Raw genomic sequence first — 72,089 nt, forward strand, 5'->3', positions numbered from 1 at the left:
CTTCCTCTTCACGCTTATCCAGATGTGGTGAAAGGTATATGGGCAAAGGATTATGCTGAGATAAACTTAACATCATCCTGGATAAGGTGAGAAACAAGAGAACACCAATCTGGTGGTTTAATTTTTTTAATATTTCATATATCCTATTGAGTGAATTAGATCGTCTGATGTGGAGATACACAAGTGATACAAATACTTGAAATAGGTTGCTAAAACATAGGTTCTCTATTAGGGTAATAGTGACCCAACATTCTCTCTCTCTCTCTCTCCGTGTATATATATATATATATATATATCTTCAATCCCTCATTAACGGTCATCTCCCTTCTCATCTTCCTTGTGCCATCACCGGCGGTCACCGAAATCACAAGTAAGTTTTTTTCGCTCTATATTTTTTTTTCTCTCTCCTTTCCTCTCTATTTCCTCCTTCCCTTCCACCTTTCTTTTCCCCCTTCTTCTTTACACCCCTTTATGTGGCTAGCTAAAATTGTTTTAAAAATTTGCCCCTATTTTCTTCCCCTCCCTCGCTCTTTCTCCATTTTCTCATTCCATATTCTTTCATTTTTCTGTCCATCCCCAGTTCGCCCCGCTTTCTTCAAGATTGCGACGTCCCAGATCTGGGCTAAGGAGCATCACCTCCGCTCTCTAGATATCCTCTTTTTCCCTCTTAGAGCGGGCCCGACGGTCGTATGCAGACACCAACTCGACAGCGATGACCAGCGGCGGCAGAGGCATGTGGCGGAGTGTGGAAGGACAGAAATTGACACAGGCGGGTGTAATAACAATGTTTTGACATCCAAATCGGTAATCCAGGTTCTGATCACCCAGAGTGGGTACCTCCAGATATCCTGTCTCCCCTTTGTTTTCCTTTCTAGTAAGTTGCATAATTGCATTAGTTAGTTTTAGTACAATGCCTATTTACTTTTCTGCAATATTGTTTGGCTCATTAGCTTTAGTAGAATTCTTATTTTCCCGCTTGAAGTTTTATTTTGGTTCTTAAGCTTTCTAATTTGTAGCTTATATTTTTTTGTTTATGCTATTTGATATTTTAGTGTTAGCTGTGAGCATGTAATTTTTGCCTTATGTGAATTACTCCCATAAAATACAAGAAAAATAAATTTTTCTATTAATTACAATATTGTAGGATTTTGTGAGAATTTGCGCTAATTGTTTGCATTTCTGTGCATGTTTATTTCTATTTAAATCATGAAAAGTACAAAAAAAAAGCATCATGCATCACATTTAGGTTATTCTACAGTTCCAGGATTAATTAATCAGTTATTTGTTTTGTTAAAATTGAAAAGCACAAAATTGGTTCATTTTTACAATTATTGTCTTTAATTTTAGATTGTTGATGTTTCTCTTTTAATTTAGGATCAGATAATGTTTATAAATTTTGCACTTTGATAATTAGTTTAATTTCACAACTCGGACTAATTTGGGGTAATTTATATTTTTTATTAATTTAGGAAGAAGAAAAAGAAAAAGGAAAAAAATTGAAAAGGAAAAGGAATTAATTATAAAACAAAGAGAAGGAAAGTTTGAATTTGTTTTAAAACCCAAAATTGGGCCAATTTGGTGGAAACCCAAACTATTCTGTGGCCCAATGCAACCAGGTCCAAACCCCATACCCGGTCCAAAGCCTTCAGTCCATGAGACCCTGAAACGACGTAGTATAGGAGGAATACTACGTCATTTTGAGTTCGTTAGTGTTAAATTATTCCTGGTCCTTCATTTTATATGATCTAATGGCCCTAAAGACTTCCCCCATTTTAATTAAAATTGTCCAAACGCTTCATATTAACCTAGGATCTCTGCTCTTCATCTCCCTCACACCCTGTATCTCACCACTGTTCGCCGCCCACCAGAAATCGCCAGCGACAACGGTTGACCTCAAAACCCCTTAAAATCTTAACCATGTAACCTCTGGTGCACCTCCATTCCAAATCCACCCTTGTTTTCTCTCCCAAACCACCCATTCTCTCCAGATCAGAGATCGAAGTTAGCACTGAAAATCCTTTCACCCTTTTTCTTCTGATTTTCGCCTACTCTAGTTTCTTTTTGGTGTTAAAACGTGTGAATCAACCAGTTTCGATGTGAAAAAGCCAATTGGTTGAGGGATCGATCTGTGTATGGTGTCCAAGTTTGGTCAACAGTCTCTGATAGGCCCTTATCTCAATTTCCTCTTCGTTCTTGACTCGTGATGGGGATTGTGACAAAGAGCACAAGCCATGGAAGAAATTCCGGCTAGTGCTCAATGTTACAGTTCACACCATGTGGTTGAGATTCTTCACGCCGGATGCCATCATCTGTGAGCCATCAATCTAGCCGGTACTTTTCTTCTTCTTCATCTCAGTCGGGTTTAGAAATCGCAGGTTTTTCAGTCGTTTAATTAGGTAATAATAATAGGTTAAGAAGCAATAAATTCTCTGTTAGCATTTGTTAATTTTCCTTTTTCCTTTTTACTTCTTTTTTTATTATTATTCTTATTCTGCTTCGTTAAGAAGATCTCATGTTACTAGAATTCAGAAATGAGTTATTTTGGTTTTCTTATTTTTCTTGTGAATTTATTGGTTTAGACTTGAACTTGGGTTTGCTAGTAGCCCAAAAAACTGGTTGAAGTTCATTTGGTGCAGAAGCCCAAAGACATTTGGACGGTTTGATCCAATGTCTATGTTAAAGTAATTACCAGCCTTATAAAGGGTAGTTTAGAAAATTTAATAAGGGGAATCTTACTTAAACCGCTTAGAAAATTTCCAAGAAGGTGGGATTGGGGGTAGATTAACAAACAGATTTTAACTACAGGGTCCAAAATAAAAAAATAAAAATTGGGGAAAGGGTAAATGGTGAAGTATAGAATCAGATTTTGTTGCCCTAGGAGCTGGTTATATAAGGTTCATTTTCTTTCATTTATAAGCAGAGATTAGAGACCTGAAAAGGGAGCAAACGGTTGAAACCATACACATTGATATAAGTCCCAAAATTAGAAAGAAAAAAAGATACAAAAAAATCATCAAGTACAGTTCTATTGTAGCCGGTTTGTTGATATTTCTTGGGTTTTAAAAGCTAGGGTAATTTGTTGTTTACTTCTGGGTTCCAAAACATGAAAAGCTGATTGATGAACTGATGTTGGTTGTTGTTTTAAGATCTGCTGAGATTGTTAGTTCTTTGCTGAATTATTGTGACTATTTTGGTTGTTTCAGGTATGTTTCAAACTTTGAAAGTGCAAAATGAAGTTGGAGATGCAATGTGTTTAAATGAAATTAGGCTTCCCTTCCAGATTTTCTCTTCTTTTGTTTAGCATTACATGTATTAATTAGTTTGATAGTCAAAGTTTCTAGTTGTAATTAATGTCAACATCAACACCCTATTCCCTAGTAAGATTCAGAATTCGAGTGTTAAAAATCTAAATCTGTACAGTATTCTATTTTGGAACTGTGTTAAACTATGGTTGGTAAGGCTGCCATATGAGTCTAGGCAGCTGAATATTTTTGACATGTTTGGCATGAAATCAATGAATATTCATGCTTAAAGGAATGGAATTAGACAGAGTTGAGTACATATTAGTAAATGTATTTTTTTTATGTTTTTTTGAAATCATGTTAGTGTTTGGTTAGAAGTAATGAATTTTGTTATATTTTAAACAACGAGACAAATTGTGTATGAGCTGTTATAATATCAGGTGTCGCATCTTCGTTATAAAATGTGATTTGGCATCAAAAGCTTTGCATCTGTTTAAAACTTGCAAGAATTGTCAGTATTTGTTTTAATCTCAAGATTTCTCATGAAAAAATGTAATTTGCTTCAAGTAATTGCAATGAATCACGCAACTCGGTCTTTGCCGTTGGCCCAGTTATGCCAAATACCCCTTGCTAATTATATGTTCATTCTGGGCTTCTTGTTGAGCCCAACTGTCCCTTATGTTTTGTTAAGGAAGTTTTCAAACGGCATTGGGCCTACTGCCAGCCCAGGGCCCCTTTCAAGTAATCAATCACCTGATTTCATTCAGTGTGAATTCATTAACTAATAGGCTTAGTTGAAAATCAACTTAGAATAAATTTGAGCTCCCTTGGACTTCTTTAATTAAATAGGACTTTTAAATCAAAGTGAGGTGTGCCATATTAAGTAGGACCTATAATGTATGACCCTCAAAAACTAGATCAAAGCATCACTTGAGAAAAATAGATTTGAGGCGTGCCATAAGCAAATTAAATCATCAATGGCCCTCACAAATGTTAATTTAGATATTATAACGAACTTCGTAGTTTGCTTTAAGCGCGTTAATTTTATAATTATCACAGTTATTGTCACACCTCCTTCTTCCGCCCCCGCGGGGGGTACAGGGAGTTTTTCCAATTAAAGGACAATCGAAACGGGATTTATTTGTTTATTTCAGAGTCGCCACTTGGGAGATTTAGGATGTACCAAGTCACCAATTTTAATCCCGAATCGAGGAAAAGAATGACTCCATATTACAGTCTGCGTACCAGAAATCCGGATAAGGAATTCTGTTAACCCGGAAGAAGGTGTTAGGCATTTCCGAGTTCCGTGGTTCTAGCATGGTCGCTCAACTGTTATATTCGGCTTGATTATCTAATTTTATACAAATATGAACTTATGTGCAAATTCTATCTTTTTACCGCTTTCATAATTGTTATTATTATTTTTACAAGAACGTAAACATTGTTTAAAATATGTCTTTGGATTACGTCACATGAAATGCACCCGCAATCCGGAACGCATTTTTATTCAATGTTTTGGGATTTGGATTTGGGTCGCATGAAATGCACACCCGAGTTTAAGAAGGTAAGCTTATTAAAATGCGCGCCTAAAGCAATTAGCGTATTATTATTTTTGGGTAAGGGCGTGGAATTTTGCTAAACGGCTCATCCCAAAGTCTAATTAATTTTAATTAAACATTTTATGAGGGCCCCGCAATCTATACATTTTATTAAGCGAGGCTCGTCTCATTTTATTTTTAAAAAGACAGTCCTAAAATGCCTACATTTTTCTATTGAAATTTGTCTCTACAAAATAAAAAAGAAAATATCTTAATTTATTTACATGCTTGAGTTGTTATAGATGAATTTTGAATATGATTCATAAAATCTGAAAATGATGCAAACAGGATAGTCCGTTGCCACTGCAGGCCCAGGCCCAACGTGTATGACATAAAACTAGACCTGGGCCGTCTTATTTACATGTTATTACCTAGTTACATTATACTAGGCATGCTCTCAGTTTGTAAAATTAAAAAAAAACTTAGCAATCTAATTTTAATCCTAGACTATTTACATGCTGAAATTAACCAATATTATTTAACTAAACAATATTTCTACCAAGTTCCTGCTAGATGGCCTATTCGTTTGATTTTTACTTGACGGAGTTACTACATCATTTATTTATTTTTAGGCAATATATAGATAGTTCAATCGTTAAGCTATCGTCGGATGTTCCACTATATGTATTAAATAGCTACACGATTCTGATTTTTTGCAAACTAAATAAATTATACATACAAATAAAATTCAGAATATAATTAAAGTAAATTTAGAATTTCAACTCTTCATTTTTCGTATTCATGCTTCCTGTTTCAGTTTACAATAATCAGCGTGTCAGTTGTGTACCTGGTATTGGAAACAAAAGAAGATGAAGATGAGAATCAGCAGCAGTAATAACAATACAGCACAGCAACAACAGTCCAGCAACAGTAACAACCCAGGAACAGAGTTTGCAAACCAGTGGAGCAGTAATCCCAAAAACAAAAGCTTCAAGCTTTGATGAAACAACAATAATTAATGCTGATTTCAAACAATGAAAGAAAACAGAAGATTTTTTTTTAGTTTTTTTTTATTTGAAAGTTTTAATATTTTTCGGAATTTTCTCTCTCTTAAATATTCAGCTCTTTTTTTTCTCTCTCTTATTCTCTATCTGTCCGTTTTTTTCTTTTTGTCTTGTTCTCTCTCTTATTTTTTCTCTCTCACTGTATTGGTTCCCCTATTTTGATTCAAGACCTCTATCTTATATCCCCAACCCTTTAATCAATTAAAATCAATCACTTTCTCCTACCAAACTCATTATCTTCCCACTCATCTCCATTACATTAAATAAGTATATCAACCCCACCTCATTATATTTTGTCCCCCATGCCTAACATAAATAATTATCATATTCCCCTCCACTACATTTTGTCTTGTCCCCCATTAAATTAAACAATTATATCAAAACTCACCCCATTACATTTTGTTCCCCACGCTTAATTACTTTAATATTATCTTAATTTTAATGGAAAGAACATTCAAAATAAATAATTATTCAGAAATTAAATTCCAAAAATGCCCCTCTGACCTTACTGGAATTACCAAACTACCCCTGAACGTACTGCAAATTACCAAACTACCCCCATTAGTTATAACAAATCAATTAATCAAACTCAACCAAAATATAGCCAATATGACCAATTTCTACATAAATTCAAACAACAAATCACATGAACATGATTTCTTCAATATTTCAACAACAAATCACATGAACATGATTTCTTCAACATTTCAACAACAAATCACATGAACACAAATCGAACAACAAAGAACAACTAAAATTTGATTGAACAATATTTTTAGCAACAAACAAACCTATTTTCAGATTCAACAACAACAACAATAAACAAGGATATTTAGATTTCTAAATTCAATCATATTGAACTTAAAATTAACTCTAACAACATTACAACCAACAATTCCTATATTAAACTTAAACAAGATTATGAGACAAATTCAAGAAATAATCATAAATGATAAACAAGAAATCAAACTGTACAAATTTCGGATTCAAGAACAATTTTACAAAGTATGGACATGAATTAAATTTATTTTGAACAAAAACAACATGACGAATTCAAATGATTAAACCAACATACTTCCCTATTATAACTAAATTCTTTTAGGCAAATAACAAAACAAAACCTAAGAAGAAACAATTATGAATTTAAACTTGAACTTAACAATATTAACAATTTCTGGAAAATACATAAAATACATGAAACAAATTGAAGAAACAATTAAATAAACTTCAATTTGTATCTAACTAACATTAAACTAACAACATTTGCCTCAACAAAAATAAGAACAATGAAACAAACATGAAACAAACTGAAAAATTCACAAAAATAATGAACGAAACAAACATTTAACGATTTCGGATCCGAAAAATATCAAACAAAAATTACGGACAATAAATGAGATTCAAAAACCAACTAACCGGAAATGAAACGACGAACTCGATTGCAAACAAATCTGTTCGGGCCTCGACTCAACGAAATACCTTCGAACTTTGACGAAACGAAGAGGAAAGGAGCAACAGCAGAAGCTGAAACGTGAAGCAGCCCGCGGCTGGCCATGGCAGCAGCAGTGTACAAGAAAGTTGAAGCAGTAGCAGCGGCAACCATGGCGGAGGAAGCAGCATCGCGGCATAGTAGAGCTGGTCGACGCAGCTGTGCATGCTCATCCATGGCGGAGAAACAGCAGCTCGGAGGAGAAGAAACAGTAGCACGATGAAGAGGAAAGGACGCAGCAGCAGTAAAGCAAGCGACGCAATATGACGAGGAAGATGAAGCAGAAACTATGAACGTGCGGGGCTGCTGGAGGTCGACGAACCATTCGTCGTCGATGACTGGATGTAGCAGCTGGTCGTTTGGACTTAAGGTTGAAGGCAACCATGGACGTCGAGCTCAATCTCGAGCTTGACGTCGAACGACGAAGATGAAGCCGCGATGGTGGTTGTTTGGTCGGAGATGGAGGTAGCGAGCAGTCCATGGCTGCGTGATGAAGAGGATGGTAGCCATTGATGCTAGGGAGGGGAGCTTGAGGAAGAAGAAGGAAAATGAGGGGGGCGGATGGTTTAGATTTTTAGGGTTTTCTCTTTTTTTTTGTTTTGTTTTGTTTTGTAAAATGTAATATTAAAGGATGTTGGGTTATGGACTGGGTCGCCCCAGTTCGAAATGGACTGGGTCGTTTTGGAAGATTGGGTATTTTTTGGACTTGTGGCTTGAATTTGAAGAAGAGGCCCAATTCCGACTTTCTTTATTTTTTGCTCTCTTTTCTTATTTTATTTTTCTAAAACTAAATTATAAAAATACTTAAACTATTATTAAGAACTAAATTAAGTTATAAAAGTGCAAATTAACTCCCAATAACATTTAACGCACAATTAAGTAATAATTAAGCATAAAATTGTATATTTGGACATTAAATGCTAAAAATGCAAACGATGCCTATTTTTGTAATTTTTTAATTTTTGTAAGACAACCTTAATTACTAAAAATTGTAAAATTAAATCCTAAATGCAAAATGCGACATATTTTTGTATTTTTTTATTAATTTAGCAAATAAACATGCACAGACAAACACAAATAATTATCTAAAAATATCACAATTGCACACCAAGAAAAATCATTTTATTTTTGAATTTTTTGGGAGTAATTCTCATATAGGGCAAAAATCACGTACTTACAGCTGCCCCTCTTTTCCCGAAGACACGAAGGGTTTTCGTGCAAAGATAAAGCGAGCGATTTTTTGCCCATCCGAGTACTCCGTGTGAAGCATTTTTTTGAAAAAGATTTGACCGAACCTTTGCTTCAAAGGTTTCCTACATATCCTGGGCTAAACAGGAATCAGGTCAATGTAGTTCGGGAAGTTTTGGTAGCTGGGACTACCGTGAGACTGCAATGTTACTGTTGTTGCATGCTATTACTACTGCTTACCGATCTCCTTGTTACACCGTGCTTAAAAGAAAACAAGAAGCTAGGCTAGACTGCAATTTTTTCTTGTTGCCTTGCTTTCATGTCTGCTTGCATTTTTTCCGGTGCTTTTCTTCTTTTTGACACATGCACTTGAGTTTGTGCTGGGACCTCTTGTTGCAACCTTCTGCTTCCCGGTGCTGGGGAATTTTATTGTTTCCTGCTAGGGATTCCTATTGTAACCCTCTGTTTTATTGTCCTCTGACTTGATCTTGAAATGTATGTCTCTGTTGTATGGGCGGGCTCCCAACTTCAACGCTTGAAATGAAAAGACTGAAATGTATGCCTCTGTTCTATGGGCGGGCTCCCAACTTCAACAACTGAAATGTAAAAACTGAAATGTATGCCTCTGTTCTATGGGCGGGCTCCCAACTTCAACACTTGAAATGAAAAGACTGAATGTATGCCTCTGTTCTATGGGCGGGCTCCCAACTTCAACGCTTGAAATGAAAAAACTGAAATGTATGCCTCTGTTCTATGGGCGGACTCCCAACTTCAACAACTGAAATGTAAAGACTGAAATGTATGCCTTTGTTCTATGGGCGGGCTCCCAACTTCAACACTTGAAATGAAAAGACTGAATGTATGCCTTTGTTCTATGGGCGGGCTCCCAACTTCAACGCTTGAAATGAAAAGACTGAAATGTATGCCTCTGTTCTATGGGCGGGCTCCCAACTTCAACACTTTTCAAAAAATGCCATTCCTTTCTTTGGATGGCGAGATTTCAACAACCCTTTTTTAAAAACGCCTTTCCTTTCTTCAGGCGGGCTCCTGACTTCAACCAATAAATCGTCATTCTGTTCTTCAAGGGGCTCCTAACTTCAACCAATAAATCGACATTCTATTTTTCAGGGGGGCTCCTGATTTCAACCAATAAATCGTCATTCTGTTCTTCAGGGGGCTCCTGACTTCAACCAATAAATCGCCATTCTGTTCTTCAGGGGGGCTCCTGACTTCAACCAATAAATCGTCATTCTATTCTTCAGGGGGGCTCCTGACTTCAACCAATAAATCGCCATTCTGTTCTTCAGGGGGGCTCCTGACTTCAACAACTTTTCAAAAAATGTCATTCCTTTCTTTGGATGGCGAAATTTCAACAACTTTTAAAAATAAAACGCCTTTCCTTTCTTCAGGCAGGCTCCTGATTGCTGATACTTCAACTGTTCTTCCTTGTTCTCCAGGTGGACGCCTGATTACTAATACTTCCATTGCTCTTCCTTGTTCTCCAGGTGGACGCCTGATTGCTGATATTTCCCCTATTCTTCCTTGTTCTCCAGGTGGACGCCTGATTGCTAATACTTCAATTGTTCTTCCTTATTCTCCAGGTGGACGCCTGACTACTAATACTTCCATTGCTCTTCCTTGTTCTCCAGGTGGACGCCTGATTGCTGATATTTCCCCTATTCTTCCTTGTTCTCCAGGTGGACGCCTGATTGCTAATACTTCAATTGTTCTTCCTTGTTCTCCAGGTGGACGCCTGACTACTAATACTTCCATTGCTCTTCCTTGTTCTCCAGGTGGACGCCTGATTGCTGATATTTCCCCTATTCTTCCTTGTTCTCCAGCTGGACGCCTGATTGTTAATACTTCAGTTGTTCTTCCTTGTTCTCCAGGTGGACGCCTGATTACTAATACTTCCATTGCTCTTCCTTGTTCTCCAGGTGGACGCCTGATTGCTGATATTTCCCCTATTCTTCCTTGTTCTCCAGGTGGACGCCTGATTGCTAACACTTCAATTGTTCTTCCTTGTTCTCCAGGTGGACGCCTGACTACTAATACTTCCATTGCTCTTCTTGTTCTCCAGGTGGATGCCTGATTGCTGAGGATAATACCACTAGGGGAGTCTCCTTTCTTCCCCTCCTTCAATTTTTTTTTTTAATTTTCTCTCAACACTGCTGGGAATAAAAGTGTTATCTTCTTGGGATAACGTTGTTGAGGATAACGCTGCTTTGGGAATTTTATCCCTTCAAATCGATGCTTCATTCTTCTAGAAGCTGTTGGGGATGACAATGGCTTTTGCTTTTTCTAAACACCAGTTTCATCTCTTTGGTTCTGTCTGCTGGGGAACAACTTCCTCCATTGGAAACTTATTATGTTGGGGGCAACCCTGGTTCAAAGACCACTTCCCTGGTGCTATCATTATTCTTCCCCAAATGGGTACCTGATTTCCAGAAAATTTTCTAACTAAAAAGAAAATTTTCTGCCCCAGTTTGACAATCTTTCTTGTGGCATGCATTTCCGTTATAAATGTCATTTCCTTTACCTGTTTCAAATCAAACAAAATTTGTTAGTTTAAAACGCGGTGGTTGGTTGTGATACTCCTACTAGGATGGCTTTTCCCTTTCTCCTTCCCCGCTCTGCGTTCCAAAACTTGTTGGGGATGATATTATTTGCTGGGGATAATTCTTTTCTGCTGGGGATATCCCTCTTCTTTCGTGGCATGACTCGGAAACTTGAATTTTCCCGACCTTTTAGTCTCGCATGAATTTCCCAAATCATGCTTATTGCTCTCCTTGTTTGTCCATGGGCCCTGGCCTTGAGGTTTTAATAACCTTTGATTTTGGCAAGGATATCCCTCTTGACACTCGTCAATCCTTTTGTTGGGGATATCTTTCTTGTCACTGGCCTCGCGCTTGTTCCTTCCTGACTATACCACTTAGATGTACTAGTCAGATCTTATCTTGGAAAGCTGATGGCCTATTTTGAAGTCATTTCCCACTGGTTCTGACCAAACAGACTCTACTGGGGAAATTTCTATGAAAGGAAAAGATAAAAGGGAACAGAATAAAAGACAACGGAAAAAGATGACTCTTTAACAAAAGAAACTATAAATAAAAACCTATCAAACGCAAATACCGACTCTAATGGTCATGACATGCACATGTGGCCTATCCTCTGCCGTCAATCGTCTTTCAAGACCTTCAATTGGCAATTCCCCATCTGATTCCCAATCTTATTCGACTTGTAGTGCCCAAAAGGTTTTCACCATCGAGTCTCTCTCATTTTGGTTTTTCTCTCAGCTTTCATCGCCTTATGGTGTCCGCGAAGATTTTCACCGATAAGACTCTCTCATTTGTATCACTTTCTAGCTAGGGATTTGGAGTGTTGCCGGTATGACTCTCTCTGCTAGAGATTAGAGTCCTTTCTATTATGGAACAAAGTGTTATGTTCACCGATAAGACTCTCATTTGTCTAACTTAGCATCCTTTAAAGACTGATCAGAAGGTCTTTCTTTGGACCGTAATGTGGGTTTTGGATAGGCTAGAAAGAAAGGGTATTAAAGGCTCAAAAACAAAATAAATTTGGGGTTTAAAATTACAACCTTCGGAACCATATTTGTTTACCACAAGCGCAACCCTTGCCCCCAGTTCATTGCTTAGGGATTATTTATTTTTAATTTTTAATTTCATTTTACACCATGACCGAGCCGTGAGGTGCCTACGTATCCTCTCTGAGGAATCAGGTCGAACGTAGTTCCCAATTCCTCTGTTTTCTTCTGACTTTCTTTTGTTTTTTTTTGTTTTTTTTTAAATCATTTTCTCTTTTTTTTTCGTTTTTTGTTGATTTTTTTTCTTTACCTTCCAGGCTCGTATTTCCTAGTCGTTGCTATTGATTCCGAACGAGGGGTATGAAAGAAAATAAATAAGGCTCAAAAAGGGGTAACGAAGGATAAAATGTTTTGGTAGCAGAACAAAATGTCTTCGTCATTCCAGTCTTCAAAACATGCCAAGTGCAAACAACACAATTGAACATAGATTTATAGTCTCTTCCGATGGTGCTGGACTTGACAATTATGTTAAACACTTGCTTTTCATTTGTCATTTCTAAAGCACTGTTGGGCGACACTCTCACTCTCATTATCATGAAAGGTAAATCTTGTTTTTAACGGTTTTCTTTATGTTTTTCTTGCCCCAGTTCCATATGACTCGAGCTCTGAATAATCTCAAACCGTCCTTTTTTTCTTTAAATGTTCTGATCACCTTTCCGGGATTTTATGATTAACTTTTAAGATTGGGCCCGAACTGTGTGCGCATGTCATGTCACTAGAATCGGCATTGAACAAAAATGATAAAAGGACTAAACAAAAAAGATGACTGGAAATAATAAAAGACCGGATTTTGCATTAGACTACCGGTGAAATGGTTTGAATAACAAAACAAAACAAATCAGAACAAAACCCAAAAAAACAAACTAGACAAAACTTAAACAAACCGCTATGACAAATGGAAAGATAAGAAAGTTTGACACAACCCTAAGAATAATCTGGTCAACAGAAATGACAACAAAATAAACCGTCAAAAACTTCTCTTTTGATAACCAAGGAACGAAACGCCTTCCCAATTATCAAACCTGGCATCTTAGCCACTGAGCTTTGCGTCAATACTGCCAAGACCATTACCAGCTTCAACATTATCAACCTTGGTCAGCGAGCTCTCAAGAGGATTCGCGTGCTCCCTGTCACTGTCATTGATCACAATTGTCCCTTCCTGAATCATTCTTTCTATTTCCTTTTTCAAGGAACGACAGTCTTCAATGCTATGTCCCCTGACATTAGAGTGGTGTGCGCATCGTGCCGCCGGATCAAAGTTCCTTGCACGTGGATCTGGAGTACATGTGGGTAGTGGCTCAATCAAGCCAGCATGCCTTAGCCTTTCAAACAGACTGGCATAAGATACTCCGATAGGGGTGAGAGCCTTTCCTCGTTTCAGCAACCTCTCGTTCCTAAATGCTTGATTGGGCCGGAAACCTGATCTAGGGGGCTTCCGGTAGGCTTGTGAGGGTGGATAGGTCTTCTGTGGAGCTGGGTATTTGGAAAGTGAAGCCCGTCTTTGGGAATCTCGTGGAGAGAAGTAGCGTTGGGGAGGGGAGTAGCGTGGACGAGTGATGGAGCTACTCAGATAGCTAGGAAAGCTGTCATAAGTGGGTTGAGATGGAGAGTATGGGGGATGGGTAATGCCAGAGTTTGAAAAGCTTGGCGGTGGTGGGGGTGGTGCTTTCCCAGTTATCCATGCCTGATACATGTCTGCCACATGTTGTCTCAGCATTTTCACTTCTTTTACCAACCCGTTGTTCTGTTCGACCAATTGTTGTCGGTAATCAGTACCGACCCACCCTGTTATGAGGTTCTGTGTCATTTGCTTTACAGGGAGGAGTTACCACAACCAACCACTTTTCTATATATGAACACAGTAAAGGGAAGTCATCACGTTAGTGTCAGGGCATTTGACAGATAATCATATATCAGAGATGCAATGCACCTAAGCAGTTAAATCGTTCATTCAGAGATGCGACGCACTTGCGCTTTCCTTTATTCTTCTTTTTTTTTCTTTTTCAGTGGTGGTCGAATATTATGGAGATTGCCTACGTATCATGACCCCGCATGAATCAGACCTTGCATAGTTCGGACCAATAAAAGATAAACAATACTAATCATTTTTTCAATTTTCATATTAAAATAAACTGGGTTTCAAAGGTTTGAAGATGACCTACAAACTCGAAAATCAAATAACCCACATATTCTAATTAAAAGATTTACAAACTCCAAAAACAAACGGCCAGCTTCCTTTCTCCGTTTGACAAATGCAACCGAACGATTATTTTTGCAAATGTGGCCCTTCCAAATTTTGAGGCCGGAAAGGATTATTTTATGATACTTTACAAACTTGCTCATTCTTTTACGAAAATAGCCTTTCGACAACTGAAAGATACTCTAAGGCTATTTCGGCAAGAACGGTTTAAGATGCGGTCGAAGCTGGCTCGGCTTATTTTGACCAAAAATCCAAACGGTATTCACCTGACCGCTGACTCTTTTTTTTCAAATTACAATGAAATCGTGGTGTTGCAAACACGGCCCTTCAGCGCCTCGGGGACGAAGATTTTTAAGGCTGTGTGGGTCAACTAGACTAAAAATCCTAAACATGACCCAAAAGGTGGCTGTTTATGCAAAATCAGCCTTCCGGCGTCCCTTTCGGGAACATTCGGCTATGTCATGATAAAACAGCGTCACCCGACTTCTTTATGACTCTTTTTATCATTTTTCAAATAAGAAAACTCAATATTGCAAACACGGCCTTTCAACGCCTCGGGGACGAAGATTTTTAAGGCTGCGTGGGTCAACCGGACCAAATTTTAAAAAATAACCCAAAGGTAGGTTTATGCAAAGTCAGCCTTCCGGCGTCCCTTTCGGGAACATTCAGCTATGTCTTGATAAAACAGCGTCACCCGACTTCTTTATGAAAAAATTAAAATTTGACATATTTTTTTTTGGCTATATTTTTAGCAAAAGGGGAGGTTGGACACCGTTTGACTTATTTATGACAAAAATTAAAATTTTGACACGTTTTTTTATTTATTTATTGGTTTTTGGCTATTTTAGAAAAAAGGGGGTTGGACCCGATGAGGGTTGCCTACGTATCTTACATCCGGTGAGAATCAAACCCGCGTAGTTGGGGCAAAATAACCAAACTATTTTAAAACAGAATTTTTTTTCTTTTTCAGCAACAAATAACAAAAACACTTTCCAAGCATTACTCTTTCATTTTCATTTTGGCATTTTTGGAAAAATAAAAAAAAACTATTTTAAAAATAAGACCTTTTTTTTCATTGTCATTTTTCAGAGGAAGACAAACTATTTTCCCTTTTTTATTATTTTTATTTTTATTTTTATTTTTGAAAAATAAGACAGAACAACGATTTTTTTTTCTTTCTATTTTTTCTTTGCTTTTAATAAAACAAACTAATAAGACACATTTTTTGTTTCAAAATTTCGGCAGAGTTTTGACAGTATTTGGGCATTGGTTTTTTTTTTAAATAAACAATCAATTCCCTAACCGCTATTTCCTTTTCTTTTTTTTTCAATTTCAAAATATTATTCCTGATATTCAAAAGTCAGTCAACACACAAATCCGGATCAAATAAATGCGCAAGTAGCAGCAAGTAAGATGCATCAGGATGGTCATTTTCATTTTTTTTGGTACACCTGTCCTAGACAGACCCAACCCCTGTGTTGAGCCTCCAAAGTCAAATGCACGTGAAGCAAACAATCGCTCCTACTAGGGATCCGGCATGAAGCTGAGTTATTCTAAGTGAAAAAACCTGAGGCATATTGTTCTAGCCCTGGCTCACCCAAGTGGACAGCTTGAGCCGAAGTGGGGGCAACGTACCGGGAGCACGAAAGTCTGCCCAGCCTAGTTACTTGTCCCAACTTCGTCTTATTTGGTATGACTTCTAACAGAAAGGTGGGCCACGCGCACGTGTACACCATAAGTTCAGAAGACTCAGAAAGAAGAAGGGTTTCGTAGCAGTTGTATATACACAATTCAGATAATATTAAAGCGGTAAAAGCATCATTTAGCACATTAGGCATATATCATGTAAAAATCAGATAATAAATAAAGCCAACTATAACAATTATTTTAAGCTCGAATTCTTGAACCCTGAACCAGTGGTTCTGGGTCTAATCCCCAGCAGAGTCGCCAGAGCTGTCACACCTCCTTCTTCCGCCCCCGCGGGGGGTACAGGGAGTTTTTCCAATTAAAGGACAATCGAAACGGGATTTGTTTTTTTATTTCAGAGTCGCCACTTGGGAGATTTAGGGTGTCCCAAGTCACCAATTTTAATCCCGAATCAAGGAAAAGAATGACTCCATATCATAGTCTACGTACCAGAAATCCGGATAAGGAATTCTGTTAACCCGGGAGAAGGTGTTAGGCATTCCCGAGTTCCGTGGTTCTAGCACGGTCACTCAACTATTATATTCGGCTTGATTATCTGATTTTATACAAATATGAACTTATGTGCAAATTCTATATTTTTACCGCTTTCATAATTGTTATTATTATTTTTACAAGAATGTGAACATTGTTTAAAACATGTCTTTGGATTACGTCACATGAAATGCACCCGCAATCCGGAACACATTTTTATTCAATGTTTTGGGATTTGGATTTGGGTCGCATGAAATGCACACCCGAGTTTAAGAAGGTAAGCTTATTAAAATGCGCGCCTAAAGCAATTAGCGTATTATTATTTTTGGGTAAGGGCGTGGAATTTTGCTAAACGGCTCATCCCAAAGTCTAATTAATTTTAATTAAACATTTTATGAGGGCCCCGCAATCTATACATTTTATTAAGCGAGGCTCGTCTCATTTTATTTTTAAAAAGACAGTCCTAAAATGCCTACATTTTTCTATTGAAATTTGTCTCTACAAAATAAAAAAGAAAATATCTTAATTTATTTACATGCTTGAATTGTTATAGATGAATTTTGAATATGATTCATAAAATCTGAAAATGATGCAAACAGGATAGTCCGTTGCCACTGCAGGCCCAGGCCCAACGTGTATGACATAAAACTAGACCTGGGTCGTCTTATTTACATGTTATTACCTAGTTACATTATACTAGGCATGCTCTCAGTTTGTCAAATTAAAAAAAAAAAACTTAGCAATCTAATTTTAATCTTAGACCATTTACATGCTGAAATTAACCAATATTATTTAACTAAACAATATTTCTACCAAGTTCCTACTAGATGGCCTATTCGTTTGATTTTTACTTGACGGAGTTACTACATCATTTATTTATTTTTAGGCAATATATAGATAGTTCAATCGTTAAGCTATCGTCGGATGTTCCACTATATGTATTAAATAGCTACACGATTCTGAGTTTTTGCAAACTAAATAAATTATACATACAAATAAAATTCAGAATATAATTAAAGTAAATTTAGAATTTCAACTCTTCATTTTTCGTATTCATGCTTCCTGTTTCAGTTTACAATAATCAGCGTGTCAGTTGTGTACCTGGTATTGGAAACAAAAGAAGATGAAGATGAGAATCAGCAGCAGTAATAACAATACAGCACAGCAACAACAGTCCAGCAACAGTAACAACCCAGGAACAGAGTTTGCAAACCAGTGGAGCAGTAATCCCAAAAACAAAAGCTTCAAGCTTTGATGAAACAACAACAATTAATGCTGATTTCAAACAATGAAAGAAAACAGAAGTTTTTTTTTAGTTCTTTTTTTTATTTGAAAGTTTTAATATTTTTCAAAATTTTCTCTCTCTCTTAAATATTCAGCTCTTTTTTTTTCTCTCTCTCTCTCTCTTATTCTCTATCTGTCCGTTTTTTTCTTTCTGTCTTGTTCTCTCTCTTATTTTTTCTCTCTCTCTGTATTGGTTCCCCTATTTTGATTCAAGACCTCTATCTTATATCCCCAACCCTTTAATCAATTAAAATCAATCACTTTCTCCTACCAAACCCATTATCTTCCCACTCATCCCCATTACAATAAATAAGTATATCAACCCCACCCCATTATATTTTGTCCCCCATGCCTAACATAAATAATTACCATATTCCCCTCCACTACATTTTGTCTTGTCCCCCATTAAATTAAATAATTATATCAAAACCCACCCTATTACATTTTGTTCTTCATGCTTAATTACTTTAATATTATCTTAAATTTAATGGAAAAAACATTCAAAATAAATAATTATTCAGAAATTAAATTCCAAAAATGCCCCTCTGCCCTTACTGAAATTACCAAACTACCCCTGAACGTACTGCAAATTACCAAACTACCCCCATCAGTTATAACAAATCAATTAATCAAACTCAACCAAAATATAGCCAATATGACCAATCTCTACATAAATTCAAACAACAAATCACATGAACATGATTTCTTCAATATTTCAACAACAAATCACATGAACATGATTTCTTCAACATTTCAATAACAAATCACATGAACACAAATCGAACAACAAAGAACAACTAAAATTTGATTGAACAATATTTTTAGCAACAAACAAACCTATTTTCAGATTCAACAACAACAACAACAACAAACAAGTATATTTAGATTTCTAAATTCAATCATATTGAACTTAAAATTAACTCTAACAACATTACAACCAACAATTCCTATATTAAACTTAAACAAGATTATGAGACAAATTCAAGAAATAATCATAAATGATAAACAAGAAATCAAACTGTACAAATTTCGGATTCAAGAACAATTTTACAAAGTATGGACATGAATTAAATGTATTTTGAACAAAAACAACATGACGAATTCAAATGATTAAACCAACATACTTCCCTATTATAACTAAATTCTTTTAGGCAAATAACAAAACAAAACCTAAGAAGAAACAATTATGAATTTAAACTTGAACTTAACAATATTAACAATTTCTGGAAAATACATAAAATACATGAAACAAATTGAAGAAACAATTAATTAAACTTCAATTTGTATCTAACTAACATTAAACTAACAACATTTACCTAAACAACAAATAAGAACAATGAAACAAACATGAAACAAACTGAAAAATTCACAAAAATAATGAACGAAACAAATATTTAACGATTTCGAATCCGAAAAATATCAAACAAAAATTACGGACAATAAATGAGATTCAAAAACCAACTAACCGGAAATGAAACGATGAACTCGATTGCAAACAAATCTGTCCGGGCCTCGACTCAACGAAAGACCTTCGAACTTTGACGAAACGAAGAGGAAAGGAGCAACAGTAGAAGCTGAAACGTGAAGCAGCCCGCGGCTGGCCATGGCAGCAGCAGTGTAGAAGAAAGTTGAAGCAGTAGCAGCGGCAACCATGGTGGAGGAAGCAGCATCGCGGCACAGTAGAGCTGGTCGACGCAGCTGTGCGTGCTCGTCCATGGCGGAGAAACAGCAGCTCGGAGGAGAAGAAACAGTAGCACGACGAAGAGGAAAGGACGCAGCAGCAGTAAAGTAAGCGACGCAACATGACGAGGAAGATGAAGCAGAAACAGTGAACGTACGGGGCTGCTGGAGGTCGACGAACCATTCGTCGTCGATGACTGGATGTAGCAGCTGGTCGTTTGGACTTAAGGTTGAAGGCAACCATGGACGTCGAGCTCAAACTCGAGCTTGACGTCGAACGACGAAGATGAAGCCGTGATGGTGGTTGTTTGGTTGGAGACGGAGGTAGCGGGCAGTCCATGGCTGCGTGATGAAGAGGAGGGTAGCCATTGATGCTAGAGAGGGGAGCTTGAGGAAGAAGAAGAGAGAGAGGAGGGAGGGCGGATGGGATTAGTTTTTAGGGTTTTCTTTTTTTTGTTTTGTTTTGTTTTGTAAAATGTAAGATAAAAGGATGTTGGGTTATGGACTGGGTCGACCCAGTTCGAAATGAACTGGGTCGTTTTGGAAGATTGGGTATTTTTTGGGCTTGTGGCTTGAATTTGAAGAAGAGGTCCAATTCCGACTTTCTTTATTTTTTGCTCTCTTTTCTTCTTTTATTTCTTTAAAACTAAATTATAAAAATACTTAAACTATTATTAAGAACTAAATTAAGTTATAAAAGCGCAAATTAACTCCCAATAATAATTAACGCACAATTAAGTAATAATTAAGCATAAAATTGTATATTTGGACATTAAATGCTAAAAATGCAAACGATGCCTATTTTTGTAATTTTTTAATTTTTGTAAGACAACCTTAATTACTAACAATTGTAAAATTAAATCCTAAATGCAAAATGCGACATATTTTTGTATTTTTTTTATTAATTTAGCAAATAAACATGCACAGACAAACACAAATAATTATCTAAAAATATCACAATTGCACACCAAGAAAAATCATTTTATTTTTAAATTTTTTGGGAGTAATTCTCATATAAGACAAAAATCACGTGCTTACAGTTATTACTAAAACCCAGGGGTATATTTCATGTGTCCCGGTTCTAATTTCCAACAAGGTTAAATAGAACGTATCGTGGACCACAGGTGCATTTCATGTAGTGTGGCTTGCGATGTGTTTTAAATAACCTTGAATAATTCCTTAAGTCAAAAGCGGTCTTAAAAATTAAAATGCGCATAGGTTTAAAAGTGTTTTAAAATCAGATAATTAGGCCAATAATAGTAGTCGAGCGACCGTGCTAGAACCACGGAACTCAGAAATGCCTAATACTTTCTTCCAGGTTAACAGAATTCCTTACTCGGATTTCTGTGTTCACGGACTGTAAACAGAGTCAATCCTTCCTCGATTCGGGATTTAACTCGATGACTTGGGACACCATTAATCATCCCAAGTGGCGACTCTGAATGCAAAAATAATCTCATTTTGATTGTTACTTAAATTGGAAAAACTCCCTTATACCCTTACGGGTGTAGGAAAAAGGAGGTGTGACATTAGTGATTATTGAATACCCCTTAGACCATAGTGGTTGTGGTTAACGATGGGAGAGTAAGGTCATGTCCTCGGCGGTGGCGGTGGGGGTGGGGGGAGAGTAAGCGTTGGAAGAGGGATAAGGGAGCCTCTAACCTGAGAGTTGGGTCTTGGAACATAGGGATGTTGACGGGGAAGTCTGTAGAGTTATGTAAGATTTTTTAGAAGAGGAAAATCAATATAACATGCGTCCAGGAGACTAGATGGGCAGGTACGAGGGCTCGAGATGTAGAGGGGTTTAAACTTTGGTATTAAAGAGGCGCTAGGGACAAGAATGGGACGGATATTTTAGTTGACAGGAACCTCAAGGAGCTCGTAGTTGAGGTTAGGAGGGTAAACGATAGATTGATGAGTATTAAGCTAGCAATTGGAGGGTTTACCGTAAATGTCATTAGCGCGTACGCTCCTCATGTAAGCTTGGAATAGGAGGTCAAAAGGCAATTCTGGGAGGATTTAGACGAAGTAGTGCACCATATCCCAAACACCAAGAAGTTGTGACGGGGATTTTAATGGTCATATTGGGTCTAATGCTAGGGGTTATGATGATGTGCATGGCGGGTTTGATTTTGGGGATCAGAACAAGAGGGCTCCAAACTATTGGATTTTGCTAGAGCTTTTGATTTGTTGATAGCTAACTCGAGTTTTCCAAAGAGGGAGGAGCACCTGGTCACCTTCCGGAGTTCAGCAGCCAAGACCCAAATTGACTATCTCCTCTGCAGAAAATGTGATAAAGGTTTATACACTGATTACAAGGTCATCCCAAGTGAGAACCTCACAACCTTGCATAGGCTCCTAGTAATGGACCTGGAGATCAAGAGGAGCAAGAAAAAGAGGGCGGTGTGGCAAACGTACTTCTATAGACAATTGAATAAGGAGGGGGACGGAATTATTGTGCTGGGTGAGTTGGAGTCAATGAGATTTTGGGTATTGTAAGCGTATTAAGGTGGAGGAGGTTGAAAGGGCTATGCGCAAGATGAGCTGGGGAAGAGCGATGGGGCCAGATGAAATCCTAGTGGAATTTTGGAAGAACGAGGGTAGAGTAGACTTGGAGTGGCTCACTGAGTTTTTAATGTCATTTTTAAGACAAAAAGGATGCTCGAAGAATGAAGGTGGAGTACGAGGGTTCCATTATACAAGAATAAGGTAATATCCAGAATTGCAATAATTATAGGGGTATAAAGTTGTTAAGCCATACTATGAAGATTTGGGAGAGGGTGGTGGAAGTCAGGATGAGGATGAGCATGTCTATTTTTGAGAACCAGTTCGGATTCATGTCGGGGTAGTCAACTATGGAAGCGATGCATCTGGTGAGTAGATTAGTGGAGCAGTATAGGAAAAGAAAAATGACTTGCATATGGTGTTTATCGACCTTGAAAAGGCATATGATAAAGTGCCGAGGGAAGTTTTGTAGAGGTGTCTGGAGGTTACCAGCGTTCCAGTAGCGTACACTAGGGTAATTAAGGATATGTACGATAGTGCTAAGACTTGGGGTGAGTATTGTGGGAGGGGAATTGGAGCACTTGTAAGTTGTGATAGGGCTGCACCAGAGATCGACTCTTAGCCCGTTTTTATTTGCCATGACAATGGACGTGCTGACGCGGCACATACAGGGGGTAGTACCATGGTGCATGTTACTTGTCGATGATATAGTTTTGATCGATGAGACATGAAGCGAGGTTAACGTAAGGTTGGAGGTTTGGAGGCAGACCTTGGAGTCTAAAGTTTTCAAGTTGAGCATGACTAATACAGAATACTTAGAGTGTAAATTTAGTGACGGGGCTCACGAGACACACATGGATGTGAAGCTTGATACTCAAGTTATCCTCAAGAAAGGTAGTTCCAAGTATCTTAGGTCTATTATTCAGGGTAACTGGAGATTGGCAAGAATGTCGCACATTGTATTGGAGCGGGATGAATAAAATGGAGGCTTGCATCTGGTGTCTTATGTGATAGGAATATACCGCCAAGACTTAAAGATAAATTTTATAAAGTGGTGGTCCGACCAACTATGCTATATAGGGCGTAGTGTTGGCTAGTCAAGACCTCACATGTACAGAAGATAAAAGTAGCATAAATGAGGATATTGAAATGGATGAGTGGGTATACTAGGAGAGATAAGATTAGAAATAAAGCTATTCGAGACAAAGTAGGAGTGGCCTCCGTGGAGGACAAGATGCGGGAATCGAGGCTAAGATGGTTCGGGCACGTATAAAGGAGAAACATTGATACTCCTGTCAGGAGATGTGAGAGGCTGGCCGTGGCGGGTTTGGAAAGAGGCCGAGGTAGGCTAAGGAAGCACTGGGAAGGGGTGAATAGGAAGGATATGGCACGACTTCAGCCTACTGAGGACGTGATCCTTGATAAGAAGGTGGAATTGAGGATAAAAACAGAAGGTTAGTAGGTGATTTTAAGTTTCTCCTTTTCTTACCAGTTACTTTAGTAGCATTCAGTTCTTGTATATTCTTAAGTAGGTCGTTATTACGTCACGTGATCTAGTTCACTTCTATTATCTTATTTCATGTTGTAAGTATTTAGTACTACTTATCCCCCCCCCCCCCAATTTTTCCCTTTTCTCTCTCTTCTTCTTCTTCTTCCCCCTCGTCGTCGTCGTCGTCCTCCTCCTCCTCCTCCTTCTTCTTCTTTTGTTTCTTCTTCTTCTTCTTCTTTTTCTTCTTCTGCTTCCTCTTCCTCTTTTTCCTCCTCTTTCTCCTTCTTTTCCTTCTTCTCCTTCTTTTCCTTCTCCTTTTTCTCCTCATTCTTCTCCTTCTCCTTCTCCTACTACTTCTTCTTCTTCTTCTTCTTCTTCTTCTTCTTCTTCTTCTTCTTCTTCTTCTTCTTCTTCTTCTTCTTCTTCTTCTTCTTCTTCTTCTTCTTCTTCTTCTTCTTCTTCTTCTTCTCTTCTTCTCCTCTTCCTCTTCTCATTTTCTATAGTTCACTGTTCGATTTCGACTCCTTTTTCTCTTCTTCTTTCTATATTTTTTTACTTGTATCACTTTTTAAACAACTTCAGGCTTTTTTCTCCTCTTTCTTCTTCTTCTTCTTCTTCCTCCTCCTCTTCTTCTTCTTCTTCTTCTTCTTCTTCTTCTTCTTCTTCTTCTTCTTCTTCTTCTTCTTCTTCTTCTTCTTCTTCTTCCTCCTCCTCCTTTTCATCCTCTTCCTCCTCCTCCTCCTCCTTTTTCTTCTTCCTCCTCTTCTTAATCTTCTTCTTCCTCCTTCTTCCTCTTCCTCTTACTCTTCCTCCTCTTATTCCTCTTATTCCTCTTCTTCTTCCTCTTCCTCCTCTTCTTCTTCCTCTTCCTCCTCTTCCTTCTCTTCTTCTTCCTCCTTTTCTTCTTCTTCCTCTTCTTCTTCTTCTTCTTCTTCTTCTTATTCTTCCTCTCCTTCCTCCTCTTCATCTTCCTCCTCTTCCTCTTCTTCCTCCTCCTCCTCTTCCCCCCCTTCTTCCTCTTCCTCTTCTTCTTCCTCTTCTTCTTCCTCTCACTATTTCTAAGCCGATGGTCTATTGAAAACAACATCTCTACCTACACTAGGTAGGGGTAAGGTCTGCGTAGACACTACCTTTTTCAAATCCCAATTATGGAAATATACTGGGTTTGTTGTTGTTATTGTAGTACTTTATATTATAACTAAAGAACTGAAAAGGTAATTTTTATTTTCAACAGGCATTAAATATGTTACATTCCTTATAAGAAGGTCTTAAGCCTCATTTGTTTGCACTTAATGGAGGTCTGAATTTTAATCATTCAGATCTCAGACATTAAGTGCGCTTGTTTTTAAAGTTTGAGTCTTAATTTTTCAGATCTTAATCATTAAGTATTTTTTTTACTTAACAACCACTTAATGGGTTTGAATAGGTTTGTAGATTAAGATCTATAACAGAGACTTAATTTCATTAAGATGCTATCACATATTCATTATTAACTGCCGCCACCGCCTACCCTTATCAACTACCACCATGACACCACCACCACCATACTCAACCCCACCTTCACCACCATCATCCTCAATCATAGCCTCCATTATCGACTATCACCACCTACTATCCCACCACTCCGGCCACAATCATTCTCACCCACAATCAACACTCATCTGCCTCAACTACCATAACTGACCACCGCATCACCATCAACAACCACAGCCGGCACTGCCCATTATTATAACCTACCACCACCCACCCACCACCTTTCTCAATCTCAACTACTACCACCACCAACCACCACCATCCTCAATCATAATCGCTACCACTATCAATCACTACTAGCTACTAGCATGAACCACCATCATCAATCAAAACTACCACCAACAATTGTCTCTAACCGATATTTACCCGTTAGCCATCACCACCAACAACTATCGTATTTTAAAAACCTATATATTTTATTGATAGAATATTAGATTAGTTAGTATTTCATTTGAATTTTATGTTTATTATTTTCAAATAAAGATAAATTTTATATATTCAGATGTTAAAAATCAAACAATCTTAATTCTTTCTATTCAGATCTTAATATACATCTTAATATATTCAGATTCAGATGTCTTAATCTTAAAAAAAAAATCAAATAAGACCTTAGCTTCTTTTGTAATTTAAGGCTAAGCAAATAATAACCTATCAAATTAGTTATCTCTAAAATTCAGGGCTTCTCACAAAATAAATGTGATCTTTCCCATCCGTTTTATTTACCTTTTGCATACATTTTGGCCAGAACTCAAAATCTAACAATTTTTGCCCTTCTGCTTAGAGAAAATATTATTTATGTAAATCTAATACAGTGGGGTCCCAAGAAGCCCAACTGGGGTACGGTTTCTCAGCTATAAAAACATCACTCAGTGCATTTCTCAAACCCTAACGCTTCGCTTCATTCGTTTTGCGCAGCCAGGGTTTTAGCGAAGCTCTCTCGCCTTTTCTTTTCGTCTTCTAAAGGTTAGATCTGTTCCATTTTTCTGCTTATTATTTATATATATTCATACAAATCAATTGTATTCTAGTTTGTGTCTTGTCAGTGATTTGTTGGAAAACACAATCTAATTACCTTGTGAATTGATTTTTCTTATGTTTGAATTTTGTGATTTATATTTTTTGATTTACTAATTAATTGATATTAACTTTTTCTTCCTTTTTTTTCCTAATCTCGTCTATGTGGTATTGTCTTTTTGTTTTTGTGTATTAGATTTCAACTGTTCTTATGTTAATTCGATTTGATTTGCTACACACGGATTTTTATGATATATACACTTGGAAGTCAATTGAATAATAAATCTACGACTATTAGAAACTCTATAGACTCTGGTATGTTTGGTATGATGGAAATGTTTTCCTTTTTATTCTGTGTTTGATTTGTAACTGAACTTTTTTCTAAGAAGTCGTGAAAGATTGATAGTGTCGTTTTGATGAAAATTTATTGTTGAAAAGGAAAATGAATTCTGTCTAGGGAAGTTACATTCCTGGAACATCCTCTCCTTGGAAAATGTTCTGTTAATCAAACAGCAGAAGATAAATTTCTTCATTGTCCCTCATACCACCCTCAGAATGTTTGTTTCTTTGTAGAAATTATTTTGGTCTCTATGGCTATCAAAATTTAATTCTTGGTTTTCTGTTCTTGTGATGATCTTCAGTTTCTAAGGAATCATGGGTAAAGAGAAGTTTCACATCAACATTGTGGTCATTGGCCACGTCGACTCTGGAAAGTCGACCACCACTGGTCACTTGATCTACAAGCTTGGTGGTATTGACAAGCGTGTTATTGAGAGGTTCGAGAAGGAAGCTGCTGAGATGAACAAGAGGTCATTCAAGTATGCCTGGGTGCTTGACAAGCTTAAGGCTGAACGTGAGCGTGGTATCACCATTGATATTGCCTTGTGGAAGTTTGAGACCACCAAGTACTACTGCACTGTGATTGATGCCCCCGGACACAGGGACTTTATCAAGAACATGATCACTGGTACTTCCCAGGCTGATTGTGCTGTTCTTATTATTGACTCCACCACTGGTGGTTTTGAAGCTGGTATTTCCAAGGATGGTCAGACCCGTGAGCATGCATTGCTTGCTTTCACCCTTGGTGTTAAGCAAATGATTTGCTGCTGCAACAAGGTTTGCTTTTATGGGTTGTATGAAATTCATTATGATAATGAACATGCCATAACATGCTATTCTCTTGTTATTTTTTCTTTGGCAGATGGATGCTACCACCCCAAAGTACTCCAAGGCTAGGTATGATGAAATTGTGAAGGAAGTTTCTTCCTACCTCAAGAAGGTCGGTTACAACCCTGACAAGATCCCCTTTGTCCCCATCTCTGGTTTCGAGGGAGACAATATGATTGAGAGGTCTACCAACCTTGACTGGTACAAGGGCCCAACCCTCCTTGAGGCTCTTGACCAAATTAATGAGCCCAAAAGGCCCTCAGACAAACCCCTCCGTCTTCCACTTCAGGATGTTTACAAGATTGGTGGTATTGGTACCGTCCCTGTTGGTCGTGTGGAGACTGGTGTGCTCAAGCCTGGTATGGTTGTGACCTTTGGCCCTACTGGTCTGACAACTGAAGTCAAGTCTGTTGAGATGCACCACGAAGCTCTCCAGGAGGCACTCCCTGGTGACAATGTTGGGTTTAACGTTAAGAATGTTGCTGTTAAGGATCTCAAGCGTGGTTTTGTTGCCTCAAACTCCAAGGATGACCCAGCCAAGGGAGCGTCCAACTTCACCTCCCAGGTCATCATCATGAACCATCCTGGCCAGATAGGAAATGGATATGCACCAGTGCTTGACTGCCACACTTCCCACATTGCTGTCAAGTTTGCTGAGATCTTGACCAAGATTGACAGGCGTTCTGGTAAGGAACTTGAGAAGGAGCCTAAGTTCTTGAAGAATGGTGATGCTGGTATGGTTAAGATGATTCCTACCAAGCCTATGGTGGTTGAGACCTTCTCTGAGTACCCTCCATTGGGTCGTTTTGCTGTGAGGGATATGCGTCAGACTGTTGCTGTTGGTGTCATCAAGAATGTCGACAAGAAGGACCCAACTGGTGCCAAGGTCACCAAAGCTGCTCAGAAGAAGAAGTGAGGTTGTGATTTTGATGGGATTCTGTTTCGATGAACTAGTTTTGTTTATTTGCTTCAGTTTTTTCCAATTTTGTTTTGGACATTTAACCAGTGCTGGATATGGCTCAAGAAGCTATTGTCATGGTTCTCTAGCCTCTTTTGAGGATAGTGGAGTAATTGAGCAATTTGGTCCCGAGCCAAATTGCTTGATGGGCAATGACAGTAGCTCTTTGGTGGTTATTTCTTTGCCTGGTTTTATATCTCATTTTATGATGAGCTTTAGTCGGTAAACTACTGAACTTGTTTCAACTTTGTGAATTTTGAGCAGCTTTTCTTCGTATTCCCGTTCCCTTCTCACATTTCGTTTCGCAACACGTCACTTTTGGCTGTTCTCCTCAATCTTATTTAATAGTAGGGCCTTCGTGTTGTCTGTCTTTTGTTAGCAGCAGCTTATTTATCTTAGTGTTGCTGATATAGTATTAAGATTGTGTGCTAATTATGATTCTCCTAATGTAGATCCAACTTTGTTGAACTTCCAGGTTTTGTTACCTTTGTCAATGGAAGTAGTTGTTCGCCCAACTGTTGCTGGGTTTCGTTCTTTGCCTTTTTTTCTTTGCAGGGTTTATCTTTTGTTGTCTACAAAGTGAATTTTGTTCAGTAAAGGCGAAATTAATATTTTTGGTTAAGAAATTTTAGTGGTAGTTAACTGGAAGTTATTTAGTGTTTCTACGCGAACCTTGTTTTAAGTGCATACCTTTTTTGACACAACAGTTTCAAGTGATGGTGAGTTCTTGCTTCGTCAAAACTTTAAAAATTTCGGAGGTCGAGTACTAGGCTAAGATAGTTGAACAATTCTCATGGGATCGAGGGTTTAATCTAGATGGTTGCATTTTCTTGATTGAACAAGAAAGAACACACACACAAATGGTTTCTTGAGTGAGAGGGGAAAAATCAAGATTTTCTTTTATCTGGTTGAAAATTTGCAGACTGTGATAGAGAAGGATGGAGGAAAGGCAAGAGGGGAAGTATAGCTTTAAAAGCAGATGTGACTAGGTTTCCTTTTTCTTTGGATAAAGGGGTGGGACAACACGTCCTTTTCATTGGTTTTAACTTTTAACTTTTAACTTTTATCATTTTTTCCAAATTATTTCCAAAATGATCCTATTATGCCCTTATATTTTACTACAAGAAGTTTCAAGTGTGACATGCATAGTGTGTACTGAGTAGCATGAAAAACTTACATATTTAACAAGTGGTATGGTTTTAACGAGTTAATTACTTAGATGGTCACTATCTTTTGAAAATGTGGTACCAAAGTGTTTTTGTTTGATTTAGGACAATAAAGTCACCCAACTATTACTTTTTGACTTAAAAAATAAAGAGCAAAAAACATAACTAGGCAATATTTAAAGAAAATTTGCAAAATTATAGCAACATTTGTTAATTTCATCCATGGCACTTAAATATTAACATATCCTAATAACTTTCAAATAAATGATCCTAAAAGTCAGCTGGACAATAATCAATCACATAGGAAACTGTTCCTATTTTTTTGCTCAAATTTTTAATCTTCTATTACTGATACAATACTTCCATTTTTTTGTCTTCCTTTCTTTCTTATTTTCTTTTTGTATATGCCAAATTCTTCTTTTCATTACCTTCTTTGGAGTTTAAATTTGGATAATAATATATTATTTTAACATGTTATAACTTTGCCGGTAGTGCTTATACATTTTCTATTTAAATGGTATATGTGATAAGTTATATAATAGTGGTATATATAAAGTATAATACACATCTATAAAAAATATGTATGGTATATTTTGTTTATTTACATATTATGATATATATATATTATGTGGTATAAAATACATATAAAAATTATACATGACATATTGATGGAATATTTACATTATAAATTATCACAATATAATATGCTTGAAATATATTAAAGATATACTCTGAGTAAAAATAAAATTGTACAACAAAATAAAGAAAAAAAATACTTAAATTCCCATTGTGCAACCTCGTTAAAGAGGGGATTATTTTTTAGATATTCTTTTTTCAGAATTTTTGATATATTTGGGTAAGTGTTATTTATGGAAGAGAAGAAGAAAATTAGCGAAGAGAGAGGGAAAAGGAAATGTAATAAAAGTGTATTGATGTAGAGAGATCCCTTAATTAATGAGTTACCAATGTTGAAAGTGCTAAAAAAAGTAAAAGAAAAATGTGCTAGTTTTGGAATAAACAAAGATTACAATTATTTATGAGAATAGTTTTTAAAAGGGAGCAACCATGTAAAAAAAGGGAAAAATGATAAAGTACACGCATTTAGCATGTTATGTCATAGTAAAATAATTTTAATGATAAAATTCATTTAACACATGTCTCTTAGACCCATTTATCCCACCCGATAAGAAAACAAGTCTACTTTGAAATATAATACCCTCTCTTTTACTTTCCCTCATGTGCACTTTATGAATTCTAAAATATCTCTTGCTTGTAATTTTTTCCCCACTTAATCATGATTAATAATATGTATTATTGTTTTAATATGGGACTTTTAAGTTTAAAACACTAAGAATATAAAAACTATGCACGGATAAGTATTTTTCAAATTGCTATGCCTGATAATTAACTAGTTACCCAATTAACCATTCAGTTATTGCATGTATCTATCACAACGAAAAGATTCATATATTGGCATTTTGATGTATACAAATAAAATTTTCTACATTTAGAATAAATAATTTTTCGAGTGTAGATGCATATATCCTGTTGAGCAAAATTGTGTCTTGGGGGACAAAATATTTGGAAAAAATTATGCCCGCTCGATGAATTTTAAAATCTCTTCCTTGTAAATTTTTTTCACTTAACCATGCTTAACTAATAGAGTATGTATTATAATTTAATTTGGGAGTTTTACGTTTCAAATACTACGTTTAGATGACCCGTTTGCTCATCGGGCGGGATAAATTGGTATAAAGGACATAGGTTAAATGAGTTTTATCATTATAAATAAATTTTGGCAAAATACATAGACAACCCATTTAAACTTGGTCCAATTTTTCATTTTGGCACTCTAACCCCATTTCTTTTATTCCACTTTGACACAAAAGCTGACTAGATTCCATGTGTGAATTGCCTCACTCTTGTAGACGCGCAAGAGCCATTTTTTAAGCGAAATTTCATACTCCCAACGTAGAGGCGAATCCAGAATTTAAATCATATGGATTCAATTTTAATGTTTTTAACATTAAACCCATTATATTTTTAAAGTTATGGGTTTATATCTATTTTTTTTTTTTTACAATTTTAAAGAACTTTTACATACAAATTTTTACTCCGCGTCGAAAGTTATGAGTTCAGTTGAACCCGTAGTTATTACTGAAAATATATATAAAAAATATTTTTGGGAGGGGGGCAGAAAAAATTAAAAAAATAATAATTTAAAATTACAAAAAAAAAATTGCGGAGGGTGGGTGGGTGGGCATTGGGGTGGGGGTTGGGGTAGCAGCTGGGTATTTGTTCGCGCTACATTTTTACATGGGATAAAATTTTTTGTGTCAAAGTGGAATAAAAGAACCCATTATATTTTCAAATGTTATGGGTTTATATATATATTTTTTACAATTTTAATGAATTTTTAGATTCAAATTTTTACTCTGGGTCAAAAGTTATGGGTTCAGTTGAACCCGTAGTTATTACTGAAAATATAAAAAAAAATATTTTCTCCCCGGGATGTGAGCAGAAAAAAGAAAAAAATAATAATAATTTGAAATTACAAAAAAGAAGTAAAAATTTATTTTTTTGCACATGCAGGGGGGAAAGAGGTAGCAGCTGGGTATTTGCACGCGCTGCATTTTTACCTGGGAGAAAAATTTTTGTGTCAAAGTGGAACAAAAGAAAAGGAGTTGGAGGGCCAAAATGGAACAAGGCTAAGTTAAAGTGCCAAAATGAAAATTTAAGCCAAGTTTAATGGTCATTTGGCCATAAATCTTTAACATGACATGGCATACCAAATAAGTGTTATTTATTATCTAAGTAAGTAAAAAAGTAAGTCTGGTGAATTTGTAGTCCTAAACCATACAAAAATGACTTTGGTAGAATATTCCAATGACCATCTAGGGAATTAATTCGGGTGGAAATGACATTAAGTAGCTACTTTTAAGCATGTAAAATATATCCATAAATTATAATGTATTTAAAGATTAGCTAATTTCGCTCAAACTTTAGGATACGGTATTCTAGAGTTTAAACCTTAAAGTTCAAATTTCAGGACACAATGTCCTAAAGTTAGAAAATTGTGTTCAAAAGTTCAAATTTTATATCATAAATTTTAAATTAGTAGTTCAGAAATTTAGAACACTTGGTCCTGAATTTTAAATTAGCAACTCAAAAATTCAGGAAATTAAGTCCTAAATTTTCAAATTCAGGATACTTAGTCCTAAGTTTGGGTGAATTGACTAATCTTTAGATACATTATAAATTGTTGATATATTTTAAATAGCGGACTTTAAAGTAATTATTGCTGCGCGAAAGCTTTAATCTTAATCAATAAGCTAGCGTTTGGGCAAAGATTTGGTTAAAATTTTAAAAAAGAGTTTTTGAATTTTTTTGTTGAAAAATAATTTTTGGAAGTTGAAGTTGTGTTTGGACATGCATTTTATTTGAAAATAAAATAGAAGTTTAGTGAGTTGAAGAAAAACTTTCACCCAAAAATTGTTATAAACCAGATTTTGGGAACTTGAATTTTTTTTTCAAAAACTGATCATATTCCATGCAATGTTTTCAAAAATTGAAAAAAATAGTCAAAATTTGTGGTCAAGCGGGAGCTAAGATATTATATATATATATATATATATATATATATATATATATATATATATATATATAGGTAAGGAGGAACTGCTATAGAGCTCAATGGTTACTGCCTTAGTACAATGCAATATCAAATGTGAAAATGTAGTCCGAGGCCTTAGCTTTTCTTTTTTTTTTTCAAAAAGGAAAAACCATTAATTCTTAAAAAAGGATTATAAAAAGGGAAAATATCTGCATCAAATAGCTTTATGCCGACAAAGCATAGTTTATAAAAGGATGGCTTTCTTTTTGTAGTAAAGTTCAACGATTTTGGTCCCATTGGTTATGATGGTCCATGGTACGGAAGCCAAACCACCCACCCACGCCGCGCACACACACCGAAAAATGAAAAGATTCCAACTTGTTTTTGCACTCGTATTTTTCGGAAAAGCAGTATAGCTAAGGTCTAACCTATAACTTGAGGTAGGCAGTAGTGGCAACTGGCAAGGCAAGTCACGTGTTTGTCGAAAAATTATATTATGTTATAGATATACATAACATATATTAAATATCTTTAATTAAAAAGAAAATAGTATTTTTAAATTTTAACATTCTTAGAGAAATTCTTAGCTTTGCCATTGTCGTGGCGAAAACTGTAAAAAGGTTCAATATCTAAAACTCCAATATGTTATTGATTTAAAAACAAATTAACTTTATATATATAATACTTCCTACTTTCATTTTTACTTGTTCAGTATTTTAAAAATAGATTTTTACTTTTAGTTGTCACTTTTAGTATATCAAGAAAAGACAATTTTCTTTTTCTTGTTATACCCACGGCATTAATTACCCATTTTAAATTATTTTCTCAAAACCATTAAAAATATGTATTAATTAATATGAGTATCACGGTAAATTGTAAAAGTGAACGGAGGGAGGGAGTATGATTTTTCAACTGAAAAGATTCCAATGAATCCTTCGACTTTTCCCCTCTAGCTCCGACACTGCATTTAGTGGCGGATCCACCCCTTCAGGATGGGGTGGCATGACACCCATAAAATGATAAAGCTATCGTATAGTTATGATTGAAATTTTCTTAAATTAGGTTATATATTTGATCCCGTCTTCCGAGTTAAAGGTATCATGACTGAGACCTTTTTTAAAAAAAAAATTTATCTATAAAATTCAAGTTGAAATTTATTTTGAAGTTTGTCTGCCTTTTCCTTGGTGTTTTTTATTTCTTTTTGTCCTAGTCATTCATCCATTTGGGTTATCTCACAATTTTTTATTATTTTTTATATTTTTCTTTCATCTAGTTTATTATTTTATATGTGATCTCTAGAAAGAACACTCAAAAAATAGACTAAATTTTTTTAAAATTCAAACAGATAAGCATTCGTCTTAATCTCAAATTATGAGTTTTCTTTTTTTAAATCCGAAAAACTTGGGTCTCGATGAACATTTTGGATTGAGATCAAATTCAATTTTCATCTTTCTTTTATTATATCACCTGAATTTGTGTTATTCGATTGGTTTTAAATATATTTACTATTAAATTATGATAAAAATTTAGGCATTGCTTAAAAAAGATATGAGATTTATGATTTTGATTTTTGGGAAATTATAGTTTATTTAATTCTATACTTAGGGTATAATTTATCTATTGAAGATATTCCTGGCTCGTTGGGTTGGGTGGCCGGATTAGCACCCCTCGTCAACCTTTGTACCCGAAATAGATGCACTGCGCTACCCAACCCCTAACCTTCTCATTTTTTTTAATTTTCTTATTCTGGTGTAGTTTCCTTATTAAAGATATTATCTTTCTTGCGTAATATATACAAAAAAATATAATTCCCTAGTGAAAATGTTAATTTGATTGTGTTGTTATAATATAAGTGTGATTCTTATTTAAAATGCTAATTATGTTTGTTTCTTTAAATCGAGGATGTAATTTTTATAGTTTTAAATAAAAATATATATTAAGTTGACCCGAATTAACTATGGTGAAGAATATAATTGGTGACATATACATCTAAATGAGGTGAATAATTATTCGTCACTCTATGAGAGAAGTCAAACTTCCTATTTAAAGGCCTGACAAACCTACGAAAGAAAAGGACGGTACCAAACGCTACGGTTTGGACATAAATATACTGCCTAATAATCTAACTTAAACTTTGTTAATTTTACCCTTAATGAGAAATTTATATACCCACACAAATATCATGAACCACGAAACTTTTACCCATTAAGCTTTTAAGACCACAAGTATCAAAAGTTTTTTTTTTCTTCTTAAACTTTGTGCACCGCATATAAATTGAAACAGAGAGAGAATCAAATATTAAGTAGGCGTTTGGACATAAAAATTATAATATTTGAAGGAAAAAAATATTTGGAGTTAATTAAGTTAAAAAAATGGTATATCGAATTTGAAATTATGTTGAAAATGCATTTCACTTGAAAAAATATTACAGTTTTATTAGTGGGGAAAAAGAAATTTCTGAAAATTTTGAAAAAGTGGAGCAAAAAATTCATTTTCGATTTTTTTTAAAACTTGTAAAATTTCATGGACAAACACATTTTCAAATAATTATTAATAAAAAGAATTATTTTATTTTTTTTGGACTAACGGGGCCTAAGATTTACTATGTCCAAACACTTGTCACAAGAGTGTTTGTAAGTTACTTCTCAAAAACAAGAATGCTGGCCAGCTTACCTAAGGCCCCATCACTCATCATAATAATAATAATAAAAAAAAAAAAGAGAGAAAAAAGAAAAGAAAAAGAACATAAGATACTCCTGATCAGTAAACTACTGTAATGGTACAACAATGTAGTATACTAGTATATGATTTAACTTAAGTATTGATTGTATAAGAAGTTATTACACTATCAACATATTCTAATCTATTATAATGGATAACCTATCTTAAATTTTAAATTACTAATTATCTCACTTTTTATGAATGGTAATTGCATGATTATCATCTATCTTTCAAGCAACTTGATTATGATCGATATATAAAAATTAAACTCCTTAGTAAGATTATACCACTTGTTGAAACATTAATTTGTTAAAAGAATAGTACTGATTAGGTATATTATTAATGTTGAGATTAGCAATGCTAAATTATTTTTATCGACTGACATGATATATTAAAAATATACATTGCATAATTTTTTTAAAAAATTATTTGCTTACAAAAATACCTTTCACATGTGTTGGAAAGGACTTGGAAAAGGTTTTGAAAGGATAGTTATTATGTCTTATACATGCTAATCCATGTATTAAAATCATGATATTGCTAATGTGTATAAAAATTGTACTTTCTCCGGTCCACTTTAATGGATTTTGATTGTTTTCACACATATTAAGCAACAACCTTTTAGCATTAATTAACCAAAAAAATTGGTTATATTAACCTCAATTTGTTCATTGAAAATATAACAAATACTCCTAGGCTCTTTACTCCAAGGGCAACTTTGGAAAAAAGAAATTAATTCATTCTTGATATCTGGAAAAAAAAATATTCTGGACCACAAAAAGGACTAAAAAATCAATTAAAGTGGACTAGAGAGAATATTGAATAGGATGTATAACTAATGTTATTATAAATACTACTATATAAAAAAGGATTAAAAATACCTAATACATGCGTTAAATAGAAGAAAAAAAGAGGCATCCACCTCATAATTAGGGAGTAATGACGCAGGAGTATTGACATCAGCGTACCTAGAAGATGAGGCTCATAACGAGAATGAATTTCAAGCCACTTATATGGGAACCAACAAGTTGCATAGAAAACATTAAATGCCACTTTTCAGATGGATTCCTCCTCTCAATTTTCTGTATTTTCTCTTTTGTCCTATTTTTGGTTTGTTTGGTTAAAGATGATTGGTCACATGGTCACAAGGTGGTCAATGAGTCAAAAAATTATATTGTATATATACGTAAAATATTACGTTTTAAAAGTATATAACACATATTGAACACCTTTTGTCGAGATTTTTTTTTACTTCTTTCAAATTTGAATAAAATATGAATTGATTTCTTTATTTACACACACAAAGAAAAAGATCGGAAAAGTTAACTAGAGAAATTTTAGAAGGCGAGGTATTCAAGTGTGTGGATTAGTAGTTAATGAAGCCAGTAAAAGGCATGAAAGATCAACAACAACAACAACCCAATATAATCTCACTTAGTGGGGTTTGGGGTTGTGTGTACGCAGACCTTACTCCTACCCTGGGATAGAGAGGCTGTTTCCAAATAGACCCCCGACATCCTTCCCTCCAAGAACTTCCCACCTTGCTCTTGGGGAGACTCAAACTCACAACCTCTTGGTTGGAAGTGAAAGTTGCTTAGGCATAAAAGATCAAGATTCAAAATAATTAGTAGAGAAAAAATTAGGTATCTTTTTTGTCTACCTAAATATTAGTAATGGCCAGATTACCCAATACTTTGTTTGTAAAAGGTAAAAGTTACCCAATGGAATAATTGATATGTGCTAAAGTTGATCTGAACCCTATCATACAATAACAACAGCGGTCGAATGAAATCTTACTAGTGGGGTTCGAGGTCCGGGAAACCCTACCACAATAAATAAAAATAAAAAATATAACTCTTAGAACGTGATAAAGAACAAGTAACCAGTTCGACATTGACAAGTACATCACTATTTTTCTTGTTTATAAAGGGGGAGAGAGAGAGAGAATAGAGTTAGTCACAAATTTCTAAAAGAATAAGAAAATAGGAAGGGAGAAGCATCAAAAGGCTTGCTACGCAGGAGAGATGATGCTGGATAATGGACCATCCCTGCTTAGCTATCTCAAGAGATTGGAGGGAGCTTTGATTATTTAGCCAGCATCATACTCCTGCATATTAAGCCTCAAAAGATGCTATAAACCAAGTTAATTAGGGATAATATGGTGGAATCTAAAAGTAGATACTTGAGAGAGATTATTTGTCTTGTTTATATAGACTATAGTTGGTAGTTAATTCACATATTTGTGCTCACAGTATTACTTGTTTTTTAACAGGTTCTTTCAGCTTTCAGGAGGCAAATGACAGGCTTGGATTATCACTTCAAGAAACATGGGTATTGAAAATTTTGCAAGATGTATAGATTTCCAATTTTAAAGCAATTCTTGCCAAGACGATAGAACATGTTTCCCAGAAGCAAGCAAAAAGAGAAGCTTGTGTAAGTATATATGCATTTTCTAGAATGATTTGATCAATTAGTGGCAGCTATATGAGAGGCAAACGACTCCCAAATTTTTCGACCGTTGTTGGCAACGAGTAGAGAGATTTTACTTTCCTCTTCGTAACTTTTCGTCTTCTTGAGCCGATGGTCTTTCGGATACCTCATTACTCTCCGGGTAGGGGTAAGATATGCGGTACACTCTACCCTCCCCAGATCTCACTTGTGGTAATTTGCTGGGTTGTTGTTGTTGTCGTCATCGTCATCTTGATACCACCAAGAAATGTGGGCGGAATAGAGCTCCACGGGTTTAAATATAGGGTAAGCAGGGGGATGCAGCATAGAGTTACCCGGTACTTTCGACACAAAGCATAAAGTTATACGTAAAAATCACTAAAATTATAATAAATAGTAAATATGAACTCATACTTTAAGAATATAACTAGCTCGTTACCAGAAGTTTTAAATGTTGAACGCATAGATTTAAAATCCTAGATCCCGCATGCGTGGGTAAGATCCCATCTTTAAGATTCAGATGAAGAAAGAGTTCTAAACCTATGTGGACATGGAGAGGACTGATGAAATAGGAATCACCGTATCGAAGAGCAACAGCAGAATTTTTTATTTGTTATTTTTGTAGTCAATCAGTTTAATCCTCTGCCCAATCCTGGTGCACCATATTATATCATCTCTTTTTTTGCTGGATTCCTAAGAATTACATTAAGAATCCAACTTCATTTCCAAGTTCGTAAATGAAGTATATCACCAGTTGTTTAGGACAGTAAAATATATCAAAGTCCATGAGGATCCTAGACTTGTGACTTGTGTTCTTGGTTCCAGCTACATTGATCAACTTTGTGTTACTGTACGATGGAAAATAAGAGAGAACCTACTTGAGGCTTGTCGGGGTCCATTTTATCTTAGAGTAGAAAATTAAATGCAGATACAAAAGAATAAAGTAATTTTATTAATCAATTGTGAGTACAATTTTATTTATCCCTCTTATTTTCCATCTTATTGTACGATGGATACTTTAATTTTATTGATAAAATAATGCGGGTACAATTCTGTTTGTTCCTTTGATTCTTTCCTCCGATTTATTATCCATAATTCGAGGGTCTTAGCACCGTATTTCTCGAACGCAGAATGATATACATCTCCTTAATGTTATGTAGCAAGCACTCCGTTTGGATCTTGAATGTTGCTAGAAATTTGAGCAAGACATATTTTACATTTCTTTGTTCTCTTAATGAATATTCCAAGAGTTTTATGGGATTTCGGAGATCGTATATTTGATATCTTTGTGTATATTCCTAAAGTTTATGGAATTACTGAGATCGTCTTTGAAGTACATATGTAGCCTTATTTATATGCATAAATTAGAATTTGGGTAGAGTAGCCATCAAGCCACCCTAATAAATTTAGGATATCTTGCTCTGTTAAAATTTCAGTGTCTACACCTACCCTTGAAGAAATGAAAGCAATAAGGATTTCAGTGCCAACTATCAAAGTTCAAATATCCATACACGGGATAAGGAGCATATGCCGTGTACTTACCTAGCAACACAACAAAAGGGCGAACACAAAAGCTTGTTTAACCGATGACAACAATAGCATACCAAATAAATCTGCAAAGGTAACAGTGTACATGAAAGCGAACATTTGGGACGTGCTGCATCGTGTGGCTTATCTTTTAAGTTGCATAAAAGATCAACATAAAGACGATCAATATCGCCACCATAACTATGCAGCACATTTGAGTTTTGATATCAGCAACATGCCTCGAACCTTGACAATACAGGGGCTAGTTACCAAGACCCCACCGCACCAGCAGTTGGATTCTGGAAAGCAGAGAAATTCCAGAAAGTCTTTAATGAGTATGGCTGAGAAATTGTCACTCCCTCTTCCGTGATTTTTGCAATCTGCAAGTCCATGCAACATTGACAAAATGGAAGTTCAACCACCGAGCACACAGATGTCATTTCTTTTTTATTTTGCAAACACAATAAACTTGTTAACATGCAATGAATAATGTTATATAGTCAGGACTCCAGATATCAATGAAAAACTAAATTTACATCAGACAATACATAAATCTTCAACTTCGCTTAAAGGAACCTAATTTTTTTTATCAAGTTAAAAAAACGTAATATGGATAAAACATCTCTCTCCCTACCTGTCATTGGGCTGGTTCACAGTCATTAAGGGAAATCACAATCTTCGCTGTCCACTGAACCATCTTAAAGGAAATCTAAAGAGGAGGAGAATCAACCTAAAGTCGAACATGAAAGAGTAAAAACTAAGGCAGTTCATGCATCTACCATCACATTCAACTCCAAATGCAAAATCTACTACAAGTTCTATTAATTTTATATTTAAACTTACCAAGCCCAATTTCCTACCTTTGTTTGTTTTTACTAATTTCCGGTACTTGGACTAATGCAAACCATCCTCTTTCCAACATTTCCAACATCTTGGAATAGAAACCACCAGTACCAACATGTGGCATTAGCTTCGAAGAAAATTGTGATGACCTGGCCATTTTTTGTTTTAGAAGTTTGAATCATGTTCCAAGATTTCTAGTAGCTCGGGATATCTATTTGGGACTTGTCTGCAAAATTTGGTTAGATTCAAACATGGTTCGGGCGTGCTTGGAATGAATTATCCATAAATAGCATTTTTAGGAGAACAAAACATAAAGAACCCGACCCCTCATATTTTGCATAAGTGGTCCAAATGGTAATTTGACCACATGGTTGGCTCTGTATCATCATTTGTGACTCATAGAAACTGGTTTCGTTCAATTCCGAGTCCGTTTGACATGTTTCAGCTAACAATAGTTGCAGCATTTCCAACATCTTGGAATAAAAACCACCGCTGCACATTAGCTTCGACGAAAATGCTATGAACTTTGAAGATCAAAATATAAGTTCTTCTGCTTCTGCTTAGTCTACAGTAAGAAAATCTTCCTAGAAGTTATGCATATCTATCAGGAGGGCTATACCTGAAGCTTGTTGACTGCAGATCTATCCCTATAGAGAAGAACACGCATACATTTCTCCAATAACTTAACACCTTCTTCATAGCTCATGTCTTCACGCCATTCATCACGGATAATGGGCTTTGCGAGGTGATTTCCAAATCCAGTTGCCAGGTGATTGTCCTCATAATGGACACCAATCATACTAACCTAAAGAGATAAAGAAAAGATATTAGTGATCAGAAAGTTGAAATGAAAAGAAAGGCATTTGTTTGATGAGAAGAAAATAAAGAAAAATATAACATCTATAACTAAGCACTTAACAATGGCAAAGCATGAAGAGAATGTGCAAGACAAATGTAATAGCTGTTACCGTTCCAAGATACTTCTGCCCATTTTTCACCCCACCAAGTACAAGGGAATTCCATAGTGGGTTGAACTTGTTCCTTCGATTATACATCATGCGAGTTAGATAATTATGCACTTCTTTGGGACCCAAGGAGTTTCCATCATCCCACATGTTGTCATACAAGCTGGCATTAATGAAGCATCAACTACCACATGTCACTAATCATATTTCATCAGACGACCAAAGCTCATCATGCAACAGTAAAACTAAAACCTTCAGTAGTAACTTCTACAGGAAAAAACTTACATAAGCTCGTCAAGGTTCCGCAATATCTCCTGAAAATCACTAATTTCACCACTTGCACCAAGAAAGGAGTGTTTTCCCACTGACTTCAATCGCTCCACACTCTTGTAACGCAACGTTGAACCATAGGAACCTAAAAAGGACAAAAAGAAATGACCAACATAACTCAGAAATATTTTTTTTGATAAGGTAAATTGTATTAATCAAAAGGGAGAGAACTCTCGTATACAGGAAGTATACCAAAAAGTAGAGAATTTATATCAGAACATGATTATCTACAAAAGACGTCCAATCTTCTATACAAGTAGGGGCTATATGAGTGCACCAAAAAGCGATCAAAGATAAAAGACTATTCTTAAGATGTGAAAAAGTAGACTCAATCCCCTCAAAAGCTCTCCTATTTCTCTCCCCCCAAACTATCCATATGAGAGCTAACGGGGCGAACTTCCACGCCTTTTGCTTTTTTCTTCTACGGAAACCTGCCCAACTATATAACATTTCCTTTATGGTGCTTGGCATCACCCATTGAACACCAAAAAGGTTCAGGATCGCCCTCCACAAAGCCGAGGACACAGGGCAATGCAACAAAAGATGATCAACTTCTTCCCCTGAGTTTTTACACATATAGCACCAACTAACAAGTGTAAAAGCACTGTTAGCCATGCGAAAAAGCACACCTTCGTGGGCGCCTTAGGAATCCAGATCGAGGAGTATGGAAAAGAGGCCTCCTCTCTCACCAACATACTCTGGTAAAAGGACTTTACGGTGAACAAACCATTGCCACGTAAACCCCATCTCCAAGAATCACAAAATGGTGGGGCCTGCCTTGCCCATATAGCAGTGTCAATAAATCTTGGAGCTCCGCAATCTCCCAATCTTGCATGTTCCTTCTAAATGAGAGGTCCCATACTACCCCCCCCCCCTTTAATGCTCCTTACAAATCTGTTGGACTATCAATTCCTTCTGGTTTGAAACTCTGAAGACCTGGGGAAGGAGACCCTCAGAGTTTCCTCTCCACACCACCTATGATTCCAAAAACTGATTCTCATTCCATCTCTCACCCTGTAAGTGATGTTACCACTGAAGGATTCCCAATTGTTCATGATACTCCTTCACATTCCACACCCGAAAGGTGTTGTGATTGCCTTGGTCCTCCAACCCCCTCCCGTGGAATCGTACTTTTCTACTATGACCTCCCTCCATAGAGCATTCTCTTCTACCCCGAATCTCCACTGCCATTTCCCCAACAAAGCTCTGTTAAATACCCTAAGATCTTTTACTCCAAGTCCACCCCACTTCTTTGGGGAAGTGAATGTCTGCCAATTCACTAGATGATACTTTCTAGTTCTATCTGCCGCATCCCAAAGAAAATTTCTTTGAAGCCGCTCCAGTTTTTCTGTGATGCTCACAGGAGCTTGCAACAAGGACAGGTAATAGGTGGGCATACTCGATAAAGTGTTTTTGATAAGCACTTCCTTTCCGCCTTTTGACAAGTACCGTTTCTGCCAGTCTGCTAATCTTTTTTCAACCCTTTCGATCACTGGATTCCAAACCATAGTATCCTTATGCGAAGCGCCCAATGGGAGACCCAGGTAAGTAGCGGGAAGGGAGCTCACCTTACATCTAAGAACATAAGACAAAGCATCAATGTTAGCAACCTCACCCACCGGGAAAATGTCACACTTGCCGAGGTTGATTTTGAGACCTGATACTATCTGAAACCACTGCAGGACCTGCTTCAGGTAGGTCAACTGATCCATATCGGCATCACAAAAAAACCAGGGTGTCATCTGCAAAAAGCAAATGAGAGACTCTTTGGGCACTGGGCACCCCAATCGGAGCTGAGAATCCTCTCAAGAAGCCTCCGGCCGCCGCACGATCCATCATTTTACTCAGAGCATCCATCACTAAAATGAATAGCATGGGGATAGGGGGTCTCAGGCAGCTCCTTGCCTGAGACCCCTGGAGCTGTCAAAGAAACCACACGGACTACCATTAACCAGGATAGAGAATCTGAATGAGGAAATGCAGAACTTGATCCATCCCCTCCATCTTGCCCCAAATCTCATCCGCATCATAATGAAATCCAGGAACTCCCAATTGACATGGTCGAAAGCCTTCTCAATGTCCAACTTGCATAGTAAGCTGGGATCTCTATTTTTCCTTCTGGAGTCTACAAGTTCATTTGCCACCAAAGTGGCATCCAGGATCTGCCTACCTTCCACAAACGCATTCTGGGAGGACGAAACGGACACGTCAAGAACCTTCTTGAGTCTGTTGGAAAGCACTTTAGAAATAATCTTGTCAATGCTTCCCACGAGACTAATAGGCCTGTAGTCTCTGATACAAGATGCACCTTCTTTCTTAGGTACAATAGTAATAAAAGTAGCATTGATACTTCTCTCGAAAACACCATTCACATAGAAGTATTCAATGGTTTCCATCAACTCCCTTTTGATGGTGTCCCAACAGAGTTGGAAGAAAGCCAAGGAGAAACCATCAGGGTCGGGGGCCTTATCACCAGCACAACTCGACACAGCCTCGTGCACCTTCTCCTCCTTGAAAGCCCTTTCTAGCCACTCACCGTCTCTCTCCCCTATGTGGTTGAACTCTATCCCCTTCCCCCTAGAGTCGGCCTCCAACTAACTTCCTCTTTGTATAAGTTCTCATAAAACCCCACTATCACCCCTTTTACCTCCTCATCTCCCTCAATTCTCACCCCATCCACAACTAAGAACTCTATGAAGTTTCTCCTTCGATTTGCAACCGCCACCCTATGGAAAAATTTGGTATTCGAATCCCCCTCCTTTAACCAAAGCGCCCTCGATTTTTGCCGCCAACTAGTCTCCTGAGCTATTGCTAACTCGACTATTTCCCTCTTAACCTCCCCCAATCTCTCTTTCTCAGATTCATCTAACTCTCTCGCCCCTTCCTCTCTCTCTAGTTTCCCCAATTCATGCATAAGCTCCCTCATTTTAACCTCTACCCTCCCAAAAACCTCCTTATTCCACCTAATAATATCTCCTTTGAGCAATTTAAGCTTCTTCGAAAGACGAAATGAAGGTGTCCTTGATACCCGTAGCTTGTCCACCATTCTTTCACCTTGTCACCAAATCCTGGCACCTTCAACCACATGTTCTCGAATCGGAAGGGAGCACGCACCCCCTCTCCCTCTGCATCCATCTAGCAAGATAGGCAAATGATCCAAAGTCAGCCTAGGTAAAGGAATCTGCATCACATTCAGCACCAGCTCATCCCAGGAGGGCGATATCAAAAATCTATCAAGTCTAGACCTTGAGTTGGAATCCTCCGCCCTGGCCCAAGTAAACCTTTCCCCTGACAGAGGAAGATCAATGAGAAAGTGAACATTGATGAAGTCAGAAAACTCCTTCATGGCCCTCGAAATCAGACTACACCCTAATCTCTCCTCCGGGAATCTAATAGTGTTAAAATCTCCCCTTAGAACCCATGGAATGGCCCCATCGTATTGGCCAGATCCTCCCAGAAGAATACCTTGGACCCTTCTCCTACCTGTCCGTACACTCCCCCAAATCCCCACTCCACCCCACTCACTCTATCTTTGACAAGAGCTGCTAAAGAAAAAACTCCCTTCTTAATTTCCTTTACCTCCAAGCTTCTATCATCCCACATTAGAAGAATGCCTCCGGCACTTCCCGCTGCTGGAACCCAGTCATATTTTACCCAACTACCTCCCCAGACACTCCTCGCAATCACATCCGACAAAACTTCCATTTTTTTCTCCCGAAAGCAAACTAGGTTAGCACCCGACTCTCTAACTCTCACTTTGATGATGGCCCTTTTGTTTGGGTCATTATAACTCAGAAATATTATACAGTTTTAAGTATGAACGAGCTAAACTAAAGGAAGTTGCAAGGGTACAAACCAATCAAAATACATTGTTTCAAGGCCATTCTCCTATTTTGCCACTTACTTCCCGTTGTTGTCTTAAGTAACGCTGCTAACATGTAAATCTAAAGTGTTAACCCCTGGGAGAAAAGGCAGCAGTTCTGATTTCTGAAGGAGTCCAGAACCGACTATATTGAAACATATTAGGCACTATCTCGACAATTTAGACCTTAACTTTTAATTTGAATGCGACTGAAACATTAGTTTCTCTTTTCTTTAAAAATTGCAAGTCGAACTACTCCAACAAACTGTAGTTAGAGTAGAAAAATACTAGAGGCTGGGCCTGATTAAGGACAACAGACAACAGCACAAAATATAAAAATTTTCTTCGGCAAAATCAGGTGCAACACACACTCATTGACGCATAAATGTCTGGTTCCAAAAATTACTTAGTTTCTTCACGATCATAAGGGCTCACCCAGTATCGGTGCCAAACTATAACAATTCTTTGGTAAAGTCAGTGTGACTAGTGTATACATCTAAATTAGATGCAACACACACAAATTGCCTAGTGTCAAAAAAAAGTTTAGTTTCTCACTTTCTCTATGTTCATAAGGGCACCCTCCAGCAATTTCTTGCATTCTTCTTTTCCCCCTAACTTTCTGGGAAGAGGCGGTGAAAGAATCCCAGATTTTCTCTTATAAACACAAGATGCAAAATAATATCAGACCTGAAGCATCCATGTTCAAGTATAGTTATGTGATTTTAACCTATCAAAGAAAAAAGTATGATCTGATTTTTTATTTAAAGGTAAAAGTTAAGTGAATGCTTCATTAGATGTACTGTGTTTCGACTTCCAGACATGACAACTTATAATAATGAAATGAATTATGTAACCTTTTTCGCCATGTATTTTAAATAAAGCAGTTAAATCACTTCATATTCATGAATCCCTCAAGTTTGAAATAGTATAGTACTAATCACAGCTGAGAAATACCCTGCAGAGAACTAGTCTCCAAGCCAGAGATAAACTAAATAAAACGGCTCAAGGTGATCACACTAGAGGTACTGTTCATGCTACAAAAGAATCTGTTTCAATCATTTATTATTTCATCGTAAACAGTCACTCCATTACAGATTTTCTTCTGATATAATAGCAAAGAAGGAAGAAGTGGATAAGATCCAATAAATATTAATTCATTTTTTTTAAGATGAAAATGTATAAGGGGTTTCGAATATGTTAAGATGAGCCTTGGGCACATGAAAGTCCTCATATTTTGCCTTGTACTTTGCTATTTCAGAGTACTCAAAATTCATGTATGTAATTGTTAAATAATCTTTTGGAGGAGAGGTCTTCTATAGCTAGTACCTGCTAGTTAGACAATTTATATGGAAGACATCCCCATTCTGCTTCTCTTGAATCAGTTCTTCATTTCTTTTATTTTCATAGACTGTCAAGAAAGCAATTTATTGATCTCATGATCTGGTGAGAAATATTGCTTGAACAATTTCAAATATCTAGAGTCCTTGAACTGCATCTGCTCCAAAGGAACAGGATCTTAATTATAACTCAATATCAGTCAGATTCTGTACATTTCCTGGATGAACAATGCCAACTATGAAACGCCAAATGCTAGAAATACAGGAAAGCCAAACTATGTAATGCCCCGTACGTACTTAATAATTATTCGGGCTAATTACATGTCTAATGACGTGATTCAGGTAATCCCAACCTAAATATGGTCATATGATTCAATTTATATGTTTTGAGAGTAACCTAAGTAACTGAGAGGATATCCGCTTCCTAGGGAAAGGGCGTTCATCTAAAAACTACACATGCACGTGTAAGATAGCAGTTAGATCCATTTTAAATTAGCAGTTATTCATACCATCCCAAAAAGGATGTATTATTGGTGCTAGCTCTTATCGTTGAAACCATACAAGATTGTGGTGAGGCAGCCTTGTCGACCGGGTGTTGGTCGTCCATCATGATGTACACATGGCGTAGCGATGATTATGCCAGTGTCTATAAAGTTTATGGCCTAATGGCATAGTTTTCAGATTCATGTTTTTTAAATGTTTATATGTATATGATTTTCATAAATGGGTTTTATGAAATGTTTCATGATGTTTTGCTTATTAGCATTACCCATATTTTCAAGTCTTCCTTCAACCTTATCGGGCGGAGCCAATGACACTTACTGAATACAACTCATAAATTGTACTCAGATCTCCAGATATTGTTCTTGTTGATTATTGCAGTCACTGTTGCACACGGAGCTGATGTACGAGCTAGGCATCTTCTCCTTCAGCTTCCATTCTTTTGGTGAGCTTCACTTATTTATCGGTGAGAGCTAGATTAGACTTTATTCTTTTGTTGAGCTGGGGACATGTCCTGTTCATTGTTCTCATGTATGCCCTTAGAGGTTCCATGTACTTTCTGTGGGAGGTCTAGATGTATACATGGAATTCATATTTTTGTTATTTCATGTTTATGATCATGTTGCCGTTCCGTAATATATTTTGGGCTTGTAGCCAGACGTATGACTTCAGTTACGATTAGGCCAATTGGACCATATAATTATAGTAACAAACAAACAGGAGACCAAATGATTTTCAAAATAATATATCCACGAAATCTAAAGTTAGAAAATAACCTCCCATATCAGCAGCCAACAGAACACCATCCTTGTACTTGATGCCGATAACTGATGTCCCCGTCACATATGGATACCTAACCAAGAAGCATACAAGTTAAAATTGCAAACAACCAGAGTACAGAAAGTAAAGGGCAAAAGAAGAGACAATTCACAAATATCAATTTCTACATGGGCAAATATGCAATTTCTACGTGGGCAAATATGCAAATAGGTGTTCAAGCTGCTGTATTGTACAATATACTCTTAAAACAACAAAATTGAACCTTTTTCCCATGCAAAGAGGAAAGTTTTGTATACAAACTCATACCATGCTGTTCACGACCAATACACAGTAACCTAGTCAATAAACTGAATCTCTTGCAGACCTCCACATTTTCTTATCTTCGATATCATTCTTGGTACATAAGTTCTAGCAAAGTATATCATTTTCTCCTCTTCTCTGTAAACCTCAGGGTTTTACATTTAACAGCCTCTATTCTCTAACAGTCTCTTGATTTTCAACAACAAGAATCTTTACTCTGTTCTTAGTTACCACATCAAATAGGAAAACAAGAATTAAACAAGTGATCCACTGTCATTCATTAATCGGTTTTCAAATTGTATCCAACAAGTCATTCCCAACTACCAACTATTGACTGGTACAATTTTGGTTATAAAAGCTTCGAGCTGGGACAAGTGAGTTCCACTATGAAACACTCACTAGGAACTAATCAAGGAAACTCCTTCATTTTGCTTAAATTGTAAAGGAATAAGCACATCAAATAGGAAGCCGTAACATTATTAGAAACATCTCCCAAGCTGATTAGTGGAGAGTGCACAGGCAAATCCGCAGCAAATGCCACTTAATATATAGTACATAATCTTAAACTTTTTCTTTGAATTCTATATGTTCTAATCTAAGTCTGAGACCATAGACACGCATATGGGCAAGATTCGGTGAATTATAAGTTCCCACTTCGAGGAAAAAAAATACTTTTACTGGTTTAAACAATCGCCCCAATGATTTGGTCTAGTGGTAAGAGCGCATCCACATTGCTTTAAACCGTGCCCCACTGGCCTCGGGATTTCTGGGTTAAACAAAATTGGTTCCAAACACCCATAGCTAGAAAAACCTATAGTTCCCAACCAAAAAAAACCTACAAAAAAAACAGAAATACAGAATGTACTTTACTAATCAGATCTGTACAATTTCATCACACGCCCAAAGATGAGAGAAGAGAGAATTCATACTGTGTTCTCTGAATATCAGCTTCAGGGCTCAATAAACTACACTTTGCCGGTGCAGATTCCATCAACTGCGAAAATTTTAATTAATCAATGCCAGATTAGAATAATTGTAAAGAGAAATGTGCGAGGAGATTGAAATCTTACGTTCACTGTCAAACTCTTCGATTTTTTATCGTTAATCGCTCAGTTTTCCCTTTGAACAAGAAAAGTGAGCAGACTTTATATTTATTGAGGTTTTGGGCCGAACAAGAGAGCCGATTTTAGGACGAATAGTGGAAATTTAAAGAGAAACTAGCAGTTATCTCAGTCCATAAACAAATTAGTACAAAAATTAGTTAATTTTTAAAATATTATCAGTATTATCCAAATACTACCAATATTAGTCAATTAGTTATTTGTAGTAAAAAAAATTAAATTTTTGCTTTCTTTTGAGTGGTGTTTTTTTTAATAGAATGAGTACATTTTAAGGAGTTTGAATCTCAGTTTTGAGATGATTTGGTGAAGTTTTGAGGTAGTTTGAGTTGAAAATTCGAAATAGAAGATGAGTATGAAAAAAGATAGATATGTGTATCACGCTGTGTAATTTTTGTGTATCACATATGTACCATATGTATATCAAATATGTATCACATGTATATCCATGTATACTTGTATGTGAGATGCATGCGTGATACATGTAGCGCATACGAATTTTTTAAACTCGATTTTAGCGACGATGATACTAAATCAGTCCAAATCACTTCCAAACTTTCTCAATTTTTATAATTTGACTTCATATGTATTTTTCAATTAATTTCAACCATAATAATTGAAAAAGATTCTTTTTTTCTTAGGTATTTAGAATTTTGCATTTTTTTTCTTTGTGTTCATCACCTTGTTTGATACCTAATCTCTGAAACTTCCTTGAAGATCTTTTGCATGTGATTCTTGGAGAGAAAGAATCCTTATTTATATGGGTATTCAATTTTTATACGCACTTGGTTAGTTGTAATAAGTCTATGATAAATTGCTAAATATTGGTAAGTTTGGACTTATTTTGGGTCTTTCTGTAAGATTCTCAAATTTAAAAGGCTTTTAAGGTTTAGTGTCTCATAATCAACTTTAGACTCCACAGTCTGCACTTAAAAGAGAAAACAGCTCAATGTACCTTTCAGATACTACCAATATTAGTCAATTCATAAAATAGTATCAATATTAATCAAACAAAACCTCGTGCGTAGATTATGGGCAGCAACTAAAATACGAGTACAACAGGTGAACTTAGAGTGAGAAGGTCTACCTTCTCTCTAATATCCACCATCTTCAACCTCTAAACAATCATAACCAACGTCTCAATCACTACCAATCAAAACCTCCAAATCCCCCCTAAGCCACCTAACAACATCCATGCAACTAGAGGTAATAATTCACATACACATTCTAATTTCTCACCCAATACACTTCAACCTCCCACTCTATCTTTTAAGGAAATGCTACTACTAAACTCCACCGAAAATTAAATCTCCCATATTTCCACACATCCAGAAAACCAACATACTCAAGCCATGATACTTGATTGTCCAACATAAGATTTAACTGGATCAAGTATGTGCACATAAGAAGTACTCAATATCAATGAAAATCTAAGAGTCACTCTATCAGTTGATGATATCCAAAGGATTTACCAACCTTGGAAATACTCCCTCATAATTAAGCTCATGGGGAAACGTATACTCCACCAATATCTCAAAAGGAAAATGCATCATTTTGGAAGCCTACTAAAAACTTTAATCTCATTGACCTTGGAGCAGACTATTTTATTGTGAAATTTAATAAAGAGGAGAATATGTCAAGAGCATTGAATAGTGGTACTTGGTTCATTAATGACTTCTTTCTATCTGTATAAATATAGGAACCTCAGTTTGTAGCCAGTGAAGCCAAACAACTAATATCAGTGGTATGGATACGTCTACATCAACTTCCAACAGAATTTTACGACTCCGCTATTCTACAAAAAAAATTGGTAACAAAATTGAAAAACTACTTAGAATTGATGCGTGTACATCATCAACTTTAAGAGGACGATATGCAAGATTGTGTATGGAAGTTCCTATGGACATGCAAGTTAAAAGTTGTATTTATACTGGCAACTACAAACAACAAATTCACCACGAAGGTGAAAACTTCTTATGTAAAAATTATGGTAGATTAGGCCATAGCCAAACCAAGTGCCAATATGTTAATTTGCAGTCTACAAATTCCAATAAGCAGCAGGAAGGCCAAGACACAACAACACAATATTGGTAAAGGTGATTGGATAACAGTTTCATTCTCTAAGAACAAGCCTACCAATACACGAACAAATTCACCACCAAATCTAGTAACTCCAGGTATAAAGGAAAATTTTTCTTAATGCTGACACTGTCACACCTCCTTTTCCTACCCCGAGAGGTATACAAGGGAGTTTTTCTAATTTAATTGACATTATTCGAAATGGGATTATTTATTTAATTCAGAGTCGCCACTTGGAATAGTTTATTTGGTGTCCCAAGTCACCGGTTTATTTTAAAATCCCAAATCGAGGAAATTCGACTTTCCTTTTGAAGTCTGCGAACCAGAAATTATGAGTAAGGAATTTTGTTAACCGAGGGAAGGTGTTAGGCACCCCCGGATTCCGTGGTTCTAGCACGACCTCTTAAACTATCATAACCGGCATACTATCTGATTTTAATACATATTTTAGCGTATGGTACAATTTTAACTTATTAAACCGCTTTTAATTATTTTTAGGAAGATTCAACGCTATTTAAAACACGCCTCGAACCACGCCACATGAAATGCACTCGCGGTCCACGACACATTTTATTTAACGTTGTTGAGATTTGGAGTTGGGTCACATGAAATGCACACCCGGGTTTAGGAAAGTAATTTAAATTACGCGCCTAAAGCAACTACGCCTTTCAAGTTTGCGAGGGCCATGGAAAATTCACTAACGGCACACTTCGATTTCTGAAGAGTTAAAATTAATTAAGTGAGGTCCATGGGTTTTGGGATTTTATTTAGCATGGCACACCTCAATTTATTTCAAAAGTGTTTCATTATTCGAAGTTGTTATGCTCGGGCTGCATGAAATGCACTCCCGAATTGAGATTCACGTATCGTAATCATATCATGGGAACCGTACCCATGGACATGATAATTTATTATTGATCGCGCCTAAAGCAAGCTACGGTGTTCATAAGTTGATATTTCCTAAAGCTTGAGATTAAGGCCGAGAGTTTATGGAATTTATTTGTGAAAAAACGGGGCAAATTTTAACTAAAAGATGGCGAGGCGTGTATACTACAATCATTCAACGATTATGTCCATTCATAAGGGAAATGCGACAATTATTAGAAGGTATGGGATTGAAATCATTTGACATAAAATGCAACACTGACAGATGAATCATCGCATAAAAAGGAATATATCTACTGCTAAAAGACAAATAACTGGCACAATTCAAACATCTTGACAAATGAGATCATATTAAAATCAATTTAAACCCATATTGTATTAACAAATTGATTCACTTCATACGCTAACCCATTTAGCACATACGGGTTGATAAAGAGAGATCAAGACAATGTAATTGAGGAAACGCGATGTTATTACTATTCGTGGGTAAAAATGATCTAAGAAACGAAAAGGGACTTTGTGTGAATCTATGACCATTTGGTGATATTTTACATCTACACATTTGAATATTCAGCAAGAACATCAATGTCAAAACAAGGGAGGATAGTTCATTAACATAAATGAAATAGACTTACAGAGTAATTAATGTGTTTACCTCTCAGCAGGATATACAAGAACAAGTAACCAACTAAAGCTAGAATGCGAGAATGGAGTTTTGACCCACTGATTTTCCGTGAAGCATCAACAATTTTAGGAGCTCAATCCGCAAATAAAGACCAGAAATGAGTCAGAATAGAGTGTTAGCAAAGAAGAGCAACAACAGAGTTCAACGAAAACCAGATTTCTGGCCGTAAAATCTCAGTATCGATTTGCCTCATAAAAATGTCGCCGAAAAATTGCAAAGTCGAAGGAAAGAACAAAGTCCGGCCACAATCCGGATCCTCCCTTGAGCGAACAAGACAATCCTCTTCAAGAAGAAAGAGATGGCTTTGGTTTAGCTTTTCTTTATAGGGGTCTGTCTAATCTCTCTCTATTAGGAAAGGGGAATCTCATTGTTGGAGACAGCCGAAGATACTCGATCCAGACGAGAGTTCTTATGTTGTTTTCAATTTAGGAAATTAGGTCGTTGGTATAGAAGAAAGAGCCGCTGATCTCTCTCCTAGAAGAGGCGTCGTTTCTCTGTATTTCTTGAGAGAAGCAACCTCTGATCCTCTTTTTTAGGTCTAGGTTATTAGGTGTTTAAATAAAAAGAAAGAAAAAACAATTGGGACAGGTAGTGAAATGGGCTGGTATTGGGCCGATTTTGATTTGGGCCGGAGAAATTTGTTTGGATTGATTTTGGCTTTAAAATGGCCCAAGTTCTGAATTTAAACCCAATTAATTAAATCCCTTATTTCCTTTTTTTTTTTTTTTTAAAATTAAAAATCCTAGAAATTAAAATCCTAGATTATCTAAAAATGTGAAATTAAACTAATCAACTAATTATAAAAAGCTACTTAATCCTAAATTAAAAGAGAGAAAAAAACAATAAAAGTGTAAAAATGAAGCATTTTTTGTGATTTTCATTTTTTATAAAACAAGTAAATACCGATTAAAAATAAAGCCTAAATGCCATGCGTGATATTTTTGGTATTTTTCATGATTTAAATAAAACTTAAACATGCAAGAAAAATGCAAACAATTAATAAAATCTACGAATTTGCAAATAATGGAAAAAAAATATTTTTCTTGAATTTATGGGAGTAATTCACACAGGGCAAAAATCACGTGCTCACAGCTGCCCCTCTTTGCTCAGAAACATGAAGTGTTTTCGGGCAAAGATAAAGTGAGCAATATGAGGGATTTTTGCCCGTTTGAAACTCCATGAGAAGCATTTTTGAAAAGAGCCTGACCGAACCCTGCTTCAGAGGTTGCCTACATATCCTTGGCTATAAAGGAATCAAGTTAGTATAGTTCTGGAAGTTTCGGTAGCTGAGACTACCGGGAAGCTGTGATTTCACTGTTGTTGCTGCTTGCTGAGCTCCTTATTACACCAAAATAAAAAATAAAAAAGCTAAACTAAGTCTATCAGCTACGAGTTACAAGATTCATATCTATAAATCTCTTGAAGCTTGATCTTGAGTCTTGGCTGGTTCTTGTTGCAGACTCTAATCTGAATCTTGATGCTCGTCAATTGTGACCGTTGGTTCATTCTTCAGCTTTGGATCAAGGCGAGACATGCGAAGCTTATGATTTCAATCATATCTCGAGTAGTCCGCTTATTTCTCCGCTTCTGCACTTTGAATTCACTTCTTGTCTTTATTTTTGTGTTTTTTTTATTTCTATTCTGGATTGTGACTAACTTCTGTTGATCATCTTGGATTGTTGACTCGCATTCTTGCCACGAGCTTCTGCTACTTCTAACTTGAATTGAATTCTGAAATAACTTCCCTTGTTTTCCAGGCGGGCGCTTGATTGCTGAACTTGAACCGTCTTCTTTTGTTACTTGACACTGTTTTCCCTTGCACCCTTGAACCATTTTCCCTTGAAACCTGAACTGTCTTCCTTCGAAACTGTTTTCCCTTGAAACTTGAGTTTTCTTCCTTCGAAACTGCTTTCCCTTGAAACTTGAGTTGTCTTCCCTTGTTCTCTAGGTGGGCGCCTGATTACAACAAAACACACAAAACATAAGAAATTTTTCTGCCCCAGTTTGCACTAGGAAGATTTGTGAGTTGTTAGCAAAATTGTAAACCACTTGTACTATTGATGCAATGATGAGAGTAAACTAAAGAATAGAATAGGAAAACAATAAACTAAGCTTGACTAAAGTAAAGACTGGCCCTATTCTCCAGGCGGGGCCCCTGATTTCAAGAAAACTAAACATTGATAACTTAAGAAAACTAAAAATTGACCCTTTTTTTCAAATCCAGACTTCCTTTTTTTTAAAAAATATCCTAGGAGAAATTTGTCAGACTAGGTTTTCTATCTTAGGAGAAAGATTCATCAGACTAAGACGTTAATCCTAGGAGAAATTTCATCAGACTTGGTTCCTTTTTTGTGTTTGGTATCTTAGGAGAAAGATTCATCCGACTAAGACGTTTATCCTAGGAGAAAATTCATCAGACTAGATTTTCTATCTTAGGAGAAAGATTCATCAGACTAAGATTTCTATCCTAGGAGAAAGTTCATCAGACTAGGTCTTCTATCTTAGGAAAAAAATTCATCAGACTAAGATTTTGATCCTAGGAGAAGGTTCATCAGACTAAGATTTTTATCTTAAGAGAAAAATTCATCAGACTAAGATTGTGATCCTAGGAGAAAGTTCATCAGACTAGGTTCTCTATGTTAGGAGAAAAATTCATTAGACTAAGATTTCGATCCTAGGAGAAAGTTCATCGGACTAGGTTCCCTTTTTTGTTATCTTAGGAGAAAGATTCATCAGACTAAGACGTTTATCCTAGGAGGAAATTTATCCGACTAGGTTTTTTTGTTATTTTAGGAGAAAGATTCATCAGACTAAGATTTCATTGGGAGGAAAATCCATCAGGCTAGGACATATTACCCTAGGAGGAAAATGTAAAGAGCAATGGCATGACTTTACGCATAATAGCAAGACAAACAAAGGCAAAGATTTGAGAAACTTCCCTTTGTAGTCTCTTCTCTTCTTTTATTTTCCTTCTCTTTTTTTGTTTCTTTTTTTATTTTTCCTTTTTAACCACTTTCCTTGCACTGCTTTGTTCCTGTTTCACACAAAGAAAAATTGGTCAGTTTTGAAAATAATGGTCGGTTTGTGGCCTTGAGTCTTGGGCAGCTTAGCTTCTGCTTAATCAACTTGAGTCGGTCTCAAAAGACTTTTGTTCTGCACCAACTTTGATTGTTTCACACCAGTACCATTTGTATTTGCAGCTCAAACAACCTTATCCCAATTGGAGATCTTTGCTTAGGTGACCTTTTCTGATATCTTGAATGACTTCCTGCTTTTGAGCAATTTTTCTGTCAGAGAGAATCACCAGTTATCTTTGCTTGCGCCAAGTAGGCTGACAAGAGTCTTTAGGGGGAGCCTTTGCATGAATCCTCAGGGCATGTTGACAGTAACAACTGAGTGTACTGGCCAAATTCACTTTGTGCAACTGAAAAGCTGGTAGTAGTTTTGAAATCTTTTCTGGCTTATTTTGACAAGGACTGACTCAGAGTGGAGGACACAATGGTGCAAAGAAACAAGTATTAACAAGAAATGCCCCTGTTGAAAGGACATGAAAAAGATTTTTTTTCCCAATAACTAGCCTTAATGATCATGACATGCATTTTGGACTCAATGGCCTAATCTATCAAACTAATCCAATCTTCCCTTTTACAATTCTTATGATCTTTGAAGTCGGGCCTATCCGTGTCAATCCTTCGCATCAGCTTCGCGACTCACTTTCGACTAATGGTGCCCCGAGGGGTTTTCACCAACAAGTCTCTCTCATTTATTCATCTCTGCTTACCATCGTCTTACAGTGCCCGTGAGGGTTTTCACTAATAAGACTCTCTCATTTTCTTTTTCTTTTTCTTTCCCTCTTTTTGTGAGCAACTCGACGATGTTATACGTCGTCTGACAACTGTTGCTCATTGCATGCATCTCTTGGCATTCTAGAAGGCATATTGGGAGGTTTTTATTTGGAAGGTTTTGGATAGGGTTAGAAATAAATGTCGGAGTGAAGGCTCAAAATAAACTCAAAATGAGGGGTTGTAGACTTACAACTCTTGGAATCGACTCTTTCAAAAATGAATAAAATTTTTGCCCCAGTTTCAGATGCTGGGGATTTTTGAAATTTTCTATTTTTTCTATTTTTTTCTTTTTCTTCTAAATTCTTATTTGGTTGGACCGAACCGTGAGGTTGCCTACGTATCCTTTTTTAAGGAATCAGGTCGAACGTAGTTCAAACATCTGACCTAACCTATTTTTCATTTTTTTTTTCCTTTTTTCTTTTTTTTTCCTTTTCTGCTTTTTTCTCTTTTTTTTGTTTGCCCCAGTTTCTATTTTTGAGGGCATGGACCTTTGACCATTCTTTTTTTCTTTTTTTCTGAACTTTCTAAGAATTGCCCCAATTTGTACTATTGGGACATGGATTTTTTTTTGACTCTAAATTTGATTCCAAAAGAGGGTAGTCAAAGAAAATAACACAGGCTCAAAAGGGGTAGCAAAGGATATAAAGTGTTTGGGTAGCAGAAAAAGGGCCTCCCAACCTCAAGAACGTCGAACATGGTATCTTTTTGCGATCACAGCATTGACGAACATGTATGTATTCTTGTTGTGTCGTGGTCACAAGACACTTTCCATCCTTTAATGTCAAAATTTCTAACAAACTTCAATTGATTAAACATCCTCAAGCCCGATCTTCATAATGATTTGAAGGTGAATTTTACTCGACCTTAATTCCAAAGTATTTCAACTCTTTGTTCATCCTCAAAAATGCCTTTTCCTCAGTTGTCCAATTCAAACTTAAATCAATTTTCTAAAATCTGGCCAAAAATTCCGCATGCATGTCATGTCATTAAAACTAGCGGGAAACGAACTAAGCATGGAATGACACAAAAGGACAAACTGTCTTTCATTGAGTAAACAACAAGACAAACAACCTAAAATCTGAGTTACAACCCTAAATAACCTGGCTAATGAAAATAGCAACAGAACAGAAAGACAAGACTCACACAAATAGAATGGAGGGATAGAAGGGTTTGACTCAATAAAACAAATAAAATCTGGATCACAACCCTGCAATAACCCAAATAATAGAAAAAACATTAGAACAAGCTACCAGCATTCCTTCCTAGTGAGGAGGGAATGACTTTTCAATTGCTAGGCTTGGCATTTAGCCACAAATTTGCTCATCAGAATTAGCAGAGCCTTCTCCAATTTCAACATCATTAACTTCAGTTAGCAAATTCCCGAGAAGATTCTCATACTCCCTGTCACCACGCATCATCCCCACAAAGTATGCATCATTATGTGCAGGTAAAGGATTATGCGCGATATTCTGGGTGTCACTGTCTTGGATCACAATCAGGTTTTCCTGGATCATCCTTTCTATTTCTCTTTTCAAATCCCGACAGCTTTCAACATTGTGCCCCTGGGCATTGGAATGGTATTCACACCTTTTAGAAGGGTCAAAGCTTCTTGCACGTGGGTCCACATAATTTGGAGGAATAGGTGCAATCATGTCATAATGCTTTAATTTCTCAAACAAGCTTGCATATGACTCTCCTATTGATGTAAAATTATCTTTCAACTTTTGTTCCCCTCTATACCTCTGGCCTAGATGTGGGTTATAGGATACCTGAAAATTTTATGGAAGTTGGTGGAGATTTTGTGATGCTCGCGCTCGCCTTCTGGGGTGTTTTGGTGTCTGGACAACATACTGAGGTGGAGCGATAGAGTATTGAGGGTTCTAAGGTAGATAATACTGCTCATGTGAGTCATGGAAAACTCGAGGAAGCTGCTCATACCTTCGAGATGTTCTCCTGGGACCTCTTCTCGACCCTGATGTCATCATGATTTCTTCAACCTTCTCATTTGTGTCGCTAAAATTATCAGATTCAACCTGGACATCCTGAGTTGCGACTTTAAGAACTGCTTCACTTATAATTTTGCATGTCTTAAGACCATTCTCTACCATTTCTCCCATTTTGATTGCTTTCGAGAAAGATTTGCCCACTGCGAACATCATATTTTGAAAATAATCTGGCTCTTGAGCGTGAAGGAAGACACTGATTAGCTCGTGGCCGTCCATGAGTGGCTTAATTCTAGCTGCTTGCTCTCTCCATTTAATGGCATATTCCCTGAAACTTTCAGTTGGTTTCTTCTTCAAGTTTGAAAGGGAATTGCGGTCTGGGGCAATGTCAATATTGTATTGGAACTGTTTGACAAAGGCATGTGCCATGTCATCCCAGATATACCAGCGAGACGTGTCTTGATCCATAAACCATTCGGAGGCTACTCCCGTAAGGCTTTCCCCAAAATAAGCCATCAACAATTCTTTATTTCTTCCCGCACCTCTCAATTGATTGCAATACCTTTTCAGGTGAGCTATGGGATCTCCATGTCCATCATACTTTTCAAATTTGAGAGTCTTGAAACCAGGCGGCAAGTGGACATCGGGGAACATACATAGATCTTTGAAGGCAACACTCTTTTGACCTGCCAACCCTTGCATGTTTTCAACCGTTGTTCTAAGCTTTTCACTCTTTGGGTCATTTCTTCATGTACCATCTTTCGGGCGGGCTTCTCAATGTTTGCAGGAAGATCAAACGAGTACGAGTGGTACTCAGGAGAGTGGTACTGCTCTTGTTGTGTAGCAAATTGTGACTCATGACGAGGCTGTCCTTGACCACTGACCCATGTTTGACACATTTCGGTCATTTGCTGTTTCAACATTTTATTTTTCTCAAACACAATATACTCTTGTTGAACCCTCTGACCCTGAGTCTCTTGAGCACTTGTAACAACTTCGATGTCAGTTATCATTTTTCCTTGGATCTTGTGTTTCCAGCTTATAACAAACCGACCACCTCAACTTTCTTCACAATTCAAAACAAAACATGTTAGAATGAACTCAGTTGGTCCTTATTATTATCAACGTTTTTTCACTTTTGTTTTTCTTCCTTTTTTTTCAATGGTTAATTGAACCTGATATGAGTTGCCTACGTATCATGTGGGAACATGAATCAGATCTTGCGTAGTTCGGGAAGATCTGAATAAAGTAAATAAACTAACTTTTTTTTTTGAATTTTTTATTTTATTTTTTCGAAAGAAAGACTTAAAAAAAAGAAAGGGAACATTTTTGGATTTTGATTTTCTTCAGCATTTTTGCAAAGAAAGACTTCTAAAGAAGAAAGATATTTTTTTTGAATTTTTTTTTCCTGGAATTTCGAAATAAAAACTTCTAAAGAAGAAAGAAAATATTTTTGGAATTTTATTTTGAATTTATGAAAGAAATACTTCTAAAAAAAATAAATATTTTTGAATTTTCTTATCAATTTTTTTTGTATATTTTTTTTAAAAAAACAATTAAAGTCTAAAAGAAAGGCTTTCTAAAGAAACAAGTAATGGAAAATATTTTTGGATTTTTTGAAAATTGGGGTCTCAAAAAAAAGACTTTTCTAGAGAGGAAGTAAAGGAAAATATTTTTGGATTTTTTGAAAATTATGGGCCGGAACCGATGAGGTTTGCCTACGTATCTCACATCCGGTGAGAATCAGACCCGCGTAGTTCGCCCTGTTTTGACGGAACAGGAATTGACTTATTTTGAAATGACTTTTTCTTTTTTTTTCAAAATTTCGGCAGAGTTTCAGGATAATTCAAATACCTACTTCTCACTCTTGATTTTTCTCTTTGATTTTCTCTTTTTTTTTCTCTCTTTTGTTTTGTTTTTGATTTTCCTTTTTTCTCTTTTTTTTTTCATTTTCTTTCCCTATTCTAGAAGCTAGTCAATATGCAAGCCAAAACAGACAGATACGCGAGTAGCACGTAAGATGCATCAGGATGGTCTTTTAATTTGGGTACACCTGTTTTAGACGGACCCAACCCCTGTGTTGAGTCCCCAAAGTCAAATGCACGTGATGCAAACAAGCATTCGTACTAGGGATCCGACATGATGCTATGTTATTCTAGGTTTAAAAACCTGAGTGTATTGTTCTAAACCTGGCTTACCCGTGCGGACAACTCGAGCTGAGGGGGGGCAGCGTACCGGGAATACAAAAGCTTCACCGGTTTTGCAACTTGTCCGAACCTCGTTCTAAAATTGGGATATGACTCTAACAGAAAAGAAGTCATACGAAGTGCACACTTCCCAGATGATTTAGAAGACTCAGAGAGAAGAAGGATTCTGTGACAATTTATATACAGTTCAAGCAAAATCAAAGCGATAAAAAACAACATTTAGCACATTAGGTTCAAACATGTAAAAATCAGATACAAATAAAAGCCAATCATAACAGCTATTCTAAGCTCGAATTCTGAACCCTGAACCAGAAGTTCTGGATTTGGGTTCCCAACAGAGTCGCCAGAGCTGTCACACCTCCTTTTCCTACCCCGAGAGGTATACAAGGGAGTTTTTCTAATTTAAGTGACATTATTCGAAATGAGATTATTTATTTAATTCAAAGTCACCACTTGGAATAGTTTATTTGGTGTTCCAAGTCACCGGTTAATTTTAAAATCCCAAATCGAGAAAATTCGACTTTCCTTTTGAAGTTTGCGAACCAGAAATTATGAGTAAGGAATTCTGTTAACCGAGGGAAGGTGTTAGGCACCCCCGGATTCCGTGGTTCTAGCACGACCTCTTAAACTATCATAATCGGCATACTATCTGATTTTAATACATATTTTAGCCTATAGTACAATTTTAACTTTTTAAACCGCTTTTAATTATTTTTAGGAAGATTCAACGCTATTTAAAACACGCCTCGAACCACGCCACATGAAATGCACCCACGGTCCACGACACATTTTATTTAACGTTGTTGAGATTTGGAGTTGGGTCACATGAAATGCACACCCGGGTTTAGGAAAGTAATTTAAATTACGCGCCTAAAGCAACTACGCCTTTCAAGTTTGCGAGGGCCATGGAAAATTCACTAACGGCACACTTCGATTTCTGAAGAGTTAAAATTAATTAAGTGAGGTCCATGGGTTTTGGGATTTTATTTAGCATGGCACACCTCAATTTATTTCAAAAGTGTTTCATTATTCGAAGTTGTTATGCTCGGGCTGCATGAAATGCACTCCCGAATTGAGATTCATGTATCGTAATCATGTCATGGTAACCGTACCCATGGCCATGATAATTTATTATTGATCGCGCCTAAAGCAAGCTACGGTGTTCATAAGTTGATATTTCCTAAAGCTTGAGATTAAGGCCAAGAGTTTATGGAATTTATTTGTGAAAAAACGGGGCAGATTTTAACTAAAAGATGGCGAGGCGTGTATACTACAATCATTCAACGATTATGTCCATTCATAAGGGAAATGCGACAATTATTAGAAGGTATGGGATTGAAATCATTTGACATAAAATGCAACACTGACAGATGAATCATCGCATAAAAAGGAATATATCTACTGCTAAAAGACAAATAACTGGCACAATTCAAACATCTTGACAAATGAGATCATATTAAAATCAATTTAAACCCATATTGTATTAACAAATTGATTCACTTCATACGCTAACCCATTTAGCACATACGGGTTGATAAAGAGAGATCAAGACAATGTAATTGAGGAAACGCGATGTTATTACTATTCGTGGGTAAAAATGATCTAAGAAACGAAAAGGGACTTTGTGTGAATCTATGACCATTTGGTGATATTTTACATCTACACATTTGAATATTCAGCAAGAACATCAATGTCAAAACAAGGGAGGATAGTTCATTAACATAAATGAAATAGACTTACAGAGTAATTAATGTGTTTACCTCTCAGCAGGATATACAAGAACAAGTAACCAACTAAAGCTAGAATGCGAGAATGGAGTTTTGACCCACTGATTTTTCGTGAAGCATCAACAATTTTAGGAGCTCAATCCGCAAATAAAGACCAGAAATGAGTCAGAATAGAGCGTTAGCAGAGAAGAGCAACAACAGAGTTCAACGAAAACCAGATTTCTGGCCTTAAAATCTCAGTATCGATTTGCCTCATAAAAATGTCACCGAAAAATTGCAAAGTCGAAGGAAAGAACAAAGTCCGGCCACAATCCGGATCCTCCCTTGAGCGAACGAGACAATCCTCTTCAAGAAGAAAGAGATGGCTAGTTTTCTATTAAGTAAAGGTCTTTGGTTTAGCTTTTCTTTAGAGGGGTCTGTCTAATCTCTCTCTATTAGGAAAGGGGAATCTCATTGTTGGAGACATCTGAAGATACTCGATCCAGACGAGAGTTCTTATGTTGTTTTCAATTTAGGAAATTAGGTCGTTGGTATAGAAGAAAGAACCGCTGATCTCTCTCCTAGAAGAGGCGCCGTTTCTCTGTATTTCTTGAGAGGAGCAACCTCTGATCCTCTTTTTTAGGTCTAGGTTATTAGGTGTTTAAATAAAAAGAAAGAAAAAACAATTGGTCCAGGTAGTGAAATGGGCTGGTATTGGGCCGATTTTGATTTGGGCTGGAGAAATTTGTTTGGATTGATTTTGGCTTTAAAATGGCCCAAGTTCCGAATTTAAACCCAATTAATTAAATCCCTTATTTCCTTTTTTTAATTAAAAATCCTAGAAATTAAAATCCTAGATTATCTAAAAATGTGAAATTAAACTAATTAACTAATTATAAAAAGCTACTTAATCCTAAATTAAAAGAGAGAGAAAAACAATAAAAGTGTAAAAATGAAGCATTTTTTGTGATTTTTATTTTTTATAAAGTAAGTAACTACCGATTAAAAATAAAGCATAAATGCCATGCGTGATATTTTTGGTATTTTTCATGATTTAAATAAAACTTAAACATGCAAGAAAAATGCAAACAATTAATAAAATCTACGAATTTGTAAATAATGGAAAAATTTATTTTTCTTGAATTTATGAGAGTAATTCACATAGGGCAAAAATCACGTGCTCACAGACACAAGTAAGCTTTTTAATACTCAAAAGCTTAGATATGTGGAAAAAGAGTCTTTAATTACATCGAAACCTAACAATATGGTCAGGCAATCTATTAGGAATGGTGTTAATTTGTCACGACCCCGGTTCGCCCTCCATGAACCATCGTGATGGCACCTAGTCTCTACGACTAGGTAAGCCTAACAATACGGAAAATAAACAAAATTTTCGGAAGAAATAATTAAAAACTGAAATAGTGGAATAAAACCGTGTTTAAAAGTGCTGCTCGGCATACACAATATCGACTCTCGAAAACTAAATACATTTTCCCAAAACATAAAATCTCATGATCACAAGCCTTTGAATGTCTACCAGTATCTAACTCCAGAATATCTAACAAAGAAAGAAAAAATACAAAAGGGATAATACTAAAAAAGGAGAGTAGAAAGGGACTCTTCGGACTGCGGACACGGCAGATATACCTCGGAGTCTCCACAAGCGCCTCGTCTCAAGCGTGATAAGTCTGAGTGGAGGTACCTGAATCTGCACATGAAAAACATGCACAGAAAGGGCATGAGTACACCACAGAGGTACTCAGTAAGTGCCAAGCCTAACCTCGGTCGAGTAGTGACGAGAAAGGTCAGGGCCCTACTGAGATTAAATGAAATATAAGGTGCGACAGTATAAGATACAACAGTACAGTTGAAAGATAACAATAAGAATTAATATAGGATAATAAGGATAACTACAACTGAAACAGAGGCAAAAATAATCACCAAGAATACCACTCTTCACAAAGATAATAACCGGGGGATCTCTCAATATCCCGAGGATCTCTTAGTACCTTCAATATACGCCAGGGATCTCTTGGTATCCCGAGGATCTCTTAGTATACTCAATATATGCTAATAAACTAGGGATGTCTTAGTGTCCCGAGAATCTCTTGGTATCCTCAATACACGTGCTGGGGATCTCTCGGTATCCCGCACTTCAGCTCAAATCATAAAATACGTACAGGGGATCTTCGGAATGCCGTCCCATAGCCCCAAAGTAAAACACACAACAATAACTCAAAGAATACTCAATTAAACTCAATTTCGTACCAAAGTAAAACAGGTAATTCTAACCTAACATGCTTCACATAATACACATAAGACAGTTCAAGCAATAAGGCAATTAAGTCAATTAAACATGCTTCTCTAAGCTAACAGCAGGCTTAAATTTCAAGTAGAATAAGCAGGAAAGGAAAACAGAATTAAAGCTACTTTAGTGAAAACAAGATTTTCAACAATTAGCACAAGTACACACTCGTCACCTCACGTACAAGGCATTTCAATTACCACAAAATACCAAATCCTAAGGGGAATGTCCCCCACACAAGGATAGGCAGGCTACTTACCTCGAACCAGCTCAAAATTAACCCGAAACCACGCTTTTGCCACGAGTACTCGACTTCAAATGGCCCAAATCTATTCAATTCAATTGCATAATGTAAATAACACTTCAAGTAACTGATTCTACAAATAAATTCTAAGCTAATACGCGAAATTAGGTAAAATAACCAAAATGCCCCTCAGACCCACGTCTCGGAATCGGGTAAAATTTATATTTTCAGAATCTTCATACTCTCACGAGTTCATGCATATCAAAATTATCCAAATCCAAGGTCAAATTCCTAATCAAAATTCGAATTCTAGGTCTAAGAACTTTCTTCCAACTTTTCCCCAATTTTCATCTCCAATCCAAAATTAAATGATAAAACCAACAATAGATTAGTGGAATACAACTAGAAAGGGATAAGAAATTGTTACCCAATGATCTTCTCTTCAAAAACTCCACATAATCACCTTACTCCGAGCTCTAATTTGATTTTTCCAAGTTTTAAACTAAACCCTCGAAATTTCATATTTCTGCCCAACGATTACCGCATCTGCGGTCAAGGGAATGTACCTGCGGTCCCACACCTGCAGAAGAAGGGATCGCAGGTGCGGAAATTACTTAATGGCCTGGGTCCGCTTCTACGGTCGCTTGGCTGCATCTGCCGCACCGTATTTACGAAAACCTAGCCGCACCTGCGGTCCTGGAGCTTTGGCCCAAACTCGCTTCTACGGCTATCTAGCCGCTTCTGCGGCGCTGCACCTGCGGTCCCACACACGCAGCTGCGGTTATGACAGGTTCAACAAATTCAAATTTCCTAAGTCCAATTCAATTTCCGTTAAGCACCCGAAACTTATCTGAGGCCCACGGGACCTTAACCAAACATGGCAACCAATCTTAAAACATCATTCAAACTTGTTTCAACTTTCGGAACGCTCAAAACAACATCAAAACACCAATTTAGCATCAGATTCAAGCCTAAGAACTTCAAAAACTCTCAACATGCGCTTTCGATCAAAAAGCCTATCAAACCTCGTCCGAATGACCTAAAATTTCGCACACACATCACATTCAACCCTACGGAGCTACTCCAACTTCCGGAATTCCATTCCGACCCTCGGATCAAAATCTCACTATCGAACTAGAAACTTCAAAAATTCGACTTTCGGCATTTCAAGCCTAAATTAGCTACAGACCTCCAAAATATAATCCGAACACGCTCCTAAACCCGAAATCACCCAACGGAGCTAACAGAACCATCGTAATTCCATTTCGAGGCCGTCTTCACATTTTTCCGATTACAGTCAAATTTCCAAAACTTAAGCTCTCATTTAGGGATTAAGTGTCACAAAACTCTCCGAAACTCCAAATAATTCCTCCCGACAACACACAATAACAGAAACAAATAGGGAGAAAGCACTTAATGGAGGATCGAGGCGTTAATTCTTAAGACGAACCGCCGGGTCGTCACATAATTCCTCTCCCAAACATGTGATTCAATCTACCAATCAATTTGATATTCTAGAAACTATGTCAATGGTTTGTGAAAACAACTTAACACAAAACCCGACCAAAAAATATTCAAACCAATGCATGCAAATAGGCAACAACACCTCTAACTCTAACTCCCTACACGTGGAAGAGGAAGGGGGAACTTTGGTAATTCCACCCCAATCATTAGAAATAAATTCCATTAAAGACAAAAATATAGTTAACTCTTACACACAAACTACCCTAGGCAGTCCAAGTCCCCCCGACCCTATTACATCCAAAATACACTTGGTATTGTATGCAAAAGAAGACTGCCAAGTGATAGAAAATTTAGAACCAGGCATCAAACAAATCCCCCTCAAAAATTTATTAAAACCCACACGCCACTCCAAACATCATCCGGGCTGAAGACAGCTACAATAGGGATTATTAACCCTATAAAGACACCCCCTCTTAATACTACTACTAAAGAAAAAGTACTATAAAAAAACTCATTAAAGAATAAAATGCCAAGGCTTCCGTTCACGGCAAGGAGGAGGTTCAGGTTAGTCCATGTTCCTCACCAACAAAGGATCACAAACATGGATAACTTGCCACCACTACCATCTCACTCCCCCAACCAACCTCTCTTCTTCACGTCCCTCCCACAATCACAAAATTACCAACCAAACTCTTGGCTAGAAGCGGGCTTACTGGGCCATGCCAGAACCTTAAATATTCAAATCAATTGGCATGAAATGGTGATAATAATCCAAAACACACAATATCTAGCCCAGCTAATCTCGAAAGGGATGCACATAGTCATAAACAACTACACAAACCAAGTTTGGATCAACAAATATTTTCTATACTCTAACACCCAATATGAATCACTCTTTAATTCATGCCATGCAAGAACAGTGGAACTTACCACAAACTCCAAACCAGTTTATAAATCTACCAATGAACCTCCCATTCTTCCCATTGAAGGAGAATATTAACCTCAATCTCATCTTCATGCCCTGGAACCACCATGCAACTCAAGCACAAGCCAATCAACCAAACCAAAATCCAGTCAACTTGGAACCCAATGTCCAAGCCAATGTTCAAGAACAAAACTTGAACCTAGATCAACATCCAGTAGGGAAGAAGAAGAATCCCCTCAACAAGGTATGGAATCAAGTGTGGAATTTTCAAGCCTAAATGAAGTCAAAATACTACTCTTCCCATATTTGTGGAGCAAGAAGTACAAATTCAGCTGTCCCGGCACAATATACAAATGTTCAATGCACATTCGACCACCACAAGATCCAACTGTGGGAAAGCAATCAGTGATACTTGTTCCATCAAGGAGGAGGAGCCACAAAACTGTGGAGATGGAAGCCAATGTCAACCAACAACACATACCACAAATGAATAGAGCTACTACAATCATTTTCTGGAATGTTAGAGGAGCAAACAATGATGACTTTTGTACGAATATTAGGGAACTAATTGACACACATAGGTCGTGCATGGTGGCACTTCTAGAAACTAGGATGATGGTGCATGGACCATTACTCAATGAGTTCAATTTTTCTGAACTTATAGAAGTGCCAGCGGACGGGCAATCTGGAGGCATGGTCATCCTCTATAACTATAATATCGTCACTGTCCAACGTTTCACCAGGAGAGGTGAAGAAATCCATGCCCTTATTGAGGTACGTCCCTTTAAGTCTCAATGGCTATTTACCGCAATTTATGCTAGCATTAAAAGTTATAATAGAAACCTTATGTGGGATAACCTTAAATCCTTATCTAGCACCTACAATGGACCTTGGTTGATAGGAGGGGATCTTAATGACATTATATGTAGTAATGAAAAACTTGGAGGATATAGTAGGAATAATATGGAATAATATCAAAGATTGTAATCTAATCGACATTGGTTTTAAAGGTTGTAAATATACATTGTCTAACCATAGAAAAAAGACTGGTTTAATAATGGAAAGACTAGACCGTATTTTAGCCAACGAGGAATGGTTAAAAATCTTTCCCAATGCCACAATCACCCATTTACCAAAAACATACCAGGATCATAATCCGATTTTAGTAAAGCTAAACAACTGTTTTAGTTACTCCTATAAGCCTTTTAGATTAGAAAATATTTGGTGCACTCACCCCGACTTTGTTAATATAGTAACTTCAAACTGGATTAACAAAGAATTACTAGAAGCAACAAAATTCTTCACAGAGAATATTAAAGTTAGGGATAAAAATACTTTTGGAAGTATTTTTCGAAATAAACAAAAGTTACTGGCTAGATTAAAAGGGATTCAAAATTCCTCTCACTATATCCAAAGTTCTTCCCTATAAAACTTAGAGGAATTTCTCATCAAGGACTACAACAATATCTTAAAACTAGAAGAAGACTATTGGAAAATTAGGTTGCGGATAAATTGACTAAATGAGGGTGATGCCAATACAAGATTTTTTCACGTATCAGCTTCCAATAGGAAAAGGTAGAACCATATTAGTTTCTTTAAAAATAATAAAGATAAATGGATTGTTAATCAACAGGATATATTACAACACACCTTTGGCCATTTTATCTCTATATTAACTACCAATCATGAAGTTACAAACTGGTCTAATATAATATAAAGCCCTATTAGCTTTGATAATATAAACCTTTTGGATTTAGATAATGGAAAAGGGTTCAAAATGCCCCTAAACTATTGGAAAAGGTTTACAAATATCCTTCGTCCATCTATTGGGCTAAAAATACCCCCTCCATCCACTTTTTGGGTTCACTTATGCCCTTTGACCGTTAGGTCAATGCAAAATTAAATATAATTATTATTCTTTTTGTAAAACTTTAAAAAAACAAAATTTACAAAATATTTTCATTTTTAAAACTAATGCACCAATATTCCACTAATTTAGTAAAGTCTTCTTTTTTTTCAGTTTTTACAAAAAATATTTTTTTCATATTTTTTCCAATTTTTTGAAGCATTTTTTTGTAAAAACTAAAAAACAATGTTTGTAATAAAATATTTTCATTTTCTAAAAACTGAAAAATTTCAACAAGATATTTTCGTTTTCTGAAAAAAAAAATCAAATTTTTTAAAGCATTTCGTTTTATTTTCGTTTTTTGATTTTTTTTAAAGAAAAAATACTTTCGTTTTTTTCAAAAAACTGAAAAAATGAAAAAAAATATTTTTTAAAAACGAAAATATTTAGTTGAAAATATTTTATTTTGTTATTAAAAACGAAAATATTTTATTAAAAACATTTTTTTTCTGTTTTACAACTTTTTCAGTTTTTACAAAAAAAAAACTTTAAAATAATTGAAAAAATAATTTTTTTTTTTGTAAAACTGAATTATTTTTTTGTAAAAATTGAAAAAAAGAAGAAGACTTTACTAAATTAATGGACTACGGGTGCATTAGTTTAAAAAAACAAAAATATTTTGTAATTTTTTTTTTAAGTTTTACAAAAAGAATAATAATTATTTTTAATTCAGCATTGACTTAACGGTCAAAGGGCATATGTGAACCAAAAAGATGGATGAAGGGGTATTTTTAGCTCAATGGGTGGATGAAGGGTATTTTTAAACCTTTTCAATAGTTTAGGGGCATTTTGAACCCTTTTCCGTTTAAATAATCAATTACTTCATAGTGAAATTAATTCAGTTGTACAATCCTTCAAACTCTTCACCAAGGCCTGATGGATTGCACCCTTTCTTCTATCAAAATATTGAAATATTATAGGGAATGTTGTAAGGAGTTTCTGCCATAAAGTTTTTGAGGAAAATACAATTTCTCGGGAAATCAATTCTACTTATTTTTGCTTAATTCTTAAATTTTTCAATGCCAACAACCTCAATAATTTTCGACCTATAAGCTTATGCAATACCATTTGCAATCCCACGCAATCTAGTTTTATAAAAAACAGAAGAGCTAGTGATAATGCGATTATTATCCAAGAACTTATCCACCAATTCTGAAATACAAGGGAAAGTCTGGTAATATGTTAATCAAGATTGATTTAGAAAAAGTCTTTGACAAATTGGAATGATCTTTCATCTATAGAACTCTTCTTTACTTTAAATATCCTTCCAAAATGTCAAAATTAATCATGTCCTGTATAACTACTACCTCAACGGCAGTACTAGTCAATGGTACAAGAACTAATTTCTTCTATCCAAGTAGGGAAATCAGGCAAGGTGACCCAATATCCCCTTATATTTTTATCTTATGCATGGAGATGTTATCAAAATATATTAACCATCAAGTGGACATTAGGAAATGAGACTCCATCAACCTTGGCTATAATTGTCCCCCTTTGTCCCACCTATTTTTTGCGGATGACCTAGTCCTAATTGGTAAAGCAAAAGCCAAAACTAGCTTCACTATTCAAAAAGCTCTTAAACACTTCTGTAAAATTTTAGGCCAATCTATAAATTATAAGAAGTCTAGAATCATTTTTTCAAAAAATTGTAACACCACCACCATCACTAATATTTCTTTACCTGGGCATAAAAAGCTTTAAATCCTTTGGTAAATATTTGGGATTCCCTATTATTGATGGTAATCCTAACCACAAAGATTACCAACATATTATTGATAATATGAGAACTAAGCTCTCTGGTTGAAAAACTAATAACTTAAATCTAGCAGGCAGGGCTACCTTAATTTCCTCGACACTATCTAGTCAACCAGCATACTATATGTAATATGCATTGCTACCCTCCAAAACAAAACAAAAAATTGACTATATCCAAAGGAATTTTTTGTGGGGCACAAATGATTCAAAAAAGGCTACACCTTATAAGTTGGGATTTGGTAACAAGGAAGAAGGATCAAGGTGGGTTAGGTCTAAGAAAGGCTAGAACAAAAAATGAAGCACTTTTAGCGAGCCTAGCTTTGAGATTAGCCAATAATCCAATAAATTTATGGGCAAACAGTTTAATAACAAAATACTCTTCTAGACCTGCTAATAATGGCTCCTTTATTTGAAAAAGCATTATCAAAGGATGGGCAATTTGCCGATAAGGAATGTCTTGGTCTGTCCACAACTCATTTTCACTTAATATTTGGAA

The 72,089-nt window shown here is 36.3% G+C and overlaps 2 protein-coding genes and 1 long non-coding RNA gene across 4 annotated transcripts in view; 2 read left to right on the forward strand and 1 right to left on the reverse strand.

Moving 5' to 3' along the window:
* LOC107831526 (uncharacterized) overlaps positions 1 to 3,561 on the forward strand; it is a 3,943-nt gene extending 382 nt beyond the window's left edge. The window contains exons 2-4 of the long non-coding RNA XR_001658388.2: positions 23 to 370; positions 581 to 874; positions 3,204 to 3,561. This is a non-coding gene — a long non-coding RNA (uncharacterized LOC107831526). The remainder of the gene's footprint in view (positions 1 to 22; positions 371 to 580; positions 875 to 3,203) is intronic.
* A 22,256-nt stretch (positions 3,562 to 25,817) lies between these two features.
* Positions 25,818 to 28,409, forward strand: LOC107825911 (elongation factor 1-alpha-like). The gene is made up of 3 exons (XM_016652830.2): positions 25,818 to 25,957; positions 26,650 to 27,124; positions 27,210 to 28,409. The coding sequence occupies exons 2-3, from the start codon at positions 26,663 to 26,665 to the stop codon at positions 28,089 to 28,091; spliced, it is 1,344 nt and encodes a 447-aa protein (XP_016508316.1). The 5' UTR covers positions 25,818 to 25,957; positions 26,650 to 26,662; the 3' UTR covers positions 28,092 to 28,409.
* An 11,123-nt stretch (positions 28,410 to 39,532) lies between these two features.
* LOC107825913 (proteasome subunit beta type-4) lies at positions 39,533 to 49,730 on the reverse strand. Of its 2 annotated transcripts, XM_016652833.2 has the most exons (7): positions 49,597 to 49,730; positions 49,456 to 49,520; positions 48,223 to 48,299; positions 41,702 to 41,831; positions 41,420 to 41,579; positions 41,071 to 41,256; positions 39,533 to 39,988 (listed from the first exon to the last, which is right to left on the reverse strand). In XM_016652833.2, exons 2-7 carry the CDS (start codon positions 49,515 to 49,517, stop codon positions 39,875 to 39,877), a joined length of 729 nt encoding a protein of 242 aa, XP_016508319.1. In that variant the 5' UTR covers positions 49,518 to 49,520; positions 49,597 to 49,730; the 3' UTR covers positions 39,533 to 39,874. The 2 variants fall into 2 exon arrangements, with proteins under 2 accessions (XP_016508319.1, XP_075105359.1); XM_075249258.1 differs by lacking the exons at positions 49,456 to 49,520; positions 49,597 to 49,730 and adding an exon at positions 49,199 to 49,334.
* Positions 49,731 to 72,089: the final 22,359 nt, after the last annotated feature.

The sequence above is a fragment of the Nicotiana tabacum genome, chromosome 3 (genome assembly GCF_000715075.1).
Source record: "Nicotiana tabacum cultivar K326 chromosome 3, ASM71507v2, whole genome shotgun sequence".
Taxonomy (NCBI): Eukaryota; Viridiplantae; Streptophyta; class Magnoliopsida; order Solanales; family Solanaceae; genus Nicotiana; species Nicotiana tabacum.

What these genes read in the sequence shown, in the direction of transcription:
- LOC107825911 (XM_016652830.2), top strand. Translation starts at nt 26,663, where the DNA reads ATGGGTAAAGAGAAGTTTCACATCAACATTGTGGTCATTGGCCACGTC. An exon ending in TGATTTGCTGCTGCAACAAG is followed by an intron (nt 27,125 to 27,209) that starts GTTTGCTTTTAT and finishes TTTCTTTGGCAG; the next exon opens with ATGGATGCTACCACCCCAAA.
- LOC107825913 (XM_016652833.2), bottom strand. Translation starts at nt 49,517, where the DNA reads ATGGAATCTGCACCGGCAAAGTGTAGTTTATTGAGCCCTGAAGCTGAT. An exon ending in GCTGATATTCAGAGAACACA is followed by an intron (nt 48,300 to 49,455) that starts GTATGAATTCTC and finishes CTTCTTGGTTAG; the next exon opens with GTATCCATATGTGACGGGGA. An exon ending in GGCAGAAGTATCTTGGAACG is followed by an intron (nt 41,257 to 41,419) that starts GTAACAGCTATT and finishes TTATCTCTTTAG; the next exon opens with GTTAGTATGATTGGTGTCCA.